The 72,089-nt window shown below is 41.7% G+C and overlaps 1 protein-coding gene and 1 pseudogene across 25 annotated transcripts; one reads left to right on the top strand and one right to left on the bottom strand.

The window, feature by feature from the left end:
- Window positions 1-14,701: 14,701 nt before the first annotated feature.
- Window positions 14,702-69,658, bottom strand: LOC114112673 (zinc finger protein 665-like). 25 transcript variants are annotated; one of them, XM_060398933.1, is made up of 13 exons: window positions 69,507-69,658; window positions 67,579-67,679; window positions 66,621-66,691; window positions 54,737-54,892; window positions 54,171-54,413; window positions 52,737-52,893; window positions 52,148-52,234; window positions 45,208-45,266; window positions 33,631-33,706; window positions 33,075-33,161; window positions 32,260-32,342; window positions 26,940-27,066; window positions 14,702-17,980 (listed from the first exon to the last, which is right to left on the bottom strand). In XM_060398933.1, the coding sequence occupies exons 11-13, from the start codon at window positions 32,272-32,274 to the stop codon at window positions 15,534-15,536; spliced, it is 2,589 nt and encodes an 862-aa protein (XP_060254916.1). In that variant the 5' UTR covers window positions 32,275-32,342; window positions 33,075-33,161; window positions 33,631-33,706; window positions 45,208-45,266; window positions 52,148-52,234; window positions 52,737-52,893; window positions 54,171-54,413; window positions 54,737-54,892; window positions 66,621-66,691; window positions 67,579-67,679; window positions 69,507-69,658; the 3' UTR covers window positions 14,702-15,533. The 25 variants fall into 25 exon arrangements, with proteins under 25 accessions (XP_060254916.1, XP_060254923.1, XP_060254917.1 ...); XM_060398940.1 differs by lacking the exon at window positions 54,737-54,892 and adding an exon at window positions 64,798-64,868 and having other exon boundaries at window positions 67,579-69,658; XM_060398934.1 differs by having other exon boundaries at window positions 67,579-69,658.
- On the top strand, window positions 27,901-28,298 carry LOC114117798 (ATP synthase F(0) complex subunit C2, mitochondrial-like; annotated as a pseudogene).
- Window positions 69,659-72,089: the final 2,431 nt, after the last annotated feature.

Here is a 72,089-nt window from a genome sequence, read left to right as displayed (position 1 = left end):
AGGCTGGACTTTTGGTCCCTCACATGGATATACTTGGCACTTTGATAAACCTCTTGTGCTTTGGTTTGAGAAACTCCTGCAATTTGGCAAGAAATTCTCTGTATAGGCCAAGATTTGGGCCATAAATGTTTGGAAATAATAGTATTATTGGATCCAATATCAAGAAGACCAGAAAACCTTTTGTCATTAATTTTGATATTAATATTTGGTCATGCATATTCAGATACTATTGACATCCATAAGGACTGTTTTTGATCTGTACTGCCAAATCCACCTCTCCAGATGCCATTAGAGGAGTTAATAGACATGTAAGGTAAAAGGAGTAGTTGGGCAATTTTGTCCATTTTTGAACTGCCATAGTATCTGAGATGACATCATAATTTGAATTTCTCCCTTATCATCTGAATCAATTATTCCAGGGTGAACAGTAATTCCTTTAGAAGTCAAACTAGATTGGCCAAGTAAAAGGCAGAAGATTTGTGGGGGTAGAAAGAGTATCCACCTCATTAGTTTAAGTGGGACCTTATATACTTCTCAACTAGCTGCTGAGAACAATAAAAAGAATACCTCAATGTTGTAAGAGGTCTATTAGGCCATTTCCCAAGACATACATGCTGAGATAACTTTGGTACAAGATTAGCCAGGGAGAACAGGTTCCAGACAATGTCTCTATGCAAGATGTACTGTTGCTGTGTAACCAGGGGTACAAGTCTTGAGAGCCTAAGAAAAGCATTTCCATGAGTAAGACATTCACTGTGTAATCATTAGTTCTGGACCTAAAGAGGTCAGTTCTCCACATTGGTTGCCAGAAAATTGTTCTGTAACTTCTTCCTGCGAAACTTAAATGCCTAAGCCACTTAGATACAAAGTTCATTATATAGTTACAGATAGAAAAGCAAGAACCAGATGACTACAATTATTACAGTCAATTAGTTTTCCACCAAGGAGGGCTTTGTATTTGAGCTTCTATAGCATCACATTGCCCTGTATGGGTTAATATTTCAAAAGTAATTTGGTTTTGGGGAATACCAGCTCAAGCATTAGAATTGGCACGACCTTGGGCCACACCCTGAAGCCACATGGTCCACTGAAGATATTCTCCTGGTTTAAGATGAGCCCTTATCAAAACTTGCCAATCATAAAGTTACAAAATTTCCAGTGGAAGATGCCATAGCGTTTAAAAGTTCCGTAGTAAAAGGCAAATGAGGACGTACATAGTTACAGCTGTTTTCATTTGTTGCATGTGAGAAAAATCAATGCCTTGCTATTGAGGTATTATTTGCCCTTGGGTGTTAGTATTTCCAAAAACAGGAAAAGCAGAGAAACCATCAGCCTCAGTGATTCGAGACTGCAAAGCCAGTAACTCAGAAAGCCTTCATCGTGAAGCATGATAGTTTTTTTTTTTTTTTCATAAATACGAGTGCGCGCCAAAGGCTTATCATTGTCATCAAGAAAAGTATTGTCAGCTTTAGTGTCAAAAAGAGCCTCAGAAGAATTACCGTCAAGGTCATCTTGTTCTTGAATTGAGGGGACTTTCGGTTTTGTGCCCATTGCAAGAGGAGGACGAGGAGCACTTGGGGCAGGGCTGGTGGGAAAACTCTGAAACACTTTATGTTGTTCTAATTGAGCCTTTTGTAAAGTTTCATCATCTAATTCATATTCATGTAACAAGTGTTTTACCTATTGTCGAATATTGGGGAGAAGTGGGGCTAGAATTGCCTTGAAGTGGCAGAATCACAGCTTTATTAATAAGAGCCCATAAGGGCCAGAAATATTCTGGAATAGTTTTTCCCCATCTTGAGGCTCGTTTAAGATTCTCTTTAATCTGGTTCCAAATTTCTAAATTGAAACTGCCTTCATCGGGGAACCAGGGATTATGTTCAACCACCATTTGGAGATAAGCTTCTATTCGCTGACACGAAACTGAAAGTCCTTGAACTTACACAAAGTAAGAAAATGCAACATATTGGATCCCTTAAAGTTGAACGTCCCCTGACACTTATCCAGAGCAGACTTTACTAGATTCCTGTCAGGGAATCTTTAACAGGATTCCTATGTGCTGTTTCTCATAAATCCTCTGTTCCTTATCAGTTTCTGTTGTCAGAAACGAGTGGAACAGCACTCCGCTCCCAGGGCTGAGGTCATACGATGAGAGAGGCTTGAATCTCCTTCAGTAAACATTCTCCTTATGACAAAACTGCTTAGTTTCGACCCTCTTTCTTAAGATATGGATTGTCTCCTGACCTTGTGCCCATTATTAATCCCTTGTTCCCTTGGTAACGGTTGCTGTACGTTTGGTTTTCTGATCTTTATCATTATCGAAAGAAATTTCTTGTACAACAGTCTATATATACTCACAGAAATATTAAAGCACCTTTGCACCATCAGAGCTTGGGTCTCCGTGCCTTTCTTTCTTTCTCTCTCTCTTTTACTCTCTTGCACTTTCTTATCATCGACTCCGGACAGCCAGGTTCTGATCCATTAAAGGACCCAAAGTGGCGTCCGAACAGGGACTCTGGCATACGTGGCATTTCAGACAGAGGGACTCAGGGCCTATTGAGGTTGAGACCTATTGAGGTTGGTAAGTACTAAGACACGGGTCAAACGGCTGGAAAGCCCCATCTTTTCTCTACTTTATTTTACCATTTGTTTAAAGCTCAGGGACATTTGGTTTCATGCCAATGAATAGAGGCTTGCTTTCAGACAGTGGTTAAATGAAATCCTTGGTCCCCTATTAAAGGTCGTTTTGATTTAGAAATTTGGCACTGGGTCAAAGAAATTGTTGAATGAGTCACCAGGCAGGGAAGAAATATTCCAGTTGATTTCTGACCGCTATGGGCTCCCATTAAAGCTGTAATTCTGCCATTTCAAGGTAAATTCTAGCCCTCCCAATACTCGACAACAGACAGAACACTTATTGCATGAATATCAAGTAGATGATAAAACTTTACAAAAGGCCCAAGTAGAACATAAAATTTTTCAAAATTTTCCTACTAGCCCTGCCTGGCTGCTTCAAATGCTCCTCCTCTGCCAGCAGGCACAAATCCAGAAGTCTCTCCTTTGTTAGAACCTAATGATTCTGACAACGACTCTCCTAAGATGTTTTTTAAAGGTTCTTCAGACTGCCCTCCTGCAAGCTCCTGCTCTGAGCTTGCCCACAGGGTCAGAATTTAATTTGTCACTGAAAGAAAATGTGTGGCCTTGGGAGTTTTGACACAACCCCGAGGGCCTCACCAGCAACCTGTTGCTTATCTAAGTAGAGGATTGGATGTAACTTCACGTGGGTGGCCCCACTCCCTAAGAATAATTGGGACAGCAGCTTTATTAGCACCTGAAGCTTTAAAAATAATCAATCGATGAAATCTTACTGTCCTGACTTCTCATGATGCGAGTGGAATCTTAAATTCTAAGGTTAATATTTGGATGACAGACAGTAGGCTTCTTAAATCAGTCATTGTTGTTAGAAGGACCAATAACTAAGCTTAAAGTCTGTGGACATTTAAATCCTGCTACTTTCCTTCCTGAGAAGGAAAATGAAACACCTGATCACGATTGTTTCCTATTTCTAACTTTAAACTATGCAGCTTGGAAGGATATAATGGATACCCCATTAGACAATCCTGACATGGAAATATTTACAGATGGCAGTTCCTTTGTTCGGGATGGAAAGCATGAAGCAGGTTACACCTTGGTGACTGCTGAACAGGTTTTAGAAGCAAAATCTCTCCCCCAGGAAACCAGTGCTCAGTTAGCGGAGTTGTGGCTCTGACCTGAGCTCTACAGTTAAGCAAAGGGCAGCGTGTAAATATCTACATGGATTCTAAGTATGCCTTTTTGACTTTACATGCTCATGCTGCAATATGCAAAAACAGTTTAAAACAGCAACAGGAGAACCTATGAAGCATTTCAGAGAGATTGAGACTTTTAACTGCTATATATTGTCCTAAAGAAGTAGCTACTATGCATTGCAAAGGGCACAGCAGGGATGGGAGTAAAGCAGCTGAAGGTAATCAGCTGGCTGATTGTCAAGCCAGAACAGAGGCACTTTAAGAAACCCCTTCACTACAGACACCCTTGATCTGGACAAGTCCTGTAGAACAGGAAAAACCGAAATATACTGAGCCAGAATTAGAAAGATATAAGAGGAACTATGATTACGGATAAAGGATGGTTACAGTCCGAGGATGGATGACTAATAATTCCTGAAAATGCTCAATGGAAAATTCTTAAGGGTTTACAGCAGAGTTTTCATTTGGGTGCAGAGAGTACTTACCAGATGGCATCTCGTTTGTTTGAAGGTAAAAATGTAATGAAAACCTTAAAGAACATTATTGAAAGGTGTGAGGTTTGTTAGAAAAATGACCCAAAGACTGAAAAGCTAGCAAAATCTGGATTACAACGAAGTGGAAATTATCCTGGAGAGGATGGAGAACTTGATTTTACGCATATGCCAAAAGCTAATGGGTATTCTTGCTTACAAGTTTGGGCGGATACTTTTACTGAATGGATCTTTGCATGGTTCAGCAACGACCTTTTATGCTCTTCTGAACAAAAAGTCCTTGGTACAGACTCATATTTGCAAAAAATCAGCACTTACTCACTCTCCTCCGCAGCAGAGGCTCTCTGAATTACAGGCTTTGCAATCACAAGTTTCTGATGCCGATGGTTTCTCCATCTTGTCAGTTTTAAGAAATCCTGACGCTCAAGGGCACATAATACCTCAATATGAGGGTATTAATCTTTTTTCACATGCAACACATGAAAAAGGCTGTAACTATGTATGGTCCACATTCGCCTGTTACTAAAGAGCTTCTAAATGTTGTGGCATCTTCTATTGGAAATGTTATTCCCTATGACTGGCGAACTTTAATAAAAGCTCTCCGTAAACCAGGAGAATATCTTCAATGGACAATGTGGTTTCATGATATAGCCAGAGATCATGCTAACAAGACTGCTCGAGCTGGCACTCCCCCAAACCAAATTATTTTTGAAATGTTAACTGGCCCCAGGCAATTTGATACCATAGAAGCTCAAACACAATGCCCTCCCTTATTGCATGAACAATGGAAAACAGTGGTCCTTGAAGCCTGGGATCGAATTACTCCTCAAAGAGAGCCTACAGGTAGCTACACTAAAACATTACAAGGACCCAATCAACGTTATGCTGGTTTTTTAGCTAGATTAGAAACTGCTATTTCCCGTACTGTAATCAGAGAAGCAGCCAAAAAAAAAGCTAGAGAAATTACTTGCTTATGAGAATGCAAATCTGGAATGTCAGAGAGCTACGGTTCCAATTCGTGAGACTGGGACTATTATTATTTGAAGGCTTGTTGTAATCTAGAATCAGAAACTCAAAAGATGCAAATGCTAGCTGAGACAATGGCTGCTACTTCTAGAAAGGGAAATGAAGGATACTTTACATGTGGAGAAAAAACCATTTAGAAAGGGACTGCCCTAAGAAGGCTAATAAAAAACTTCGAAGAATCTGCCCTCGCTGCCATAGAGGAATGCATTGGGCCAAAGACTGTAAATCTAAATTTGATACTGAAGGAAAACCTATTCCGGGAAACTCCAAACAGGGCCCCCCTCCTCCCCCCGCAGGTCCCCTACAACAAAAACCAGGGGCAACTTCTATCTTTTCCCTCAAACCTCAACATCTGGCAGTGTTGCGGTCGATATACCAGCCCTAAATGATTTTTCCCTTTACCCTCAAGTCCCTTCTACAGTACCTACCGGACTTTTTGGACCCCTGCCCCCACAAACCTTTGGTCTTTTACTTGGCCAATCTAGTTTGACTTCTAAAGGAATTACTGTTCACCCTGGAATAATTGATTCAGATTATAAAGGAGAGATTCAAATTATGATGCCATCTCAGATTCTATGGCAATTCAAAACGTGGGACAAAATTGCTCAATTACTTCTGTTGCCTTACATATCTATTAACTCCTCTAATAATGTACAGACAAGCAGATTTGGCAGATCAAAAACAATCCTTATGGACATCATTGGTATCTCAATATGCCCGATCAAATATAAATATCAAAATTAATGCTTCAAGATTTTCTGGTCTCCTCGACACTGGATCTGATATTACTATTATTTCCAAACACTTATGGCCCAAAACCTGGCCTATAGAAAAAATCTCTTGCCAAATTGCAGGAATATCTCAAACTAAAGTATAAGAAATTTATCAAAATATTCAAATCTACCCACATGAAGGACTGAAAGGCCAGCCCGCAACATTAAGACCTTATGTGTTAGATGCACCTCTTAATCTAATAGGAAGGGACTTACTTATGCAATGGCAGACTCAGATATACATTCCACATTTTTCCTAGGGGCCACTGCTCATTTAACAAACAGAGCAAGTATTAAACTAACTTGGAAGAATGATGAGCCTATTTGCACAGAACAATGGCCCCTTATGAAAGAAAAATTACAGGCTACTAAAGAACTTACAGACAGACAAGTAGAATTAAAACATATTGAGGAATCTTACTCTCCTTGGAACTCTATTTTTGTTATAAAAAAGAAATCTAACAAATGACATCTCTTAACAGACCTTAGAAAAGTTAATGCATCTATGAATCCCATGGGTGCACTACAACCAGGGATCCCATCCCCTACCACTGTTCCTCAAAATAGGCACATTATTATTACTGATTTACAAGATTGCTTTTTAAATATGCCTTTACACCCTTTAGATGGAGAGAGATTCACTTTCTCTCTCCCTTTTCCTAATCACATCGGGCCACATAAAAGATTTCATTAGACTGTGTTACCTCAAGGTATACTTAACAGTCCTATTTGTCAAAATTTTGTAGCCAAGGCTTTACATCCAATGTGACAGCAAGTCCCTCATGCATATATCATTAGTAATATACTGTAACTACAAAAAGGAGAAGTGATATTTTTGACACTGAATGGCCATGATATTCATTCTTTAGACTCCAGAAAAAACTGATTAAATCTTTTTTGAAATTGCAAAACCGGTTCTTACATGTGCAGTTAGGAAAAGGTTAACTTGTTAAAATACTTTTTTGGCGCTCCAATTCTGCCTCGGAAACAAAAACAGGCCTAAGAAAAAAACCTAAAGTTAACTCTTATCATGTCCTTGGGATACACAGCCCACTCTATCTGGGACTCCAGACATAAACAAATTGGTGGAACTCAGGGAAAAAAAAAAAAAAAATATATATATATATATATATATACACACACACACACACACACACATATATATATACATATATATATATCAGAAAGATATTTTAAATGTCGTGGAAAACTATGTCTGTCTATCTAAAATTATCTATGTCTCAATGTATATCTTTGTTTTTGGATAATATGAAATTAATGAGCTCTATTTAAATTCATGTCAACTGAAAAATATTCAATATTTAATGTTTATTTAAATATAAATATAATCATTTGCTAATCTAATTAAGACATGTCTTAAATCATCATTATATAATATTTTTATTGTGCCTAGATTTAAGGTAAACTAAGTTTGTCAACAAAAAAGTAACTCACTATATATATATATATAAATATATAAATGAGATGAAAACTTTTAGATAAACTCTAATAAAAATAATTATATTTTCAAAATGTCTACCTAAAGTAATCTCTTAGGATTGGGTTAACCTAAATTCATTAAATTGTACTAAACAAAATAAGAAAAGTTTATTAAATAGCTAGGTCATTTCCAAATAAAGTAAGATTTTAGAAAATTAATTACTGAACACTAACTTCCTCTTACAAAAAGTTTTCCTTACAGAAAAACTAGAGATTTAAAATATTAATAAATATATATTTTATTTGCCATAATGATAAATACAAACATATAAAAAAGGTTTCTGACAAATGAAAATTTTATGGCAAATGGATGGAACTCATTGCTCTGAACTTTCTTCCTCTTCCTTCTTACATGTCTCAATCAACACAAATTCTTTTATATGGGCCACAGCTCTCCGACATGAAACTACACGTTATAACCCACCTGTTAGCTTACTTTGCAATAATGACAACACCTAATTCTATAAAAACAGACAATGACCTTGCCTGTATTTCTAAGCATTTCAAACAACTTTTACATTCATCCTCTATTATACATAATGCAGACATTTCTTATAATCCACAAACACAAGACACACTGAAACTACAAATGAAAAATTAAATACGGGGGAATACACAGGAACACTTTTATCTTCCTTATCCAGAGCAGACTTTACTAGATTCCAATGCAATATATTCTTTAAGCCTATAACTATTGTTAATATAGCTTTGTTTTAAATTTTTTTAACTTACTGCAAGGAGATATCTTGACACGAGCAGAAAAAAACACTTTGAGGAATTGAAGGACTCTTCTTCCTCAGCCCATTTGGTAATAAGACAGGTTGAATGGACAATGGAAATATGGGAAATTAATCTTATAGAGGGGCAGGCTTGTATTTCCCCAGATGAACTCACATGGCTTCCTCTTTGGAAGATCCGACCCAAGGGGGCCCCTGGCCTTCAATGTAAAGAAATGAGACAACAAAAACCCCAGGAGGAAGAAATTCCAATACAGGCCATGGTGGCTCTAAAGATCTCCAGAAAGCACCGCCCTCAGCAGCATCAACCTTATGATCTCCCGTCTTGGGCAACAAATAAAAACCCTAACTAATCAAGCTGAAAATCTGGTTTCTCAATAGAGAATGCCTCGGAGTCCTGAAAATGTTTTTGTTGCCTGGTTTGCTTTGCTTGCTGGCACCTCCCCCCAACTCAAGCTGAACTAATCAATCACACTGGGCTTACATATCCAACCCCCCTTTACTTCAGGTTGTAGAATGGACAGAGAAAGGGCCAATCATATTAACCAATGACTCCATACATATGCCTTCTCCCTGGAGCCTTAAAGGGCCCTCACACCCTGAAGAAGAAGTGAAACTAACACCTCTCTAGGTTATGAAGTCCTTCACGTATGGGCCCAGCAAAATTATGCATAAACGTTAGCAGACAAACTTGGGCTTTTGCCCTGCCTCCAAAAGAGGACTTTCAGATGTTGCTTAGATTATTTACCGCCCTTTCTTTGTCTGTGAACCATGTTTATACTACTGAAACTTTAGGGAAAGAGTTAGGGAAAGAACAAAGAACACTATCCACAGCGTTTACTAATAAGAACTTTAAATATACTCCGGTTCATTGGGACAAGTGTCAGGCCAAATCAGGAAAATTAATGTTTGTAGCTAATCATACAATTGCCAAATGGGGACCCCATGGTATGTGGTTATCTAACTGCTCAGATGATATTAACAGCACTGCCTGTGATTATGCTTCTCAAGTAGCATAGAAGGTTAGTAACACTATAATGCAACATTACCATGACAAAGGACTTCTTGGGTGGCTTTAGGGTGGAATGGCACCCACCTCATCCTCGAATACTCCTCCATAACCAGATTGGGCCTGAACAATGGGACACGTAGAAACTTGCTGAGAGCACCAAAGAACTTAGGACTTGGACTGGACATTTCACAGGGACTAATTGTAGTCACAGAAACTATTTCTTTCATTATAATCAATCATATTTCATACAAGCTTGTGTTCCCCTTCCTTTTGTTCTAGCTATAGGAAGTTTACAATTCAATAAGACTTTACATTCTGTAATGTATAAATTGCAGATTATATACTTAACTCTCCTGTTTCCTTAAGAAATGAACCCTTTTTGATTCTTCGATCTCGACGTAGTCTGTGGTTACCAATAAAGCTCCAGCGGCCCTGGGAAGAAGGGCCCATGGCTGGACTTGCTTCCCGGTTACTTACTAAACTGCTCCAGTGATCTAAACGATTCATTGGGTGGCTGATTCTTGGCATTTGGGGATTAATAGCTATTTGCACCACTGCTGCTGTCACTGGCACTGCTTTACAAACCTCAATTCAAACACATCATTTTATCCAAAATTGGACTAAAGATGCTCATACTATGTGGGCCACTCAGGCTCAGATAGATGAGGATATTCAAGATGAAATACAGGAACTAAAATCAGTCATCACCTGGGTTGGAGATCAATTAATACATGAACAAAAACAGGTGATGCTAAAATGTGATTGGAATTCTACTCAATTTTGTGTTACACATGTTCAATTCAATAATAGTACCTAGAACGGGGAACAAATCAAATTTCATTTACAAAACATACATGACAATGCCTCTCTGAATGTACAATTATTACAAAAAGAAATCTTTGAAACCTTTTCTAAAAATCTGCTCTCTTCCACTAATTTGCAAACTTTAGCTGAACAACTAGCTGATCAATTATCTGGATTAGACCCACGCAGATGGTTTCAAAGCATTACTCTCAGCACTGGGTCTGGAACTGTAATTTTGGTGATTGTCTTGACAATTATATTTGTTGCCTTCATGCAAAATTGTTAGAACTAAAAAACTCAAATGGTCAGAACCCTTTTTACAAATATAAATAAGTGGGAATTGTCAGGGAATGTTTAACAGGAGGATTCCAACGTGCTGTTCCTCATAAATCCTGTTATCAGTTTCTGTTGTCAGAAACCAGTGGAACAGCACGCCGCTCTCAGGACTGAGGTCATAGGAGACAGGCTTGAAACGCCTTCAGTCAACTTTCTCCTTATGACAAAACTGCTTAATCTCGATCCTCTTTCTTGAGATATGGATTGTCTCCTGACCTTGTGACCATTATTAATCCCTTGTTCCCTTGGTAATGGTTGCTGTATGTTTGTTTTTATCAAAAGAAATTTCTTGTACAACAGCCTATATACTCTCACAGAAAGATCATTAAAGCACCTTTGCTCCATCAGAGCTTGGGTGCCCGTGTCTTTCTCTCTCTCTCTCTCTCTCACTTTTTATCGTTGACTCCGGACCACCAGGTTCCAGTCTGTTAAAGGACCCCAACAGATCCCAATACAATATACTCTTTAATCTTATAACTATTGTTCACTTCAGTTCAGTTCAGTCGCTCAGTCGTGTCCTACTCTTTGAGACCCCATGAATTGCAGCACGCCAGGCCTCCCTGTACATCACCAACTCCCAGAGTTCACATAGAGTCGCGTCCATTGAGTCTGTGATGCCATCCAGCCATCTCATCCTCTGTTGTCCCCTTTTCCTCCTGCCCCCAATACCTTCCAGCATCAAAGTCTTTTCCAATGAGTCAACTCTTCGCATGAGGTGGCCAAAGTACTGGAGTTTCAGCTTTAGCATCATTCCTTCCAAAGAAATCCGAGTTGATCTCCTTGCAGTCCAGGGGACTCTCAAGAGTCTTCTCCAACACCACAGTTCAAAAACATCAATTCTTCAGTGCTCAGCCTTCTTCACAGTCCAACTCTCACATCTATACGTGACTACTGGAAAAACCATAGCGTTGACTAGACGGACCTTAGTCGGCAAAGTAATGTCTCTGCTTTTGAATATGCTATATAGCTTGGTCATAACTTTTCTTCCAAGGAGTAAGCGTCTTTTAATTTCATGGCTGCAATCACCATCTGCAGTGATTTTAATACAGCTTTATTTGCTTAAAATTTTTAAACTTGCCTCAAGGGGATACTTTGACAAAGCAGAAAAACATTTTGAGGCATTGAAGGATATCTCCCTTCCTCTGCCCATTTGGTATCAAGACGGGTGGATTAAACAATGGACATCTGGAAAATTAATATTACAGGGAAAGGGGTATGCTTGGATTTCTCCCGATGGACCCAACGAGATCAGCTGGCTCCCTCTTCGGGAGATCCGCCCCAGGGGAGCCACTGGCATTCATGATAGAGAAGAAATGGCGAAATCCCCAGGAGGAGGAATTTCCAGTACAAGCCATGGCGACTTGAAAATTTCCAAGAAACACTGCACTTGAGGTCATCGACCTTATGATTTCCGCACTTGGGGACAGATAAAAACCCTTACTAATCAAGGTGAAAATCTGGTTTCTCAACAGCGAATGCCTCGGAATCCTGAAAATATTTTGTCACTATGCTTGCTCTTGCTTCCCCCGCTCAGGCTGACTTGATTAATCACGGTTATTGGGCTTATATACCTAACCCCCCTTTACTGAAGGTTGTAGAATGGAGAGACACAGGACCGGTTGTATCCATTAATGACTCAGTACATATGCCTCCCCCTTGGAGCTTGGAGGGGCCCTCTCATCCTGAGGATGAAGGAAGATTAATTAACATTCCTCTAGGCTATAAAATCCTTCCTTTATGCATGGGCCCAGCAGAATTATGTATTAATGTTAGTCGACAGACGTGGGCTTTCATCCTGCCTCCAAAAAAGAATTTCCACACATTGCTTAGACTGTTTACTGCCCTGTCCTTTTATGAGAACCATGTCAATACTACCAACACTCTAGGACAAGGACAAAAGTTGGAATGTAAGGGGTTTACTTATAAGGATTTTAAATATACTCCTGTTTGTTAAGATAGATGTCAAGCTAAATCATGGAAATTCATGTTTGTGGCCAATTACACCATTGTTGATTGGGGACCCTATGGTATGTGGTTATCATACTGCTCAGATGATATTAACAGTACCATGTGTGATTATGTTACTCAAGTAACAAGTGTTCAATGGAACACTTCCATGACAAAGGACTCCTTGGCTGGCTTGATGGTGGAATGGCACCTCCTCGCCCTCAAATTGTCCTCAATAAACAAATTGGCCCTGAACAATGGGACATCTGGAAACTTGCTACAAATACTGAAAACTTGGAACCTGGACTGGATATTTCATAGGGACCAGTCATAGTCGTAGTAACTATTCCTTCCATTATAATCACTCATATTTTATACAAGCTTGTGTTCCCCTTCCTTTTGTTATCGCCATAGGAAACTTACAATAAGACTTTACGTTCTGTGACTTGTATAGATTGCAAATTGTATACTTGTCTTAATTCCTCTATTTCTCTAAAAACACAAATCCCTTTCGATTCTTCGATCACGACGTAGTCTGTGGTTGCCAGCAGATCTCCAACGACCCTGCAAAGAGGATCCCATCGTAAGACTTACCTCCCAGTTACTCACTAAATTACTCTGACAAGCTAAGGAATTAGATGCTTGATTCTTGGCATTTTGGGGTTAACAGCCATTTGCACCACTGCCACTGTCACAGACACTGCTTTACAAACTTCAATTCAAATACGAAACTTTATTCCAAATTGGACTAAAGATGCTCGTACTATATGGGTCACTCAGGTTCAGAAAGATGAAAAAGTTCAAGATAAAAACAGCCATCCAATGGGTTGGAGATCAATTAATAGATTTACAAAAATAAGTATTATTAAATTGTGATTGGAATTCTACTTAATTTTGTATCACTCCTCTTCGGTTCAACCATAGTGCTTACAATTGGGAAAAAATCAAATTTCATTTGCAAGATATGCATAATAATGCTTCCTTAAATGTACAATTGTTGCAAAAGGAAATCCTTGAAACCTTCTCTAAGAGTCTACCCTCTTCCAACAATTTGGCAACCTTAGCTGAACAGCTAGCTGATCAATTATCTGGGCTAGACCCTCGAAGATGGTTTCAAGGCATTAAACATAGTATTGGATCTGGAACTATAATGCTGATAATTATCCTGGTGATTATAATCTTAACATACTGATGCCTTTCAACTAAAATTGTTCAAACTAAACAAACTCACTTGCTCAGGGCCTTTTTCACACAAGAACCTACAGTCATCCCCAATTATGAAAAAGTAAAAAAGAGGGAACTGTCAGGGCACATTCAAATTTAAAGGATCCAACATGATATTTTTTTCTTTTGTGTGCTGATTCTCAAGGACTCTATTCTTTATCAGTTCCTGGAAAACAGGAATGAGCAGAGCTGCACGCAGTTCTCAGGACTGAGGTCATGAGAAGGAGCATCTGCTTGGAATCCATTCAGTGACTCCCTTCAGTGACCTTTTATTTGAAGGTAATCTATTCAGTTATGCCCCTCTTCCTCAGGATGGAATGCTTTCTGGCCCTTTCAAGATTGTTATTTGCTTGGCTTTGTTTTTCCTCAATTTTTTTTTTACTGCCTAAAGCTGCCTTGAATGAAGATATAGAAACATGCGTTTCTGCAAATAAAACACACTTGTTTCACTCGAGACTTGGGTCCCCTGCTTCCTTCTTCTCATCGACTCCATTCCTTGGGTCCCGGTCTACAAAGACCATGACAGCTCTATCTTCAATTTCCACAAATAAGAGTAACTTTTCTTTAATCATATATACAACAGTTATTTCTATCCAATGGAGAATATGACCCTATTCCTATGCTTTGTTCCTAGCACACCATCAGTCCCTGGTAACTCTCCCTTCTCCTCCTACGAAAAGCCCAGGCCTTTTAACATCTTGCCTACTCTCTTCAAGGTCAGTTGGTAGAACATTATGTTTTATAACAGGCTGGACTATGTACGGAAGGGCTTCCTGATCCTACTGACCGTGATGAGTCATGTCCTAGTTTTATGTTACTTTCTCCCCTCCCTATTGCTAATTCACACACACACTATTGAATTTTGTAATTCAGGCTGTGTGTTTTTCCAGGGAACATGGATGTGAATGAATTGTATCTAATGAAGTCGATCCCTTCATCTCACTGATTCCTTCCCAGAGACCATCTTGAAACGCATGTAGCAAATGCATTTGATCAATGTATTACCACAGCCAAGCTCTTAGAGCTCACCAAACAACAGGCCAATAAACTGAGAGACTACTTGTTGGGAAAGGAATAGTGACTTTATTCAGAAAGCCAGGAAACCAAAAAGATGGCGGACTACTGTCCCAAAGAATCATATTTGCTGAGGTAGAATTCAGGTTTCTTTTACACGAAAAGATCTTCTATAGCTTCTCTTCAAATATGGACTTACTACAGTTGCTGAGTACCTGAACTAAAGTCATCAAAGAATACATATAGAGAAAAAGGTAAAGGATTTGCCACAACCACTGAGTCTGGGAAGTATGGCTCTCCTACGTTCCTATCTTGTGACTTTTGGGTAAGATCCTTGCCACACACGTTACATTGCTGTATGTTTTCTCCAGGATAAATACTCTGATACTACTGGTGAGATGTGAGGATAGGGTTATTATTATTATTATTTTTAACATTTGTGAAATTGGTGAGGAATCTTTCTAGAATGAATTCACGTTCTAAAGACCTGACTAATACATACATATATATCTGGCTTCTATCCAGTAAGAATTTTCTCATAAAGCCTAAGATGTTGCCACACTCATGATATTTGTATGGTTTCTCAGTAGGATGAATTCTCTGAGCAACTGTAGGGTGTGAATTTTGAAAACTTCTACCATATACCACATTCACATGAGTTGCTCTCATGTATGGATTTTCTGATGTTTAGTGAGTGCTGAAACCTGAGAAAAGGATTTTCCACACTCGAAACATTTGAAAGGTTTCTCTACATGTATTCTCCAGTGTTTTGTAAGGTGTGAATTTTGACTGAAGAACTTGCCACACTCATTACATCTGAAAGGTCTCTCTCCAGTATGAATTCTCCAGTGAAGTTGAAAATGTGGTTTTTGACCGAAGACTTATCCACACTCATCACATTTGTAAGATTTCTCACCAGTATGAACTATCTGATGACTTAAAAGGGTTGATTTTTCACGAAAGGCCTCACCACACTCATCACATTTGTAACGTTTCTCTCCAGCATGAACTGTCTGATGCCTTAAAAGGGTTGACTTTAGACGAAAGGCCTTGCCACACTCATCACATTTGTATGGTTTCTCTCCAGTATGAACCGTCTGAAGACGAGCAAGCTTTGAATTTCGCCTGAAGACTTTGTCACATATATTACATTTAAATAATTTCTTTCCTGTATGAATTTTCTTATGTCTCCTGAGGTATGAGCTGTCAGTAAAGGCCTTGCCACACTCATCACAAGGTTTCTCTCCAGTATGAACTGTCTGATGACTTAAAAGGGTTGAATTTTGGCTGAAGAGTTTGTCACATATATCACATTTAAATAATTTCTTTCCTGTATGAATTTTCTTATGTTTCCTGAGGTGTGAGCTCTGAGCAAAGGCCTTGCCACACTCAGCACATTTGTAAGGTTTCTCTCCAGTATGAACTGTCTGATGACTTAAAAGGGTTGACTTTACACGAAAGGCCTTGCCACACTCATCACATTTGTAAGGTTTCTCTCCAGTATGAACTGTCTGATGCCGTAAAAGGATTGACTTTAGACGAAAGGCCTTGCCACACTCAGCACATTTGTAAGGTTTCTCACCAGTATGAACTGTCTGATGACTTAAAAGGGTTGACTTTACACAAAAGGCCTTGCCACACTCATCACATTTGTAAGGTTTCTCTCCAGTATGAACTGTCTGATGACTTAAAAGGGTTGACTTTACACAAAAGGCCTTGCCACACTCATCACATTTGTAACGTTTCTCTCCAGTATGAACTGTCTGATGACTTAAAAGGCTTGACTTTACACGAAAGGCCGTGCCACACTGATCACATCTGTAAGGTTTCTCTCCAGTATGAACTGTCTGATGACTTAAAAGGGTTACCTTTAGGCGAAAGGCCTTGCCACACTCATCACATTTGTATGGTTTCTCACCAGTATGAACTGTCTGATGACTTAAAAGGTTTGACTTTACACGAAAGGCCATGCCACACTCATCACATTTGTAAGGTTTCTCTCCAGTATGAACTGTCTGATGACTTAAAAGGGTTGACTTTAGACGAAAGGCTATGCCACACTGATTACATTTGTGAGGTTTCTCACCAGTATGAACTGTCTGATGACTTAAAAGGGTTGACTTTACACGAAAGGCTGTGCCACACTCCTCACATTTGTAAGGTTTCTCTCCAGTATGAATTGTCTGATGCCTTAAAAGGGTTGACTTTACACGAAAGGCCTTGCCACACTCATCACATTTGTAACGTTTCTCTCCAGTATGAACCCTCTGATGACGAGCAAGGTTTGAATTTTGGCTGAAGACTTTGTCACATGTGTCACATTTAAATAATTTCTTTCCAGTATGAATGTTCTTATGACTCTTGAGGACTGAGCTGTGAGCAAAGGCCTTGTCACACTCATCACATTTGTAAGGTTTCTCTCCAGTATGAACTGTCTGATGACTTAAAAGGTTTGACTTTAGACGAAAGGCCGTGCCACACTCATCACATTTGTAAGGTTTCTCTCCAGTATGAACTGTCCGATGACCTAAAAGGGTTGACTTTACACAAAAGGACTTGCCACACTCATCACATTTGTAAGGTTTCTCACCAGTATGAACTGTCTGATGCCTTAAAAGGGTTGACTTTTCACGAAAGGCCTTGCCACACTCTTCACATTTGTAACGTTTCTCTCCAGTATGAACCCTCTGATGACGAGAAAGATTTGAATTTTGGCTGAAGACTTTATCACATATATCACATTTAAATAATTTCTTTCCTGTATGAATTTTCTTATGTCTCTTGAGGTGTGAGCTGTGAGTAAAGGCCTTGCCACACTCATCACATTTGTAAGGTTTTTCCCTGTGTGCTTTGAGTTCTTGTGTTATTCCTGAAGGATTCATAAAATCATTCTCATATATATTAGAAACACTGGTTTGGACACAAGGAGGAATTCTTTGAACTGGTGAAAATGAGAAACTGTTGTTGACAGAACTTTTAACTTGATTATATTCAGAAATTATCCTGCCAGTTTGAAACATCTGCAGTTTATCCTGAAAGTTAAATCCAAACCTCTTTCCAAAGGGCTTGATGCCTGCATCCTTTCTATCATGCGAATCTCTTCCATCAGGCACATTTCCATTAAGGCTTACAGGTGTGCCTTTGTAGTTTCTTTTGTCATCTCTCCCCTGACACTCAAAGTCACACATATTTTCCTGACTTTCCCAAAGATGAAAATGTTTGATTTCACAGCTTTCAGGGCTTCCCAGCATCAATGTTTGGAATGTTTCTCGTTTATCACTGTTCGCTTTGGGTTGTAAATGCTTCATCACATGTATAGGAGAGATATCTACAAGATAAAAAGAATCATAGGTATCCTGCTCACAATAATTCAAAATTAATGTTTCATGTTGAATATATATTACACCAAAAGTAATACATCAAGTTATGAAACACCACAATGATCACCTTAAGTCTTTAGAAACACTAAAGGAATAGAATTCTTAACTTAAGAAAGCATAACATAAATTCACTGTTAAGGTAGCCTAGTTTTAAAAACCATATGCCAAACACTGACATTGGACAATCTTACGCCAACTCTCAGAGTGTTTTTCTACCAGAACCCTTAGGAACGTATCAATCAACAGCTGTCTCAAATTGAAAACAAAATATTACACTATCATTGTATTCTGCAAACTTACTGTACATAAATTCCAAAACATATAATATATATTTTAACAGTAAGTAATCCAAAACCAAGCTTACACAACTAATAATTAACTTTTCATAATTGGTTGTTTACAATTAAAAAAAAAAAGAAAATGAAGAATATCATTAAAACAATTTTTTGAAACAACATAGTTTTTTAAATCTGCTATAGAACTATGTACCCAAAAAGAAAAGGCATTTTATAATGTTAACAAGTGGTATGTGTCAGCTGTATTGCAGAATACACGCTAAAAGACCATCATCTGTAAATGACACATAAATTAAGACGTAAAATATTCACCGGTTTTCTAACAGCCAATAAACAATGCAACCCCCACCTATGTTGTTGTTCAGTCGCTCAGTCGTGTTTGCCTCTTTGCCACACTGTGGACTGTAGTGAACCGGACTCCACTGTCCATAGGATTTCCCAGGCTAGAATAGTGGAGTGGGTTGCCATTTCCTTCTCCATGGGATCTTCCTGACTCAGGGATCAAACCTGCATCTTCTGCATTAAAGGGTGAATTCTTTACCACTGAGCCACCAAGCAAGGCTAATCTCTAGCCATGCACTATTCTTAATGACCTAGTTTAATGGCACCAAAATATAATAAATAAAAAGTGAGTGCTTTGTGTATTTATTGACTAAGGTCAGACACAATATTGCTGAAAAATGTTGCAAGTGAAATGCATACAAGATATAATGTAGTTGAGGTTTGACAGAAAACAAAATTTGGTAAAGCCATTATCCTTCAATTAAAAAATAAATAAAATTTTAAGAAAATATACTGTAGAGCTAGAACAAATAATTTCACAATTTGTATGGGAATACAAAAAAAAAAACCTCAAATAGCCAAAGCAATCTTGAGAAAGAAGAATGGAACTGGAGGAATCAACCTGCCTGACTTCAGGCTCTACTACAAAGCCACAGTCATCAAGACAGTATGGTACTGGCACAAAGACAGATATATAGATCAATGGAGCAAAATAGAAAGCCCAGAGATAAATCCATGCACCTATAGACACCTTATCTTTGACAAAGGAGGCAAGAATATACAATGGATTAAAGACAATCTCTTTAACAAGTAGTGCTGGGAAAACTGGTCACCACTTGTAAAAGAAAGAAACCAGATCACTTTCTAACACCATACACAAAAATAAATTCCAAATGGATTAAAGATCTAAACAGATGACCAGAAACTATAAAACTCCTAGAGGAGAACGTACGCAAAACACTCTCCGACATACATCACAGCAGGATCCTCTATGACCCACCTCCCAGAATATTGGAAATAAAAGCAAAACTAAACAAATGGGACCTAATTAAACTTAAAAACTTCTGCACAACAAAGGAAACTATAAGTAAGGTGAAAAGACAGCCTTCAGAATGGGAGAAAATAGTAGCAAATGAAGCAACTGACAAACAACCAATTTCAAAAATATACAAGCAACTCCTGCAGCTTAGTTCCAGAAAAATAAACGACCCAATCAAAAAATGGGCCAAAGAACTAAATAGACATTTCTCCAAAGAGGACATACAGATGGCTAACAAACACATGAAAAGACGCTCAACACCACTCATTCTCAGAGAAATGCAAATCAAAACCACAATGAGGTACAATTTCACGCCAGTCAGAATGGCTGTGATCCAAAAGTCTACAAGCAATAAATGCTAGAGAGGGTGTGGAGATAAGGGAATCCTGTTACACTGTTGGTGGGAATGCAAACTAGTACAGCCACTATGGAGAACAGTGTGGAGATTCCTTAAAAAAAATGGAAATAGAACTGCTTTATGACCCAGCAATCCCACTGCTGGTCATACACACCAAGCAAACCAGAATTGAAAGAGACACGTGTACCCCAGTGTTCATCGCAGCACTGTTTATGATAGCCAGGACATGGAAGCAACCTAGATGTCCATAAGCACATGAATAGATAAGAAGGCTGTGGTACATACACAATGGAGTATTACTCAGCCATTAAAAAGAAGTCATTTGAATCAGTTCTAATGAGGTGGATGAAACTGAAGCCTATTATACAGAGTGAAGTAAGCCAGAAAGAAAAACAACAATACAATATACTAAAGCAATATATGGAATTTAGAAAGATGGTAATGATAACCCTGTATGCGAGACAGCAAAAGAGACACAGATGTATAGAATAGGCTTTTGGACTCTGTGGGAGAGGGAAAGGGGGGGATGATTTGGGAGAATGGCATTGAAACATGTATAATATCATATATGAAACGAATCGCCAGTCCAGGTTTGATGCATGATACTGGATGCTTGGGGCTGGTGCACTGGGATGACCCAGGGGGATGGTATGGGGAGCGGGGAGGGAGCGGACTTCAGGATGGGGAACACATGTATACCTGTGGTGGACTCATGTTGACATATGGCAAAACCAATACAATATTGTAAAGTAATTAACCTCCAATGAAAATAATTAAATTTATATTTTAAAAAAGATATAATGTAGATAAAGTCGTATCATAAAGAACATGACAGAATATAGATATTACCTTTTTTTAAAACAAATAAATTTTGAGTATTTACTATAAAACATGTACTACTGACAGCACTAATTTGCTTTAAAAGGCTTGAGGTAAATTAACATGTTTTTCTCTAATCAGAGCAGAAGACACACCCAATTGGCCCACAAAGTGGTAAGAGACCCAGGATATGAATCTGAACCTACAGGGACAACTGAAAAAAATTATTTGTAAACATGACCACCCAACAAATGAATAGACTAGAAAATATTTCAAAAAATAATACAAGAAACTTAGAAGGAAAATATCAAGGAAGATACAAGACAAAAGAAGTCTGTTTAACTATTATTCAACCATCCCATCTCGAAATGGGTTGTGAGCCATCATGGATGCACAGAGTGATTTAGGTCATGTCCTGAGAAACGTGTTCAATAAATGATCAGAGATTATCTTTACAGTGAGAGTATGTAGAAGGTGGAGGGATGTGATAGGTAAGAACAATGTTTCCATCCATATCAAGGTACTATGTGAGGACTGGTCAGGACTAAGAAAGGGTCTGCGTAGAGCATAGGGTACACAGGTTTATGCCAGATACCAGCTTGTGACTGCATGTCTTTGTGAAAATAACTGAGAGCGCAAACTAATATACTGACCTTAAAAGAAAACAACTGGTTCAGCAAGTTTATGGGCATTATACTATGGGTATGGGACAGAAACAAGAGAGGTTTTAAAAGTGATTATGATATATAGAGAAAGCAGGATAATACCTGTTATACTATTTACAATGTAATGTATCCAACTCTGATTTTGTAACTTACAATGGAATGCTTATATTCAAGAAAAGCATACACAATATTCCAGGATATTGTGTAAGAATCTCATTAGCAGAAATCAGAAGGAAAATCCAGGAAAAGGCTATCTAAACCTGGGTTCCTCTGCCAAGTAGGATTAACCTCTCTATTGGACATTTACTTCGTTTCTTCTTCCACACATGGTCATCTCAAGATCGAGGAGTATCAAAGGAAAGGAGGGATTGACACTGACTCTGGAAGACCTTCCCAGTTACAAAAGCCTTTCCGAGGCATCCAACTCTTTTCTGTAGAAAAAGGCTTTATTCTCCTAGACCTTCCCTGAGTTCAAAAGAGCAGATTCAAACAGTTACTAATACATTAAAGGACATGAAAGGATCATACCATGATCAAGTGGGATTTATTGCAGGGATGCAAGATTTCTCAATATCCACAAGTTAATCACTATGATACATCACAGTAACAGTTGAAGACTAAAAACCATATGATCATCAATAGACGCAGAAAAGGTTCTGACAAAATTCAAGTGCCATTTGATGAAAACCCTTCAGAAAGTCAGCACAGATGGCCCCTACCTCAACATAATTAAGACTGTATATGGCAAGCACACAGCTAACATCATACTCAGCAGGGAAAAACTGAAAGCACTCCCCTTAACAACATGAATAAGACAAGAATGTTTACTATTGCCACTTTTATTCAACATATTTTTGGAAGTCCTAGCCACAACAATCAGAAAAGAAAAGGAAATAAAAGTATTCAAGGTAAAAAAATATAAAGGAGAAGTAAAACTGTCACTATGATGCTACACACAGAAAATCCCGAAGATGCCATCAGATGACTACTAGACCTCATCAATGAACAGAGTAAACTTGCTGGATACAAAATATATAGAAAACTGCTGCATTTCTATGCACTAATAATGATACATCAGAAAGTGAAATTAATGAAACAATCCCATTCACCATCTCAGAGAAAAGAATACAATTCTAAGGAATAAACTTACCTAAAAAGTCAAAAGAACTGTACTCATAAAACTATAAGATGCTGATGACTGATACCAAAGATGACATAAACAGATGGGACAAACATATACCATGTTCTTGGACTGAAAAAAGTGACACTGTCACAATGACCATACTATCCAAGGCAATCTACATAGTCAATGCAACCCTTCTCAAATTAACAATGACATATTTCATAAAACAAAGAAAAACTTACTTTGTACCAAAATACAAAAGACTCTGATATCTAAAATGATCTTGAGAAAGAAGAACAGAGCTGGAGGAATCATGTTCCCTGAGTTTCAGACTATACTACCAACTCACAGTCAACAAAGTGAAAGTGAAGTCGCTCAGTCATGTCCAACTTTTTGTGACCCCATCGACTGTAGACTAGAGGTTCCTCTGTCCATGGGATTCTCCAGGCAAGAATACTGAAGTGGGTTGCCATTTCCTTCTCGAGCAGATCTTCCTGACCCAGGGACTGAACCTGGGTCTCCTGCATTGTAGGCAGATGGCTTTACCATCTGAGTCACCACGGAAGTGGTATGATGATGGCACAAAACAGAAACACACATCAGTAGAACAGGACAGAAAACCCAGAAATAAGCCAACTTACTTAGAGTCAATTATTCTATAACAAAGGAGGAAAGAATATAGAATGCAGAAGTCTCTTTAATAAGTGATGCTGGGATAAATGGATAGTTACATGGAAAAGAATGAAATTCCAACATTCTCTAACACCACACACAAAAATAAACTCAAAATGTGTGAAACATCTAAATGCAAGACCAGATACTTTAAAATTCATAGTGGAAAACAAATGCAAAACACTGACATAAATGTCAGCAAAATTTTTTTGAATCTATCTCTTAGAGTCATGGTAATAAAAGCAAAATCAAACAAATGAGACCTAATTAAATTTAAAACCTTCTTGCAAAGCAAAGGAAACCAAACAAAAAGAACAAAAATTCAACTTTTGCACTAGGAGACTATGCAAATGATGCTATCTATAAGGGATTTATTTCCAAAATATACAAACAGTTCATACAGCTTCATATCAAAACAAACCAACAAACAAACAACCCAGTCAAGAACTGGGCAGAAGATCAAAACAGATACTTCTCCAAAGGAGACAAACAGATGGCCAACAGTCACCTGAAAAGATGTTTGATGTCTCTACTTAAGAGAGAAATGCAAATCAAAACCACAAAAATGTATCACCTCACACTGGTCAGAATGACCACCATCCAAAAGTCTACAAACAATAAATGCTTGAGAGGGTGTGGAGAAAAGAGAACCCTCCTACACTGTTGGAAGGAACATAAATTGGTACTGCCACTTGGGAGAATAGCATGGAGGTTCCATAAAGAACTAAAAATAGAGCTATCACATGAAGCAGCAATTCCAATCCTGGGCATATATCCAGAAAGGATGAAAACGAATTCAAAATGATACATGCACCCCAATGTTTTTAGGAGCACTATTTATACCAGCCAAAACACGGCAGCAACCTAAATGTTCACTGACAGACAAAGGGATAAAGAATATGTGGTACATATATACAGGGAATATTGTGAAGTGAAAGTAGCTCAGCCATGTCCAACTCTTTAAGACCCCATGACCTGCAGCTGCCAGCCTCCCCTGTCCATGAAATTCTCCAGGCAAGAACACTGGAGTGGGTTGCCACCTCCACAGCATAAGACACAATGAAGTTATGCCTTTTGTAGCAATATAGACAGACTTAGGGATTATTCTAAGTGAAATCAGACAGAGAAAGACAAATATCATAGGATATTATATGTTGAAATGAAATAAATGATACAAATGAACTTATTCACAAAATAAACTCACCAGAATAAAAAACAAACTTATGGTTACCAAAGGGAATAGTACAGGATGGTGATGGGAGCAGGAAAGGGAGAGATAAATTACCAGTCTGAATATTTACAAACTAATGTATATACAAAATAGATAAAACAACAAGAACCTACGATATAGCTCAGAGAACTACACTGAGTATCTTGTAAACTGCTGAAACACAAATCTAAATTAACTATATTTAAAAAATGGAGAAGGAAATGGTAACCCACTCCAGTATTCTTGCCTGGAGAATCCCAAGGACAGAGGAGCCTGGTGGGCTGCTGTCTATGGAGTCGCACAGAGTTGGACACAGCTGAAGCGACTTGGCATGCATGCCTTGGAGAAGGAAATGGCAACCCACGCCAGTGTTTTTGCCTGTAGAATCCCAGAAACAGAGGAGCCTGGTCGGCTGCCGTCTGTGAGGTGGCACAGAGTCGGACACAATTGACACGACTTAGCAGCAGCAGCAGCAGCATACCTAAAAAGAATGGTTAAAACAAAAACACCTCTTGCAGAGATGTTCAAAAGATGTTTCACAAGGGTGTAAAAGCTACTAAATGTGGGAAGCAGTCTATGAAACAAGACATGTTGACAAAACTGAATACCCACCAGCAAAAGAAGTTACTTGGAACATTATCTTACACTACAGACAAAAACGAACTCAAATGGTTCAAAGACCTAAACCTAAGTCCCAACTGTATAAAACTCCTAGAAGTAAATGTGCAGGAAATGTTTCTGGAAATTGGACCCACAAATGATTTACTAGATATAACACCAAAAGCACAGGCCACAAAATAAAACCAGATATTAATAAATTGAACTATATCAAAATTATAAACTACTCTGCATTAAAGTGCAGTGAGTTTGAAAAGACAATCAACAGTAAAAGAGAAAATATGCAGAAATCGTACATCTGATAGTAAGTTGAGTACAAAGACTATATAAAGAATTTTAAGAGCGACTGATCACCAGTTCCACCATAGGGACTATTTCCCAATCAATCATCCAATGCATTGCAAATACAAAACAGAAACACTAAGAGTAACACAGAAATTTGAACTCAATGATAAAATTAAAAAAAAAAAAACCTACAATGCACAGAATAGTGCAGCCAATAGCCTCATAGATATGAGAATGTGAACTTGGACAAAGTTGTCCTGGGATAAATTCCCATATCATTTACAGAGGCTAAAATATATGGTCCTTGATACACATCAACAACACTGTCATGGTGCCCTTGACAGAGTCTCCAAAGCCAGAAAATAACCTGAAAAGACGTATCAGGCTCTCATGATACTTTCTCTCTCATCATCCTAGAACATACTGATCACTCTACTGGATAGCTTCAAGTGGTGACTTTGTACAGAGCAAGAAAATAACATTAGGAATAGTGTCTCCATCACAGTTTTCTGTTACCTACTAAATCCACTACACAGAGACTCAGAGGCTGCCAATTAAACATAGGTGGATTATCACAGCAAGGAAACCAGATAAAATTTCAGACCCTCGGGAATATATTTCAAAGAAACTGAAGAGGTAAAATGATACAAAGTAAGGAGAATGGGAACATCAGGAACAGTTGGCATTCCCAGACTGGGCAGAGCAGCACAAGAGTAAAACTAATACAACATGAAGGTCAGACATTACAGCATCTTGAGATGGGACCATGCACTCAGCCTACAGATGGCAAGCTAAGAGCCTGCGAGATTCACATATGCTCCCCTCGTAGGATCTAGGATCAAAAAGACGATCTCTCTACCCACTCTTACATTTTCCTAAGTAACAACCACAGAGGATCCAATCCACCAACTTATCCTACTCCTAAATAGAAGAAAACAGTGCTTTTGAGATGCTCATTTTTCTTTATATGTTGTAGTTTTGGCTACTTTTACATCACTCCCCACTGTCCAGAGCTTTTTCTCAGGCTCCAACGTGGAGATAATATTGAGATCAGAAACAGAAATTCTGGGACTTCCCTGGTGATCCAGTGGTTAAGACTCTGCATTTCCAATGCAGGAGGTGTAGGTTTGATCCTTAGTCAGGGAACTAAGATCCCACATGCAGAATGGTGCAGCCAAAAAAATGTAAACAAGCAAACAAAAACAAATAGATATTGAGTGTTATCAGAAGAAAGAAATCTAAAGTGACCTGGATTTTTTCAAACACTGAGCAAAAGTCAAAAGGTAGAAAATAGGAAATCGGGTTTTTAGGTATTTTTTTAAACATCTGCCAGTGAGCTCTGTACATAATCAAGCTCTGGGACAACCTTAGATATGACATGAAACAGACACAGCATCTGAAGAGGGTCAGTTTAACCTTGCGAAGCTGTGTCATGCCCCAGTCACCAGAACTCTCAGATGAAAGACATCAGGGCCTCCCAAGGGGCACACAGGGAAAATGCAGATACCCAAGGGCAGCTCTGGAAGGAAGTCATCCTCACCCACAGACAGCAGGTTCCTGTAGGTCTCCAGCATCACGTCCCTGTACAAGGCCCTCTGAGCAGGATCCAGGAATTCCCACTCCTCCTGAGTGAAGTTGATGGCCACATCCTCAGAGGTCAGTCGTTCCTGAAATGAAACCACATGTCAGCAAAAGGGCCATGAAAAGTTCTCATTTTCATGCAAAAGAGAAAGGGTAGTAAAGGGTACGGATTGACTTGGTTGAAGTATGTGTTCTAACAGATCCATGTAGGGGTATCTGTATCTGGAGAAATTATGGATCTCTAATTTTAATTTCTTATGCTTTTTCCTAAGACCTTATGAGATCCTCCAATTAACATGGATTTTTCATCATTGTTCAAAATCCATGCAATATATAAAAATAAAGCTCAACAATGTTTTGGCTATACAGAAGTGTCAGATATTATGAAACCCAGTGAGTGCAACTCATTATCTCGATGAGGTACAGCATGAGTGGTGTCTTCAGAGATGACAAAGTCCACGGCACTTTTAATGGAAAGGTCAAAATTTTCAGCTATGATGTTGATAATAGCAGCAAGGACCAAATGTCTCAAGGCTTCCTGTTGTTCTAAATTACTGTAGTATTACTCTAAACATTAAATAAGTACTTTACAGGCAAGAATCTGTCGTCAATATAATAGCTCATTAAAGAACCATCTGTTCCCACCTTAGAGAAGAAAACCTGTGTCACAGACACTGAGAAACTTGACTCAGATCAAGAAGGTAAGAAATATTACATGAAGCACCTGAACTCAGAAGCTTGGGCTCAGCAACTGAAGCTTAAGCATCTAACAGTGAAGTAATACAGAGAACATTACAAGTCCTTTGACAGAGGGCTTTTAAAGAAAACTTGAAAGAAGTCCAAGGTGAGCCTCTTCCCTGCCACTCTGTCTTCTCTGCAGGGAAACCAGCTCTCGGGCCTCAGGGCTTCACCCCTTGAAAATGGACACCTGTGCCAAATTAGTCTCTACCCCCTCCCTGATTGGGAGAACCTCCCCACTGTTGAGTGATCACTGTCTGTAGTGGTGGTAAAGGACCAGAGACACTGACTGATGAGAGCCACAGCAGCTTGGCAGCCCCAGGTCCCCCGACCATCTCACTTATTCTTAGCCACAGCTTCCAAACCAGTGCCATTTCAAAGGACTTTGACACAGCAGCCAAGTTCCCTGGAGCTGGACTTGCCACAGCAGGGGTGGTTGGCTACGGGGCTGAAGTGGGACTTTGTTCAGGAGCTTCATCACTGTTATGCCAGGAACCCTTCTCTGAAACAGTAGCTCTTCTACGCCATGGGCTTGGCCCTCTCAAAGGCCATGGGGCTCTTTTGCCTGATGGTGGTCTAGCTCATCTTCTTCACGATGTGAAGGAGCTCTTTGCACCTCCCATAGTTCTTTCTCCTGTGTCTGCCCTGTATGTTCCCTTTCCTGTAGTAACTACCCAGGCAGCCTGGGGAAAGTGGTGGGCTCAGGGTTTGATGGAAGAAAAACAAATAAATATTGTATTAATATGGAAAAAAAAAAAAAGTCCAAGGTGAACAGTGTGGAATGGCATGAAAGGTCATTATAGGCGTGAATACAGAAACACAACTGTTAGTAATTTACTACTTAAAACACAAACAGGATGGTTTAGAAATTTCAAGGCCACAGATTATACTGATAACATAATTTCAACTGAAAGAAAAAGGTGATATGTAGTTTTTAAATCATGATGTCTTCTATCTAAACCACAGACTTGCACATGCATGCATGCTTATCTATAAAAAATTAACTGACATGAGAGGATTCATCTTTTGAAAGATTTTTTGGACAATTTTATATCATCCTTTTATTCACATGTGTTTCAGCATCTTTCAGATGATAAAAATGTATCCTTTGTACTCAGCTGAGTTTGTCAACAGGATTCTATACTAGGCTACCAAAAGAAAACTGGTAAAAAATTAAAAACAATTATGAATTGAACTCAATTCATAATAAAATTACCACATACAAAGATACAAATATAATTTTATCCATTTAGATTTACATAGCAAGGCATTAACAGAAGCCAAAGATTTTCTTTGCCTTTTTTTCCATTTCCAATAAAACAGTGATTGAAATTAGAAGAGTCATTAGATCATGACCAAAATAAAATATCACAATATCAAGTAAAAAACTTCTTGGAGAATTAAAAATCATGGCAAAAAAGAATATGGAAAAAAAATATTGTTATTAAGCAAGACTATCTCAAGAAACATCATGATAGGAAGGAAATATTCAATACATTCCTTCTGAAATTACAGTGGCATGAAAGGAGCTGTCCAGGGTGCCTGTTTTTCACCACCATACGATGCACAGGAGCAGGGGCCACTAGAAGAACTAACAGGAGGAAAAAACCAGGGCAAGAGACACAGAGTTTGTCAGAGAGTTGAAACAGGTAGTACTCACTAATCTAAGGACATGGAAAGGTGGAAAGTGAAGGGATGGAAAAAGACAGTTCATCCTAAAGAGAGCAGGGGAGACTGTTATATCAGACAAAATAAACTGAAGGAAAAAAAAGTGCAATGAGATAAATATTGTGTAACGATAAAACGGTCAATTTACCAAAAAGCTGTAACAAGTAAAAATATATACACATCTAACATTAGATATCTCAGAAAAATGAAGCAAATATTGAACAGGCATGTACAGATCACACTGCCCAAGAAAAGCAGAAAACACATGTATCTCAAGGACACAGAAAACATTCTCTATGAGAGACCATGTTAGGCCAAAATTAACCATTTTAAGAGAGTGATACCATGAAAGTGTCTTCCCTAACAACAACGAAATAAACACAAGAAAACAAGAAAATTCCTCAAATGTGAACATTAAACAACTCACTCTTACACCACAAATGGGTCTAAGAAAAAAATCACATGGAAATTTTTAAATACATGGATAATAACAAAAAGACAACATTACAAAATTTATCACACACAGAGAACACTGTACTAAAAGGAAAGTCTGAACTGTTACATGCTTATAGTAAAAAAAAAGAAAAGATCTTAAATCTGAAATACATTTTTAGACATCTAGGAAGCAGAAAACAGAAAACAAACTAAACTCAAGTTTAGCAGAAGGAAAAATGTAAATAAGAAAGATTAAACCAGAGATACAATAGAAAGTAGAAAAATATAAAAATCAACAAACCATTAGTTGATGTTTTGAAAAAACTGTATAGGAAAACCCCCACCTTGACTAAGGAAAAGAGAAAAAAAGATTCAAATAACTAAAAACAGATATGAAACAGGAGTGATTACAACTGAGGTCAAAAAGATAAGGAAGTACTATGACCAATAATGCCTATAAATGACAGAATACAGGACATACTGGCAAATTCTCAGAAACAAACTATTTTACTTATTAAGAAATAAAAAAATTGAGAAGTGTTGAAAGTGAAAGTGATAGCCACTGAGTCGTGTCTGACTCTTTGTGACCTCATGCACTGTAGCCCACAAGGCTCCTCTGTCCATGGAATTTCTCCAGACAAGAAGACTGGACTAGAGAACCATTCCTTTCTCCAGGGAATCTTCCAACCCAGGGATGGAACCTGGGTCTCCCGCACTGAAGGCAGATTCCTTATGATTTGAGTCACCAGGGAAGCCCATTATAACTAGATTTGAAAAGTAGTCAGAAACCTCTAAGAAAAATACAGGACCAAATTCTACCAAACATTTACAGAAGAATTACCACTAATCCTGCTAATTCTATGGAGCAAGCATGATTCTAATAGTTTGCCGATTTCCCAAAGACGCAAGAAAGGAAAACTAGAAACCAATACCCCTGACGAATACTGATGCAAAATTAAAATACTTGCAAACCAACTTCAACACATATTAAAAAGATCTGGAGAAACAGACACAGAGAACAGATGGAGGTGGGAGGGGAGGAAGGAGAGGGTGAGATGTATGGAGAGAGTAACATGGAAACTTACATTACCATATATAAAGTAGAGAGCCAATGTGAATTTGCTGACTGACTCAGGGACTCAAACAGGGGCTCTCTAACAACCTACACGGGTGGGATAGGGAGGAAGATGGGAGGGACGGGACATATGTATACCTATGGCTGATTCATGTTGGTGTTTGGCAGAAAATAACAACTTCTGTAAAGCAATTATCCTTCAATTAAAATAATTTCAATAAAAAAATAAAAAGATCTGACACCATGACCAAGTGGATTTCATTCATATAAGGCAAGGAGAAGTCAACACACAAAAATCAATTAACATGACACACCACATTGACAGATTAAAGGGGGAAAAAAAAACAGGATCAACTCGATACAGAAAAAAACCATTTGACAACAATTTGACAATCTTTCAAGATGGAACTCTCAACAAACTACAAACAATAAATTATACCAACATCAACATAATAAATGCCATTATGAAAAGAGCATAGCAATGGGGAAAGAATGAAAGCTTTTCCTCTGAGATCAAGAAGGCAAGGATGCACACTCTGCACTGCAGTTCAACAAAGCACTGAAACCCTTAGAGCAATTAGATGAGATCTTCTTTCCCACATGACAAAGTTTCATCAGTAGAAAACATTAAGATTTAAACATGCTATATCAAAACAGATTCTTTAATAACCACACAAAGGGTCAATCAACCAATTAACTCATTATCAATACTGCCATGACAATCTTTGTAGAAGCAGAATAAAACATCGTGAAAGTCACAGAATTATTCAAAGAGCGAACAGCAAAACTCTTGAAGAAGGAAGATGGAGGTCTTTCTATTTCAACACCTATTACAAGGTAATCAAGGTGACGTGGTACTGGTATAAAAACAGACAAATAAACCAACTGAACACAACACAGTACTCAGAAATAATTCTTTGTGTATATGTAACATATATTCACAAGGATGTCAAGATACACAAAAGGCAAACGACAGGCTCAATTGATCTGATCCCCAGATTTAACCAGCTATTGTGCATACAAACACTTGACTTTCACGTGCAGTTTCCTTACCCTGGTTGAGAGAGCAGACAGTGCATCCAGATAGGCCCTAAGCAATCCCTGCTGCCCAACAGCACTGAGACCCCTTCTCCAACCCGTGGGTGAGAAGCCCTGCCCAGGACGGTGCCCAGGGGAGCCTCCTCACAAAGGCCAGGTCACCGAGTCATGGGGAGACGGGATCTAAGTGGAGACGACAGGGCCTGGGGGAAGGCCCCAGGTGAGTGTGTGTGTACAGGAGTCACACAGGACACTCCAGAGTCAGACATGATTAGTGAGTCTAGAGAAGGGCATTTCAGGAAGGACAGACTAAATATGACCTTACCTGAGAGCGAGCCATGCCTCACTCGTTTTCTTTCCTCTTCCTTAACTTCAGGGCTTCCTCAGGCAACACGAGTCTTCAGAGATCTATCATGAAAGTTGAAAACATGCTGTTTAATGCTTAGGGTCAACACATCCCCTTCCTGAGCCCCAACCACACACACACAGGGAAGCCCTCACCATGAGGAACAGACAGGCCCCTGGGCCAATGTCTCAGGAGGGACTAAGGACAGTTAACTTCTGCAGAGAGACCAACATGGGACTTTCCCACACTCTCCCTCGGCTCACACTCCCCTCCTGCTGAGGCCTCATGTACACAGGAGCAGGAGGCACCTCCACTGACAAGGCAATCTCCTTCAGGTCACACAGCAAGCCCTAATCCATCCCCACTCAGAACGGAACATCCCCTCCTCAGCCCAGACCTCAGCCCTCAGGACTGGGAGGACTCAAGAGTCCTAACGCTCAGTGAGGGATCCAGACTGGAATCAACTGGGGCATCTTAAACAGTCTCGAGCTGTGGACCAACACAAACTACCTGAAGAGGAATCTCTGGTCAGAGGGTACAAAACATGTGTGTTGGGAGCTGCATTAGACATTACTGACAAAATAGAGGCACGGCCCTAACCCCCTCTCCTTGTCTCGCAGGCATGGACCTGGAATGAAGGAGTTAGGTCTTGTGATTCTGATTGTTTTTTCCTTTCCTCGGTTGCGTTACTGAAAAGAAGGTTAAGGTGCTTATTGTCCTTGAGTAGAGCATGAGAAGGCACAAAGCCTTCTGTAGTTGTGCCCAGAGAATAATCCATATAGTTAACCACTGACCTTTGTTCAAGGATCTTTACAAAGAGTGTTCCAGGATGAGCAAGTAGGCCGTAGCTTGAGGCCATGGGAAGGATTGTCATCCGAGACCTATTTGTGAGGGAAATGTTTATAGCAAAGGAAGTTTGCTGAATGTAGGGTTTTGGAATAATTAAGAATAGTTAGAAGCTAAAAATTTAAGCAATGTGGTAGTGCTAGCATGTTTTACAATAGCTTACACAGATTAGGAATTTCAGAGATATTAATAGCTAAAGCCTTCTTAGGAGATAGTGAACTTAGGATGCTAAGGGCAAACAGGATTTAGAAAGATAAGAAATAAACTGAGGAATGTGTTATACAGCCCAGACATAAGCATGAGTTACAGTGTAATCACAAGTTAAAGTAACCAGGATTCTGAGAGAATCACTGAAGCAGAAACTCTGTTTGAAGGGCAACAAAGTTTTATAGAGACAATAAATCTGGGTGAGGGGAAAACTGAAAATGCCAAACATCTGACCTAATGATTTTGTTAAAGTATAAGAGCGAACCTGAAGCCTGAACTAAACATGCAGTCCCGTACCTTGAGTCAGAGGCTGCGTCATTCTCCGCCGATACCGCTCATCTCTTCAGGCTGCTGGAGCTGGACTCCGGCACATCTGTATGCAAAATATGTCATCAATGAAACGTGAAGCCTGGACTGAGCACCATTCAGAGGCGAAAAGCACGCCCCCCCCCCCCACCAACTCTCTTTTTCTTGCCTAGCCTTACTAAGGTGTAACAAACAAAAATGGTATAAATGTACAGTGATCATGTGATAGACTCATACACTGAATAATTATTATAGTCGAGGAAGTTACACATCCACCTATGACTACACTGCATTATTTCTCTCTGGGCGAATTTCAAGGATATAGAAACACTACCGGCAGCATGCAGCACCTCAGATCCCCAGAACTTACTTATTTTACAATGGAAAATCTCTACTCTTCGACTACCAGTGTCCCATTTCCCCCTCCACCCAGCTCCTGGTAAAAGCCTTATTACTCGATGGCTCTATGAGTTTGACAATTCTAGTTTCCACATAGTGTCTGTCCTCGTTTGTCAGGCTTATTTAACTTGGCATAATGTTCTCTAGGTTCATTCATTCTGGCATAAATGCAGGATTCTTGATTTTTATATTTATATACAGAGAAAAAATAGTTCATGAATATACAGTATATAATAAATATTTCTATACCACACTTTTGTAACCTATTCTTTTGCCAAGAGACATCTGGGCTGTGTCTATGCCTTGGCTACTGCAAATCCAGTCACACTCATGGGACTGCGGACATATCCCTGAAAAACTGATTGCTTTTCCTTTGGGTATCTGTCAGAAATGGGTTTGACACACTGTACGCCTCTTCTGTGTTGATTTGTTAAGGAACGTCCATTTTATTTTCCAACACAGCAGAACCATTTACATTACCACCAAGAGTGCAGTTAAGATTCCGTGTTTTCTGTACTGTGCTGTATGTGTGCTTATTTTTGGAGGAACAGGAGTGGATAACACAGAACCCAGCCTGGCAGCAAGACAGTTGCAGCTGCATCTTCTAGAGGACAAGCCTCCAGGCTGCAGATCACTGTGGCATCGCTGCCCTCTGATTTTTCGGAGCCATCCTCCCCGACGTCACAGGACTTTATGACTCTTCTCAGGCTGGGCCCAGAGATCCCTACCGAGCAGGACCACCTTATAACAAGCATTCTGTGATCTTAACCTTAGTACTTCTATTTTCCCAGCGGGACACAAACAAACTTACAAACTTTCATGGTATCCAACAGAGTCTCCACAGAGCCCATAATGAGCCTCTAACCTTCTTATACAAACACAAAGCATTCCAAGCCCTGATAGCTCATGCATGAGGCAAAATACGAAAGAGGACACCCAAGGATCCACAGACACAAGACACTATATTTTCATTTAGAGTGAGTGATCCAGGTCAAACATCGAAATCTCCAAAGACTATGAAAAAGAGGGTTAATTCCAATGATGCACATGGCCCACTGAGAACTCAGGATCTTCCAAGGAAACACTCCAGATTCTCTTGGTATCTTCCCAAATGCACATGAACCTTTCTGCACCGGCAACCCCAAGTACACAATGATACCAAAGTTGATGCAAAAAAAATGACCTGAGATTTTCCATGTTACTCTACAGTGCCTGCCTGCTAAAAGAGCCAACAAAAGCCAGGGAATGGAGTGGATGCTGGGGGCATCTGCTAGAACCAGCCCCTTAAGCCCAAGGCTCCCATCCTCCTGCACCTGCAGCTGCCTGTGGGCTCAGCCCAGGCCACCGTTCTAACAGTGGAAAAGACTTCTCTTGGCTGAATTCCACGTCCTTCATTGCTGCTCACGTGTGGTCATGAGTTGTCAAATCAAACCTGTGCAGGCACATGTCAGTCTCAGCACTGCTGTCCTGGGGAACACGAGCTCAGGCAGTAGAACCTCAAACCATTCCATGTGGGCTCTCCAACAAACCCGCTTCCAGGTGCCAGGTGTCTCCGTTTAGGCTGGAGACATTCTTTTCCAACAGATCCACACACCCCTTGTCCCTGCAACTACACTTGGGATGGGCACACGCTCCATTCACTGGGCTCACCTTGATGCCCCCAAGTACTGCCACAACCCTCCTGCAGACCCCACCAGGCTCCCTCCGCTTTCCCCATTTGTCTACCTCTCCTCCCTGATGACTGGACTAAGCAAGACTAACGCGCACAGGGGTTTCCTGGCAAAGGGGATCACAAGAGGAGTGCCCACGAGCTACCACCCAAAGGACACTGCACAATGCAGTATGAAAATTAAGAGACTGGCCCTCCTGCGAAAGTCTGCCACCACCTGTGGACATTATGGAGTCCACGTACAAAGGCATTTGAGATGAGTAAGTCTCAATGCAAGGGTCTCCAGGTTTCACTGTCTCCTGTTTTCTCCACCCACACCTACTTGGAAGATATTCTAGCTCTTGCAGGGCGCAGGGGGCAGCGTCTCCTTCCTGCTCCATTAGGTTTTGGATTTCTGATCATCCTCAGCGCGCTGAACTCACAATGCTGACACTAAGCACATGAACTCCTAGATGGCAAAGCTGCTGTCCACAATGATGACTGGTCCTGGATGGACAGAGCTTAGATCTGGGGGCTGCAGAGGATGAAACCCAGCAGATGAAACATGGGGACATCTTAGCCCACTGCTTGAGGACACCAGTTCTGTAGGGCTTTTCAGGACTTCCTATATTTCTTGGCTCATCTTTTGAGTAATTAAGTAGTCACGTGGGGTAAAAATCAATTACAGCTGAAATGTCCAGAACATGGGAAACATCTTCATCAGCTGCCCTGTTCTCTTGATCTTCCCGGAGGATTATTCAGCCCAACCCATAGTTCTGTCATCTACAGACATTTCCAGTATCAGGTACTGCAGCCACACTGGGAAGAAGAGGAAAACTATGAGCCCTAAAAAGAGGGGAACCAGGAAGGACTCAAAATAACCCATGAAGAAGGGCATTAATTTCTGCTGATGGCAATTGATACAGAGGCAATAAGCCTGGATAACATGAGAGAGACTGTTAGGAGGGGATGGGGAGACCTCTCTGAGCCTAGACTTGAAGGGTGACAAAGGGCCTGATGCATGGTGGCCTGATAGTGAGAAAAGGAACTACAATGTCAGACAGAAATGGTTTTGGTATTTGGAAACAGAGAAAAAGCAAATGAGATCAGGACAGGCTGAACCATGAGCAAAGGGTCAACTCCCAGGATGAGGCTGGAGACACTGACAGGGCCCTGAGCTTGACAGAGGGCTGTGGAGAAACAGCGAGGAGTCAAGCTTTTGATCCAACAAATGAAAGCCAGTGGAGGTCTGAACTTCAGGACATAAAAAAAAAAAAAAAACAAAAAAAACCTCCCTTCAGATTTAGCCTTATTCATAGAAGTCATCTAATTCTGAGCCTGTGATCCTGCCTCCATCATACAGTTTTCCTTTTCCTTTTTCATTCAGGGAGGACTGGGATCTATTTACAATTCTAATTACCACGAGAAACTCCCTCCAAACCCGAACTGCCACACACAGACACACAGCCAATTTGGCTAATCATTTCAGGGGCCAGTGTTGCTCACGCTCAGAGATTCCACTCTAGTCTCTCATCTGCATGTTACAAGTTGGCTTCCTCAGGCCCAGAGAGAAGCCGTTTATGAGAAGGTCTGAGCTGAGCGAAGAGAACTGGGTATAACTGAATAATGAAATGGGAGGCTGAAGGGCAAGGGGGCCGAGTTTGTCCTTATTGCCCATCCCATTTAAGACCAGGAACATCTGTCATGTATCTGAGCAAAAGAAACTTTTCTTTCAAGATTGGGTCAAACTGATACCAAGCAGGTAATTCTTTATTATACGACTGCAGCAAAATATTTTAAAAATACAGAATTGCAAATATATATCCACTGGTACAAAAAACATTGTAAGGGGTCAGCTTGGAAATAGGATCTGAGCAATCTTTTTCATTATGAAGAGAGAGGCTCTGTTGAAAGGTTCCAGGTCAATCCAGCCCATCCTTCCCCATTTGCACAGAAAAGTCACAAAGGGACCTGAGGGAAATATCTTCATATCACCGCACAGCTCACTTTTTTTCACTGATCACAGAAAATGGAGAAAACAGACCATTAGACTAACCAGTTAAACTAGGTGGGTTTTTTTTTTTTTCTTTTTTTGAAAGGAAAGAATGAAGCATTTTGGTGGTTTTATCATGTTAAATGTTCTTTTATTTTCCCATTTCTCAAAGAAATGCCTTTAATTTCACAAGATCTAATGTCATACCTCCTTTATCCTCTGGTAAAGAGCTGAGACCAGAAATATCCATTTGTGTGTGCACACATAAACACATACACACAACTCATGTCTTTGGTAAAACCACACTTGAAAATATGTCTATTTTATTACACGATGTTGAGAGGGCAACAGGCAGGAAGGCCAGGGGTCTCCAAAGGGAGGAAATAGGCTGCAAGTGTTAGACATTTTTCTCTCTCTTAAGCAGCAGGAGGAAACAAACTAGCGATATTTTGTTCCTTCTCTATACAAATCTAAAAGGAGGTTTCTCTTAAAATATTGGGTTGTCATAATGACACCTGGGGTCAGATTCTCAAGACAATCAGGACTGAAGGTGCCTGGCGGTCCCCACACAAGCTCCTGTCTTAATTACACCTGAGGGACCCCGGGTATTAATAACTGTGGGGAGCCAATCCGCCGATTTCCTTTTAGATACTGGGCAACTTACTCCGTGCTTACTGAAGCCCCTGGCCCACTTCCTTCTCGATTCACTTCCATAATGGGACTGTCTGGACGGGCCAAAGGGTATTATTTCAGTTATTCTTTACGTTGTAACTGAGATTCTGTGTTACTTTCACACGAGTTTCTGATTGTGCCAGAGTCTCCCTCCCCCCTTTTGGGGAGGAATATACTGAACAAGGTCCATGCCTCTGTTTTCATAAATATGGAGCCCTCCCTCTCTCCCTTTAGTTGAACAAACTGTAAATCCTAGAGTATGGGCTGATGGAAAATCTGTGGGTCGAGCACAAAATGCTATTCCTGTAGTTGTCAAACTCAAAGACCCACTTATTTCCACCTAAGAAGCAGTATCCACTGAAACCTGAGGTTAAGGGTTAAAACACATCATCAAAACTTTAAAGGAGCAGGGACTACTGGTTCCCTGTAACAGTCCATGCAACAGTATTTTGAATATAAAGAAATCAAATGGTAAATGGAGACTAGTTCAAGATTTACAAATAATAAATGAGGCTGTAGCTCCTTTATACCTCATGGTGCTTAATCCTTATACTCTATTGTCTGAAATTCCTGAACGAGCCAAATATTTCTCAGTAATTGATTTGAAAGATGCTTTCTATTCTGTGCCTTTGGTGGAGGAAAGTCAACTTCTATTTGCCTTTGAAGACCTAAGCAGCCAGCTTCTCAGTTAACCTGGACAGTTTTGCCCCCGGGATTTCGTGAAAGTCCTCACTTATTTGGACAAAGTTTGTCACGGGATTTACAAAACTTTAATAGCTCCGAAGTGGTGGTGTTACAATATGTAGATGATATTTTGCTCTGTGCTGAGACAGAGGAAGCTTGTTCAGGAGCCTCAGATGATTTAACTTTCTGGCAGGCTTAAGTTATAAGGCATCAAGAGAAAAGGCTCAGCTTTGTCAACAATCTGTTAGATATCTGGGCCTAATCATATCAGAAGGGACTAGGCCCATAGGCCCTGAGAAAATTAAACCCATACCAAATCATCCCCTACCTATGACTTTAAGAGAATTGAGAAGATTTCTGGGAATCACAGGCTACTGTCATACTTGGATTCTGGGTTATGGGGAACTTGCCCGGCCTTTATATAAACTTATAGCTGAAACTCAGCAGGCCCAAACAGACAAACTGCTTTGGTCTCCAGGACTCAAAAGGCTTTTAAGGTTCTTCAGACTGCCCTCCTGCAAGCTTCCGCTTTGAGCTTGCCCACAGGGTCAGGATTTAATTTGTCACTGAAAGAAAAGGTGTGGCCTTGGGAATTTTGACACAAGCCCAAGGGCCTCACTGGCAACCTGTTGCTCATCTAAGCAGAAAATTAGATGTAATTTCACGTGGGTGGCCCCACTGCCTAAGAGTAATTGGGGCAGCGGCTTTATTACCACCTGAAGCTTTAAAAGTAATTAATCGAAGAAATCTTACTGTCCTGAATTCTCATGATGTGAATTGAATCTTAAATTCTAAGGTTAATATTTGGATGACAGACAGTAGGCTTCTTAAAATCAGTCATTGTTGTTAGAAGGACCAGTACCTAAGCTTAAAGTGTGTGGACATTTAAATCCTGCCACTTTCCTTCCTGAGAAGGAAAATGAAACACCTGATCACGATTGTTCCCAATTTCTAACTTTAAACTATGCAGCTTGGTAGGATCTAATGGATACCCTATTAGACAATCCTGACATGGAAATATTTACAGATGGCAGTTCTTTTGTTCGGGATGGAAAGCATAAAGCAGGTTACACCATGGTGACTGCTGAGCAGGTTTCAGAAACAAAATCTCTCCCCCAGGGAACCAGTGCTCAGTTAGCGGAGTTGTGGCTCTGATCCGAGCTCTAGAGTTAAGCAAAAGGCAGCGATTAAATATCTACATGGATTCTAAGTATGCTTATTTGACTTTACATGCTCATGCTGCAATATGGGAAGAAAGACAGTTTGAAACAGCAACAGGAGAACCTATGAAGCATTTCGGAGAGATTGAGAGACTTTTAACTGCTTTATATTGTGTAGCTGTTATGTACTGCAAAGGGCACAGCAGGGATGGGAGTAAAGCAGCTGAAGGTAATCAGCTGGCTGACTCTCAAGCCAGGAAAGCTGGCACTTTAGGAAACCCCTTCATTGCAGACGCCTTTGATCTAGACAGGTCCTGAGAAACAGGAAAAACCATAATATACCGAGCAAGAATTAGAAAGGTATGAGAAAAGAGGAACTAAGATTACAAATAAAAGATGGTTATAGTCCCAGGATGGACCATTAATACTTCCTGAAAATGCTCAATGGAAAATTCTTAAGGGTTTACACCAGAGTTTTCATTTGAGTGCAGAGAGTACTTACCAGATTGCTTCTCGTTTGTTTGAAGGTAAAAATGCAATGAAAACTTTAAAGAACATTATCAAAAGGTGTGAGGTTTGTCAGAAAAATAATCCAAAGACTGAAAAGCTAGCAATATCTGGATTACAACGAAGTGGAAAGTATCCTGGAGAGGGCTGGGAAATTGATTTTACTCATATGCCAAAAGCTAATTGATATTGTTGCTTACAGGTCTGAGTAGATGCTTTTACTCGATGGATTGAGGCTTTTTCCTTTTGTAGTAAGCAGGCTAAGGAGGTTATAAAGATTCTAATCCATGAAACTATCCCCAAGTTTGGGCTGCCACAGAGCCTTCAGAGTGACAATGGCTCCACATTTAAAGCTGCTGTAACTCAGGGGGTATCTAAAGCTCTAGAAATAGAGTATGACTTACACTGTTCCTGGAGACCCCAATCTTTAGGAAAGGTTGAAAAATCTAATGACATTATCAACAGACATCTGCGCAAATTAACTAAAGAGACACAGGACAACGGGATTAAAGTTCTACCCACAGCTTTAATGAGGGCTTGAACTGCCCCCAAAAGGGAAGGACTGTCCAGCTTTGAATGTATTTATGGAAGGCCTTTCTTATGCACAAACATAGTTACAGACCCTGAAGCCTTGGAATTCACTAGTTACATAACTCAGCTCTGAGTTTTTCAACAGGCATTAACAGAACTCCAAGAGAAGACTCCTGACCCAGCCTCTGAGTCAAGCAAGCCTCTGAGCCAGGAATCGAGGTCCTCATAAAAACATTGGGATCTGGGGCCCATCCCTCGAGCCCCTCTGGGAAGGCCCTTACCAGGTAATTCTTTCTTCTTCCACAGCTGTCAAAGTGCCAGGAATTGATTCATGGGTACATCACACTTGAGTTAAGAGGTGGCACCCTGACCAGAACTAAGTGACTTCATTTTATGTCTTTACTTTCTATGCTCTGACTTTGTACCTTTCAGATGGGCCTGATAATCTATGTGAGCCTACTTCTGCTGGCTCCAAAAATCCTGAGTGTGCCGTTTGATCCTCAAGACAATGACTTCCTGTCCTGGGCTCACCCCGCTGCATTCCACAATTGGTCTAACTGCTGGGTCTGTGGAGCACTCCCCTCTTCATCATGAAAGGCTTCCTGTGGTGGACATCTCCACTTCAAGAAAAAGACTTTCTCCAAGTCTGCGAATACCTTCGACAGCAATCATATGTGATGCCTCTTCTACATCTGATGACATCTACCAACCCTAAATTGGACTGGTGCAACAGTTTGTACTTTAACTATGGACATAATGTGACTTTTAATTTTGATTATACATTATCTCGGTTTAATGACTATTTCGCTACACATAAGGCAAATAGGTCTGGATCTAATGGTTTTTTACCTGACATTTAATCAAATATGGGATGAGGTTATATGGCTAACTCCTGAAAAAGGACGTCTAGTATCTACTGCCCTTCTATGCTGGGAACAAACAGAGCCATCCTCAAAAGTCAGCCAACAACTTAATTACAATGATTGGAAATGATTGGGATTTTTGCCTCAGGATGTATGCAACGTAATCATTCCCGTGTTTTCCAACCCCGATTCAGGTCCTCCCTTTGTCTGGCCAGGCACTAATTGGGACTGGATATCTCAGTCAGCTGGCTTGCTCCAAACGGGACCTATTGGATATATGGCTCTTACTTATGGGCATGGCTTCCCCTTGGTTGGATAGGGAGATGCACCCTGGGTCTAGCCTTTACTCACAGCTTTATATTTTCAAAGCTTCCAGAAAAGCCTGCTAATTTACCCCACCTTAAAACTCGGTGGGCAAGGTCTGTATTTCACTGGTATCATTATTTGGCTGCAGTCTTTGTTCCCTCTTTGGGAACTACAGATGATATGCTACAAGTGGATGCTTTGACTAATTTTACTCAACAGGCATTACAAGATTCTCAAAAAGCTATTTCAGCTCTTAATGCTGAACAAGCACAAATTAGAAAGGTGGTTTTACAAACCAGATTGCCTTTAGATATTCTGACAGCTGCGCAAGGAGGAACTTGTGCCATTATTCATACCCAATGCTGTACATATATACCTGACATGAGCCCTAATGTTATTCATTTTACTAAACACATGAACAAGATGATTGGGGCTATGGATATTCCTGAAGCCTCAACTGCCTCATTTTGGGAGATGTTAACTAGTGCCCCATGGTGGAAAACGATCTTTCTTACAATAATTCGGATTGTTTTGTTTTTGCTGTTTGCTCCCTGCATCTGTAACTGTGTAACTGGATTTGTTTCCAGTTGCATGAAAGCTTTTAAGTTACAAATGGCTGTGTTAGGGGAAGCACACTGATTGAAACCCCCCACCCTGGCCAGGCACCATAGTAACTATTTGCATGAGTTGTTTTATGACAGGAGATCCTGATAAGGAATACGGAACTAATGAGCCACCACCAACCTGAAGAGTTCCAAAAAGGTCGAAAGGAGACATGGAGTGTCTGTCCACTTCCCAGAATCCCTCTCGCTAGCATCCATCTTGGCTGAGAAATGCGTGCACCACCAGGAAAGGCTCTGAATTAGAATGATTGGCCAAAGACCACCCGGAAACTAATCTCATCACCATAAAATCCGAGACTGTGGGCTGCCCAGCAGAGCAGTTCTCCTGGGCTCTCCACCCAAGTGCCCTTCCCAATAAAATCTCTTGCTTTGTCAGCACATATGTCTCCTCGGGCAATGCATTTCCGAGTGTTAGACAAGAGCTCAGTTTCGGACCCTGTAAGTGGTCCACCTTCCTGCAATAGTTGCTCAAACTCCTGCTACTGCTGCAGCTTCTTCCAACTACTATTTGGGGGCCCTGGATCAGACATCTTCGGTATGAGGGTTAGGAGAACATGTTGCCTCACCAATTTAGGGATAATGCCCATTTTCAGCTCGGAAGCAGTTATGGAACGGGAACAATGCCCCTTGTCCCTAGGCAACATAATTCTTCTAAAAAGAAAAAAGAGGGGAATGAGAGGGTAACAGGCAGGAAGGCCAGGGGTCTCCAAATGGAGGAAATAGGCTGTAAGTGTCAGACATTTTTCTCTCTCTTAAGCGCCAGGAGGAAACAAACTAGCGATACTTTTGTCATTCTCTATACAAATTTAAAAGGAGGTTTCTTTTAACATACCTTGTTTCCATAATGACACCTGGTTTTACCTGAAGTTAACTATTCTCAAACCTTGAGTTAACCAAGGCATTTTTCTTATGGAAATCTTTGTCTTAAGCTATGTGAATGGACTATACATTTACCCCAGACTGTCTTCAAGTCTGTTCCGCCTAACGGCTCAGAACCTACTTCACAAACCAGTATGTTATACTCAGATACTGTCCCCTAATCTATGTAAACAAAACTATTTGCATGGTAATCTGCCCTTCTACAAGATTCAAATTAATCATTTTTGGCCTGGGATGAATCATCTGGTGCCAAGATTATCCCAAAATGCATCTTATGGATGAGGGGCCTGGTGCCATTCTGAGTTTTAAAACATTCTGTTCTTTCATTGACAGACTGAAGGCAATGGCACCCCACTCCAGTACTCTTGCCTGGAAAATCCCATGGACAGAGAAGCCTGGAAGGCTGCAGTCCATGGGGTCTCTGAGGGTCGGGCACGACTGAGCGACTTCACTTTCACTTTTCACTTTCATGCACTGGAGAAGGAAATGGCAACCCACTCAACTGTTCTTGCTTGGAGAATCCCAGGAATGGGGGAACCTGGTGGGCTGCTGTCTATGGGGTCGCGCAGAGTCGGACACGAATGAAGTGACTTAGCAGTAGCAGTGACTATAATGGCACCCCACTCCAGTACTCCTGCCTGGAAAATCCCATGGATGGTGGAGCCTGGTAGGCTGCGGTCCATGGGGTCGCTAAGAGCCAGACACGACTGAGCAACTTCACTTTCACTTTTCGCTTTCATGCACTGGAGAAGGAAATGGCAACCCATGCCAGTATTCTTGCCTGGAGAATCCCAGGGACAGAGGAGCCTGTTGGGCTGCCGTCTATGGGGTCACACAGAGTCGGACACAACTGAGACGACTTAGCAGCAGAAGCAGCCACCTCCCATTCTGAACCCCTTCCACCTCCCTTCTCACCAGATCTCTCTGGGTTGTTCCAGAGCACTGGCTTTGGGTGCCCTGCTTCATGCATTGAACTTGCACTGATCATTCTATTTTACATATGGTAATTTACATGGTTCAGTGCTATTCTCTCAAATCATCCCACTCTCACCTTCTCCCACTGAGTCCAAAAGTCTGTTCTTTACATCTGTGTCTCCCTTTGTTGCCCTGCATGTAGGATCACTGGTACCATCTTTCTAAATTCCATGTATATGTATTAATATACAGTATTTGTCTTTCTGTTTCTGACTTGTTTCACTCTGTATAATAGACTCTAGGTTCATCTATCTCATTAGAACTGATAAACGAGGTGACATTTTTGCTAAGTATGGCGCAAAATAGTCTAAGAACATTTACTACTTACCAAAGAAGATTTCAAATGTATGAGATGAAGGGAAGAAAGCACTCAGGCAAGCAATGAATCTGAAAAAAATTTGGAAAAAAAACTGAATGATTTTTAATCCAAAAACCTGGTGTCAAAGTTTAAAAAATTGTGGAGAATAATCATTTTAGAAAAGGATGATAAGAGTAGAATACTGGAAACTAAAAAAGCTTATTTCTGAAGTTAAAAATGAGTACAGAACTGAATGAATTAAGACCTATTCCAAGCTACAAAAAGCACCATACATAAAGAAAGGAGAAAATGTGAATCCGTTTAAAAAAAAAAAAAAAAGTGTTCCTTTAAAAATGCTACCCAATAATGATACAGTGGATAAGAATCTGCCTGACAATGCAGGGGACATGGGTTCTATCCCTGGTTCAGGAAGATCCCACAAGTGCAAGCAACTAAGCCTGTGCACTACTGAGCCTGTGCTTTAGAACCTGGGAGCCACAGCTCCTGAGCCCACAGAACAGCACAGCCAAAAAAATTCATCCAAAAAAAAAAGCTACTACAGTGCGACACTCTAGAGACAGGTCATTTCTTGCTCCAGGTCTCTTCTTTCCTGATCTCTATCTTATGATAGGACCAGGGAAGGGGGTTACTCACAACTCAGTGAATCAAGCCACTGCCCCAGGCTCAACAGGGTTTGCAAATGAAAGTCATCTTCTGCCACAACTAATAAAAAAAGACACAAGCCTTTTAGACAGGAGTTTTGAAATTCTCATTCTCCTCTGTATAACTAAAAAAATCATCTGTATCCGAAAACTGGCCACACCTGGATCGAGCTTACCCCTCTGTTCACCTAGCTCCCTATTTCATCTGGGTCTGGTGTCTCTTTTTCTCCCCCTCTGCTCTCCTGCTGCTCCTGTCCTATTTCCTCCCTCACACGTGTCCTGTCCCAGGCTGCTGCAATTCGTTCCCCCTCGAAATGCTCTCTCTCTCCAACCTTCCTGAGTCTTTCAAAAATCCATACCTATGTCTGCCTCTTTCTTCCCCCATTTCGGCTCCCTCTTTGCGCTCCAGATTACTTCTCTTCTCTCGCTGTGACTCTCCCTTCCTCCCCACTCTCTGGCAGGCCATGTGGCTATGCTTCCTTCCAGCCCTTTCTTCCTCTGCTCCTACCTTTCTCTGCCAGCACCATAAAACCGGCCACCTCAGACTGAGACTTGAACCCTTGTGGCGGGACTCCAACCGGGTGAAAACACCACTTGGGACTCTAACCCAAGAAGCCTGACTCAAACTCGGCCAAAACCCAGTTAGGGACTCTCCACCTCAGACGTCCTCATCGCCCTTCGCCTCCCCGCTCCCATCACTGAGACAGGGCAGTTCTCCCTATGCTGTTTTCCAGTCCCTGGAGATCTGGCTTTCTGATTTATTAATACTTCTCTATTTTACTCACTTGGCTATTTCCAAGGCTTAACCTCTTTGACTTGACTATCCCTTTGCAAATCCCTCAGCCAGTCTCAGTTTTCCTACTGGTTCTCCCTGATGCTTTTCTCCTCAGTTTCAGTTATTTCTCTCCGTCCTTCTGACTCTGCTTCTCCTGATCCTCCTGCCTCCTGAATTTACTGAGTGGCCGACAGAACGAGACGCCCCCGGACCGGAAGGGCACCTTTTCCGACCGAGTTGAACTGGGCATGGAACAGCACTGGCTGTCACATGGCTGGCCCAGGTCACCTACCCTATGAGGGGTGAGGGGACGGGCTGACAGGAAAGGGGGCTGCTGCGGGGCAGAAGGACTGGCCTCAGGAGACGCGAGGACGGAGGGGCTGGGAGGGAAGGGGCTCAGGAGCAGGGCCGGCTCTGCGGAATCCCGGGAATCGGGAGAGAGCGCGCGGCCTATCAGGGCTCTGCCTCCAGCGGTTGAGAAGGCGACGGGGCGGGCGCGACTCCAACTCGGGAGAGAGGGCTTTGCTTGGCGAGGCCAAAGGTCAAAAAGGGTTTTAAGCAGGAAAATGTCGCCAGAGGCGGGGTTTACGCACACCGAGGGCCGAAACAGCCTCAGCAACGCTTAAAACCCAAACGAAAAGATAACTGGGCCGAAACGGCAGTGGCAGCGTTTATTCGAGGCCGAGCACCGGGTGCCAGGGTGTTCAGGTCGCTGGCATTTACCACACCATGAGGACGAGTGAGCGGGCGCGGAGGTAGGGGTTGGAGGGGTGGCGAGCTCTGCAAACTTACTCTAGAAGAAAGCTTAGGCGCCACTCGGGGACCTCGGCTCCGCGCTCTCCAGCTTCCGGCTCCGTGGGAAAGGGCTCTTGGTTTTAGAGCCGCGGCTTCCGACCAGGGGCGGGGCGAGCACCCGCTGTGCGCACCGTTCGTGGGAGGGGCGGGGCGTGGAGGGGGCGGGGCCTGTTACCTTGACAGCATTCACTTTCCGTCTGTAACACTGCTCAGGTAAAAGCTTCAAGTTATGTCGGAAGCCAAGATACTTCCTCTTAAGTCTAAAAGGGTTTATTCTCAATAAAAACTGTTTTTCACAGCATGTTGTGCTCAGATCCTGCTAGTGAGGCTGAAGCAATTCAGGGATCTGGGAACTTGGGCAGTTTTAAGAAACAAGAATGGGACTAGTCTCTATATTACAAATACAAAACTCTGCCTAGGTAGAAACGGGCTATTCCCTACTCATACCCTACAAAACAGCAAACTTAGGGTCAGTACCTGGGTGTCTGAGATGGAGGACTTAAGGGATGTGATCATTTGGGTCACTAACCACAGCCTTTTAAGAGCAAGACACTTTAAATGATTATAAACTGCGTTATTGTTTCTTTTATCCAACGTGTTTTAATTATTTCCCCTTTCTAAACCCAACTCTTTAAACAGTGACATAAAGGGGTTTTATAAGCAACTCTTACAATGACAAATATCATTGTGTAAGTTTAAGCTACAGAGAAAAAATTAATTGATACGTATACTGTGAAACAATTATCACAATAAGTTTGCCTAGCATCCATAATTTCATACAGATAACCTAAAAATGATTCTTGACAGTAGATTCACCAATGATTTATCAGATACAACACCAAAAGCTCATGCCAACAAAATAAAAAAGGTAAATTGCACACATCCTGATTATCAAATATTGTGCAGTAAACCATCCTCAGCAGTGAAAAAACAATGTACACTATAAGACCAAAAAATTGCCAAGCATATATTCAATAATAGTTTAACATTAAGAATACATAAAGAACTCCACAAAGTACTGATCACCAATTCCACCACAGGGATGGGGGAGCTTTCTTAACCAACCATCCCACATACTGTAAATAAAATACAAAGAGTAACATAAAATAGAAACTTAATGACAAAAATAAAAGACAATCATTTATAATGCATACAAATATAAAAAAAGAAAGTAGCTATGCCTTGAAAAAAAAACAAATGATGGTTCATCACTGAAGTTATCATTCCACTACATAAGCTCTGTCATTAAGTTGCTACAAAATTAAGTCTGGAGGCAGAATGATCAATAGCACCGAGGTGACAAGCATGTAGCATCAGCAACAGTTTAGTCAACAGGCTCACAAATACGAGGGTGTGAACCTGGACAGTACCCTTGTCAGGAGAAGTTCCTACACCTCTTGGTGAGGTTCAAAGGGCATGGTGATAGTACACGTGAACAACACTATCACAGTGCCCTTCACGCACGCTTCTCTGACATCACTCAAAGCCAGAAAAAGATGTACAGGTCAAGGTCTTCAGATACTTTCTAATATCACAGAACACGATGACCACTATACTAAGTAGCTTCAAGTGGTAATTCTGTATGCAGCAGGAAAATATTACAACCAATAAGGGAAAGGATTCTCCTTTAAAAATTTTCTCTTACCCAGTAAACCCACACCACAGAGAGTCCAGGAGGAGCTGCCCTGTAAACACAGGCGGATTACCACAGCAAAGAAACTGGACATGACTTCAGACCCTAGAGCCACATACTTCAAAATCAAATTTAAAAGGAAAAATTATACAAACTAAGGAGAACGCAAAGTCAGGAAGAGTCTACACTCCCAGACTAGATAGACCAGTACAAGAGTGGAAAACTATGAGATGTGGGGGTCTCATAGCCTAAGACCTTGAGATGGGACTATTTGGTCCATCCAGAGATGCCAAGTTAAAAGTCTGAAAGATTCACACATATTCCCTTTGTTCGACTGCTGTCCTTACAGTTTTCCTAAGTAACAGGCACAGAAGATCCAATCCACCAGCTTATTGCACACACCCTGACATGTATGGCAGCAAAAGGAGAACAGCAGAAATGACTGAGTGATCTCAAGAGGCAGACAGGGACTAAGACAGTTCATTACAGGTTCTGAGGTGCCAGATAAAATTAAAGAGCAGCCAGTACTTTCCTATTTTCTGATTCTATCTTCCAAATATGACAACTGTGATGTAACCAGCACTGGATCAGGGGTTAGACGCTTGGGGCATCAGCTCTGATCTATATGGACTAAGAATTGAGTAGCCAATATATCCAAGCCCACAAAGAGAGAAGAGGGGGCAAGGCAGCCCACCTCATGCTCCTCACACTCAAGAACAACCGGCTCACAGCAGGGAGATGGCGAGTGTTGTGGATACAAAACTTGCCTTTGTGTCTGATGGAGCTGCAGCACCACTGGCGGGTGAAAGAACACATGATACATGTTGAAGGACAGGCTGAGGACACGGGGAAAGGTTAAGCTTCCTCTGGGACTTTAATAAACAAACTTCTCTTTGGGCAAAGAGCTGAGAGACTCAATTCCTAGGTAGGTTGAGAAGTCTAGGGTACCCCAGGAGGAGAAAGGGGTCTGGGGCTCTCGAGGAGGATAGAAAGTGGTCTGGAATTATCAAGGAGGAGAAAAGGACAAACTGTTTTCTTTAATCCCAGAGCTGATGATTACACAACAAAACAACTCCGCTTAAACTCTGTACTGAGCAGAGACATTACTTTGTCAACAAAGGTCCGTCTAGTCAAGGCTATGGTTTTTCCAGTGGTCATGTATGGATGTGAGAGTTGGACTGTGAAGAAGGCTGAGAGCCAAAGAATTGATGCTTTTGAATTGTGGTGTTGGAGAAGACTCTTGAGAGTCCCTTGGACTGCAAGGAGATCCAACCAGTCCATCCTGAGGGAGATCAGTCCTGGGTGTTCTTTGGAAGGAACAATGCTAAAGCTGAAACTGCAATACTTGTGAAGAGTTGACTCATGGGAAAAGACTCTGATGCTGGGAGGGATTGGGGGCAGGAGGAGAAGCGGACGACAGAGGATGAGATGGCTCTGGATGGCATCACTGACTCGATGGATGTAAGTCTGAGTGAACTCTGGGAGTTGCTGATGGACAGAGAGGCCTGGCATGCTGCGATTAATGGGGTCACAAAAAGTTGGACACGACTGAGGGACTGAACTGAAGTGAACTGAACATTGTTCTCAATGGTGAAAGACTGAAAACTTCTTCTGAGATTGGGAAGAAGGCAAGGATGTGCACACTGCATCACTGTTCAACAAAGGACTGAAACCCCTAACCAGAGCAATTACACAAGAAAAAGAAATCAAAACTTTCCAAAGTGAAAAATTAGAAAGTTACCTTCTTCCCTAGAGGATAAAGTCTTTTGTGTATAAACTGTTGATTCCATACAGACACAAAAAAACCTCCTGCCCCATCAAATAGCAATTTTAGCAAACTTGCAAGATACAACAGTCAACGTCCAAATCAGCTGCACTTCTATACACAATGAACAATGTGAAAAGAAAATCACATAAAAATTTTACTATTATATTAAAAATGGATGAAATACTTAGGAACAATTCACCAAGGAGGTGAAACATATACACTGAAAACGACTTAGCCATTTCTAAAAGAAATCCACAATAAACAAATAAATCTAGTAGTCATGGACTGGAAATTCCAGTACTCTATATTTCCAAGTTACTCAAAGTGTTCCACAGATTTAATCAATTCATTATGAAACGTACAATAGAAATGTTGGTAGAAATAGAAAAAACTTGCCAGAAGTCATAAAGAATCTCAAGGGGATTACAAACTGCAAAAATACTCTTCAATAAGTACAAAGATGAAAGATGAAGGCCACCCTTTTTAAAATTTCAAGCCATATCACAATATCATCCAGATGGTGTAGTACTGGCATAAACACGGATTTATACACCAAGGGAACAGAAGGGAATGTTCAGAAATAACCATTTGCATATACGTAAAATCTAAGAAAACCCAGTGGAAAAAAGACAGCTGCCATAACAAATGGTGAATCTATGGGTTAACCAATGAAGAGGAAACCTCACCTGCATCAAAAGTAAAAACACCTCTGTTTCAAACCACAAAATGAACACAGTGAAAAGACAAAATCTGAACAATGAAGGCAATGACAGTGAATTTCCAGCTCTCAGAGATTCAGATTCATGTCACAGTTTCAAACAGATGATGGAATAGCACACTCTCTATCACTGATACCTGATTCTGAACTTTCCATCCCATTTCCAATCAAGATTTTGAAGTCAGTGACTCACTCACTTAGCTTCAATTACCTTAGAACAAATTTCCCTTTTTAGGTCTACTTCCAGATTTTACCAGGTACTGTGCATGGTAACACCTGACTTCCACCCACAGCTTCTTAATCCTGATTGACAAAGAGCAGACTGCACAGCCAGAAGGACCCGAGGCAATCCCTGCTGCCCAACAGCACTGAGACCCTTTCTCAAACCTGTGGGTGTGAAGCCCTGCCCAGGATGGTGCCCTCAACACAAGGTCCAGGCCACTGGGTCATGGGGAGCTGGGATCTAAGTGGAGATGACAGGCCCTGAGGGAAGTTCCCTGGTGAGTGTGTGTATGTACCAGTGTCAGGAAGGATACTTCAGAGTCAGAGATGATTAGTAGGTCCAAAGAAGGGATTTCAGGAAGGACAGACTGAGAATCAACTGAGAACATGATTTTACCTGAGAAAGAGCCATTCCTCTTTTCTTGCCTTTTTTCCTCCTCTTCCCAGCTTCTTCCTCAGACAATCTAAGTTTTTAGAAGTTGATCTGGCAAGTGGAAAACAGGCTGCTTAAGGCTTAATATCAACATCCCCCCTTTGTTTGCCACAACCATAAAAAACAGGAAGACCTCACTATGTGGAACAGTCCTTCGGTGTCCACTGCCTCAGGTGGGATGCTGTTTCTGCCCTCTATTTCTTCCCTCACACCTGTCCCGTCCCCCTTGGCAACTTGTTTCTCCTCTTGCTGCTCTTCTCCCCACCCCCACCCTTCTAATTGTCCTAAACATCTATACATATGTCTCTTTCTTTCTCCAACTCTGCTCCCTCTCTGCCTTCTAGTCACATCCCTTCTCTCCCTGTTACACTCCCACTCTGGGGCACTGCAGGTGTCTAGGCTTACTTCCTTCTCTTCTCTTCTAGTCAACACCTCTCCCTGTTTCTCTCCTAGGATCACCCCGTCAGCCCTCCTACCGCAGACGTGGGGCCCCTGTCTCCTTGTCTCCAACTCCTGGAGATCCCACGCCTTTGTCCATTATTCTTTCACTCACCCGCTACTTTAAAGGCTAACTCTATTTCATTTCACATTCCTTTGGCAACTGCCTCAGCCATCCTGGGAGACCCCGTGGGTTCTCTCATTGTTTTCCACTTCTGAGTTTGCCTTTCACTCTCAGTCATTGCTTCTTCTGATCTCCGTCGCCCACGTATCTACAGAAATGATGAGTAAATGAAACGCCCGCCTAACAAAAGAGCACCTTTTCCAACAAGAGGGACTCGTGACGGAAAAACACTGGGTGTCACACGTCCAGCCCAGGGGTGAGGAAAAGGGACTGACCAGGAAGCGAGGCCTGCGGGGCAGAACGATCAGCCTAAGGAGACATGGGCAGCGAGGCTGGGAGCCAAGGAGGTCTCGGGCCGGGCGGGCTCTCCAGAATCCCAGGACCGGGGAGAGGACGCGGCTTCTTCGGTAACAGGGCTGCTGATGCGACCTCCAGGGGCCGACAGGGTGAGGCGGTGGAGGTGGACGTGCCCGAATCCCCCTCGCGCCCGGGGACTTTACAAGGCACAGGCGTAGGTACTAACGGTTAAGTTTTAAGCAGGAAAATATCCCTAAAGGCGGTGTCTCTGGGGCCTAAGGCCGAAAAGCAAACGGCAAGGACAAGCCTCAGAGCGATTTCGAACACTCGACCGGCAACCACGGCCTCTCGGTTTATTTGGGGCGGACGGAGGGGTGTTGGGATATTACTGCTGCAGAACCACCGGGACCCTAAAGATGGGCGTGGCAAGGGCGGGTTGGACGGCTAAGCGCGCAGCACACGTTTACAGTCGGAGAAAAAAAAGTGAAGGGCCATCCAGCGCCCTTCTCTCGCGGCCTTCCGCTTCCGCAGGAAACTGCGCACGCGCGGATTCCGAGGCGGAGCTTCCGGGTCGGGGGCTGGGCGGATCGCTGCAAGCGAGGGGCGGGGCGAGGAGCGTCCAGGTCTGCAGTGCCAGAGCTAGGCGGGGCAAGGGGCCTGGAGGTGTTTAACAGTCCTGTGATGCCCCATAAATTACAGTCTGGTTTTTCTTTTTTCCTAATTTATTGCCTTTAACATCTAAATAGATAGCATATTCTTCTATAATTACAATATAGAAATGTCGATGAACAAAATAAACTTTTTGTCATATGTTGAGAAAAGAGCAGTGGTAGTAGTGAAAGTCGCTCAGTCGTTTCCGACTCTGGGACCCCATGGTCTATACAGTCCATGGAATTCTCTAGGCCAGAACGCTGGAGTGGGTAGTCTTTCCCTTCTGCGTGGGATCTTTGCAAGCCAGGGATCTTTGCAACCCAGGTCTCCCGCATTGCAGGCTGATTCTTTACAAGCTGAGCCACAAGGGAAGCCCCTGTTAGTAAGATTCATCCAGTGTTTTAGCAACAACATCTAAGCAGCCAGGGTATGGTCAGTGTTTGGGGACAGATCTAAAAATCTGCAATCCGTGCCTACCTTTGATTTCTTCTTTCAGTGCCTGTTGGCTGCCAGACAGTTCTCTTCTTAAATTCTTCCGATTTAATTTGAATTTTATACATTCCCCCACAGCCTCCTGGAAATTTTGAGGACATGGGTCCAGTTGAGCTATTTCAAATCCTGAAAGATCATGCTGTGAAAGTGCTGCACTCAATATGCCAGCAAATTTGGAAAACTCAGCAGTGGCCACAGGACTGGAAAAGTTCAGTTTTCATTCCAATCCTAAAGGAAGGCAATGCAAAAGAATGCTCAAACTACCGCACAATTGGACTCATCTCACATGCTCGTAAACTAATGCTCAAAATTATCCAAGCCAGGCTTCAGCAATATGTGAACCGTGAACTTCCTCATGTTCAAGATGGTTTTAGAAAAGGCAGAGGAACCAGAGATCAAATTGCCAACATCCGTTGGATCATGGACAAAGCAAGAGAGTTCCAGAAAAACATCTATTTCTGCTTTATTGACTATGCCAAAGCCTTTGACTGTGTGGATCAAAATAAACTGTGGAAAATTCTCAGAGAGATGGGAATACCAGACCACCTTACCTGCCTCTTGAGAAATCTGTATGCACATCAGGAAGTAACAGAACTGGACATGGAACAACAGACTGGTTTCAAATAGGAAAAGGAGGACGTCAAGGCTGTATATTGTCACCCTGCTTATTTAACTTCTATGCAGAGTACATCATGAGAAACGCTGGACTGGAAAAAAACACAAGCTGGAATCAAGATTGCTGGGAGAAATATCAATAACCTCAGATATGCAGATGACACCACCCTTATGGCAGAAAGTGAAGAGGAACTAAAATGCCTCTTGATGAAAGTGAAAGAGGAGAGGGAAAAAGTTGGCTTAAAGCTCAACATTCAGAAAAAGAAGATCATGGCATCTGGGCCCATCACTTCATGGCAAATAGATGGGGAAACAGTGGAAACAGTGTCAGACTTTATTTTTTGGGGCTCCAAAATAATTGCAGATGGTGACTGCAGCCACGAAATTAAAAGACACTTACTCCTTGGAAGAAAAATAATGACCAACCTAGATAGCATATTCAAAAGCAGAGACGTTACTTTGCCGACTAAGGTCTGTCTAGTCAAGGCTATGGTTTTTCCTGTGGTCATGTATGGATGTGAGGGTTGGACTGTGAAGAAGGCTGAGCACCGAAGAATTGATGCTTTTGAACTGTGGTGTTGGAGAAGATTCTTGAGAGTCCCTTGGACTGCAAGGAGATGCAACCAGTCCATTCTGAAGGAGATCAGCCCTGGGATTTCTTTTGGAAGGAATGATGCTAAAGCTGAAACTCCAGTACTTTGGCCAACTCACGCGAAGAGTTGACTCATTGGAAAAGGCTCTGAACTGGGAGGGATTGGGAGCAGGAGGAGTAGGGGACACCAGAGGATGAGATGGCTGGATGGCATCACTGACTGGATGGACGTGAGTCTGAGTGAACTCCAGGAGATGGTGATGTACAGGGAGGCCTGGCGTGCTGCAATTCATGGGGTCGCAAAGAGTCGGACATGACTGAGCGACTGAACTGAACTGAACTGAACTGGGTCACTTTGAGCTCCCCCCTCAGGATGTGAGGGAAACATGCACTGGGTACAGTAGAGAGGAGGAAGCTGGTGGATTCCGTGGACCAGAGGCACTGCTGCGGCGGGGCTCCACCGGGCCATGCAGGCAGGGGCGGCCGGCCTTCCCAGGTCACTGTGTCATCCCATTACACTTTCAAGGCAAAAGCTTCTAACTTTGGAGACCAGTATGTTGGAAACTAGGATATGTCCTCCTAACAAGTAGAAAAGTTTCAATAAAGATTTTATTTTCCTTTTTAAAATTTTTTGAAATTATGAAAGTATGACAACACATTTACATGAGGCTTTGAAAGTAGTTACAGACAGTTCCACTATATATTACAATTTCTTCAGTGGACAAATTAAGAATTTTAGTTGGAATTTCAATATTAAGCTCTCAAAAATTAATAAAATGGACAGGAAAGTAGGATATACTAGACCTGAAAAGAATTGTGAACCAATTCAACATAATTAAGACTTATACAATTTTCACACAAGAGCAAGATACAAATTTTATTCAAGTCCCCATAGACTATTAACCAGGAGATACTGGAACGTGGTGTAAAACAAGGTGCAGAAGTTTCATGGCCTAAATAAAGAGTATTGACATCATACAGGGCCTGCTCTCTTATTACTGTGAAACTATGTGAGAAATCAACACCAAAAGTATTTGAAAGTAACCCACATATTTTCAAGTGCAATAAATAAATAAATGGTTTTATCAGCAGGTTCTTGCCTGTCCTGCTCCTAGCGATTCAGAGGTTGAGAATCTGAGTCTCCAAAGAGTTCCTGTAGGGCAGTGGTTGGATGCAGAACATTTCCTGCCATTAGAATAATTTAGCCATCTTAAGAAAACAAGAAAATTTTCTGGATTTCTCTCTGTACTGCAAACTAAATTAAGAAATACAAAACTATGCCTGGGGAAAACGTGCCATTTTACAGTGACATCCTGTATCACTTTTCCTCTTTGTTCTTCATTCAGCTGGAAGGCCAACCTCCACATGGCTCAGTTCCAGAGACACAAGGTCAAAACCTACAGTCTGAGAGTGGAGGACTAAGGTATGTGATGGGAACTTCCGTCAGTACCTTTTTTTTATTTTGAAATTGAAAAAGTTTACTAACCATTGCTTTAAAAAGAGCAATTTTCGTTGATCAGTTGCTAAGTCGAATCTGACTCTTTGTAACTCCATGAACTCCAGCACACCAGGCTTCCCTGTCCTTCACTATCTCCCAGAGTTTTCCCAAACTCGTGTTCATTGAGTGGGTAGTGCCATCCAACCATCTCATCCTCTGTCACCCTCTTCTCCTGCCCACAATCTTTCCCAGCATCAGGATCTTTTCCATTGCATCTGCTCTTTGCATCATGTGGCCAAAAAGAGCAATACATCTTTAAAAATTGATGAAAACCGCATTGTTCCTTTAGTACACATTCTAAACTTCTACTCCTCTCCACACAACAGGCTGATAATTGAGAGACGAGTTGCTGGGGCAGGAATAATGGCTTTATTCAGAAAGTCAGCAAACCGAAAATATGGTGGACTGTACCTCCAAAGCCATCTTATCTGAGTTAGAACTCAGTCCCCTTTTATACTAAAAGAGGATGGAGTCAAGTCAAGTCAAATTCCTTTGAACCTAAGGAATCAAACAGTTAGGTGACAGAGCATTAAAGTCCATCAGTAAGAGTTCCCTGAGAAACCTCAAATAACATCAAGGAATTTGAAGAGCAATGGAAGGCCTTAAAAGGTCATTGTATAGGGTCACTCCTCAACCCCTCCCCCCACACACACACACAATATCAGTAATCTTATTACTATTTAAATCATTCCTGTGCTAGGGTAGAAAAAATTTACGGCTACACATATATTTAAGATATAATTTCAACTGTTCAAAAGTACAAAGCTTATTTATGAGATGATGTTTTGTAATAAAACCATGGAGTTGCATATCCATGCACACATGCATGCACATGTAAATACACGATTGACTGAAATGAAGAGTTGCCTCTTGACACATTTTTAAATCATTTTCCCATGATCACTTTTTAGTCATATGTATTTCAGCATCTCTGGGGCCATGAAAATGAATCAACTGTACTTAAGTGTGTCAATATTACCTTTTTTAAAAAGCTTGTTTATTTATTTAGGTAGTGCTGGTCTTTGTTACTTTGTGTGGCTTTTTCTAGTTGCACTGAGGGGGAGATACTCTGTAGTTGTGGTGAGTAGGCTTCTCACTGCAATGGCATCTTTTGTTACAGAGAACAGGTTGTAGGTGAACTGCAGGCACAAGGCTTCTGTAGTTGCAACACATGGGGTCTGTAGTTTTAGCTCACAGGCTCTTGAACATAGGCTCAGTAGTTGTGGTGGATGGGCTTAGTTACTCCCAGGCATGAGGAATCCTCTCGGACCAGGGAGATCCAACCCATATCCCCTGCATTGGCAGACACATTCTTATCCACTGTACCAACAGGGACATCTCAACTCTAATACTATATTAGTTTTAAAAAAAGAAAAAGTAGTAGTCTTATAAAAAACATATATAGAATACTTTGAGTCCAATCTCTATAAAATACCGGTCTTCACAAATAATATGAGGGCATCTCTCCTGGCGCAATGGTAAAGAATCCACCCACAAATGCGGAAGACATGGGTTCTGCTCCAGGATAAGGCCACATGCCTCGGGGCAACTAAGACCAAGTGACACAACTACTGAGCCTGTGCTGTAGCGCCCAAGAGCCCAAACTACTAGGCCCAAGTGCTGAAACTACTGAAGCCCAAGCATCATACAGCCCATGCTCTGCAACAAGACACCACAATGGGAATCGCATGCACCACGACTAGAGAACAGCCCCCACTGCTGGCAACTAGAGAAAAGACCAAGCAGCAACAAAGACCCAGAACACCTAAATAAATAATTTTCTAAAAAAATGACTATCCGCAGTTAATTTTAGGTATGTAGTTATTAACAAAAACCAAAGTTTATTTGTTAATTCCACAATAAAACAATGAACCAAGGTTAGTAAAGTTGGGGGTTTCCCTGGCAGTCCCGTGGTTAAGACCTCGCACTTCCATCTCCGGAGTTTCAGGTTCAATCCATACTCAGGGAACTAAGATTCTGCAAGCTGCACCATGTAACAAAGAAGACCAAAAAATCAGTAAACCTGGACTTCATAGTGAAAAATAGATGATGGAATGAAAAGCCCCCTAGCCCTGAGGTCTCTTTCTGAACTTTCCATTCCATTCTCAAACACCAAGATTTTCAAGGAGGTCCTCATTTAGCTTTAAATGTACTAGAAATAGTCAGGACTGATTTGTCCTTATTGGCCTCTTTTCCAGATTTTACCACATATTGTGAGTGTTAATACCTCATGTCCACGTGCAGCTTCTTGATTCTGGTTGACAGAGAGCAGACAGCACATCGAGATGGGCCCTAAGCAAACTTGCAGCCCAACAGCACTGAGACCGTGTCTCCAACCCGTGGTTGAGAAGCCCTGCCCAGGACGGTGCCCAGGGGAGCCTCCTCACAAGGGCCAGGTCACCAGGTCATGGGGAGATGGGATCTAGGTGGAGGTGACAGGCCCTCAGAGAAGACCCCCGGTGAGTGTGCATGTACAGGAGACAGACAGGATACTCCAGAGTCAGACAGGATTAGCGAGTCCAGAGAAAGCCATTTCAGGAAGGACAGACTGAGAATCACTCAGAATATGACACCTGAGAAAGAGCCATTCCTGACTCTTTTTCTCCCCTCTTCCAGGTTTTTTCTCAGGCATCCTGCAGAGGTTGATACAAAAGTTGAAAACATGGCTGTTTAATACCTACAATCAACAGTCCCCCTTCCTGAGCCCCAACTATACATGCAGGGAAGCCCTCCATGGGGAACAGACAGTCCTCTGTGCCCACTGTCTCAGGAGGGACTCAGGACAGTCAGTTCCAGCACAGAGACCAATACAGGAGCTTTCCCACACTTTTCCTAGGATCACATTCCCCTCCTGGTGAGGCCTCACGTACCCAGCAGCCGGGGGCACCTCTGCTGACCCCACCATCCCCTTCAGGTCACACAGCAGGCCCGGGTCCATCCCCACTCAGAACAGAGTGGCCTCCTCATCCCTGGGGCTATTCTCAGTCTCAGAAGTGGAGCCTAAGAGCCTTGGTTCTCAATGTAGGATCCAGATCAGATTTGCTGCACTGTGAACATACCTGGGACTAGGACCCACTCAAGTATCTGAGGACGTCTGATAGGGCAGGGGGTACCATACATGGTTTTGCAAAATGCTTCATGGATCTCATGGGAAATATGGGTTGAACACCATTAAAGGTGGCAAACTCAGCCCACCTCCTACTTTCTTCTTTTCCAGCCTTACTGAAATAGAACTAATCAAATGGATATGTGTATACTTATCATGCATGATATGACCATTTGACAGATGTATACACTGTGAAATATTTATCACAATCCAGTCATCAACACATCCATCAACTCCCAGGTCCCATGTTTTGTATGGTGAGAACACTTAAGATTTACTCTACTGGCAAATTTAAAGTATGTAGTAACACAGAAGAATTTACTGCAGTTAGAATGCTGCACATAGCTCCCCAGAACTTACTCATTTTCCAACTCAAAGTTCACACATTAACATCTTCCCATCTATAGATTCCTTTGGGTAGAATACTCATTTTCACTATACTGATTCTTCCAATCCACGAACATGGTATATTGCTCCATCTATTTGTGTCATCTTCCTTTCACTAGTGTTTTATAGTTTTGCATACATAAGTCTTTGTTTCTTTGGGTGAATTTATTCATAAGTACTTTATTCTTTTCATTGCAATGGTGAATGGGATTGTTTCCTTAGTTTCTCTTTTTTCATTCTTAGTATATAGGAATGCAAGAGATTTATGAGTATTAATTTTATATCCTCAAACTTTACTATATTCATTGATTAGCTCTAGTAATTTTCTGGTGCTATCTTTAGGGTTTTCTATGTAGAGGATCGTGTCATCTGCAAACAATAAGAATTTTATTTCTTTTCCAATCTGCATTCCTTTTATTTCTTTTTCTTCTCTCACTGCTAGGACTTCCAAAACTATGTTGAATAGTTGTGGTGAGAGTGGGCACCCTTGTCTTCTTCCTGATTTCAGAGGAAATAGCATACACAACTTTTGTGTGGTTTCTTTGAAAGACATATATTTTTAAGTCTAATACACTCTGATGTCTTGAGAAAGCCCTTGCCTACACAGTTCATGACTTCTCTTCAATATGGACTCTTATTGCATAATACTTCAACTCAAGCTGAAACTTTTTCCACTCCCATTGCACCTGTAGGGCATTGCTCTAGTATCGTCCTCAAACTTTGCTGTTTCAGAAAACTCCTTCCTACAAACACATTTGTGTGGCTTGTCTCCAGGATATATATTCCTACATACCTAGAGAGTGAGTAGCAATTGTAAAAACTGCCATAGTCATTGCATTTCTAAGTATTTGGTAAATCCTGAGTTTAAGGCAGCACCTAGAAGCCTTGCCACATTACATACATTTGTAAGGATCTCCCTAGTATGGATCATCTGATGATTGGTGAGATATGAGCCCCGAGTGAAGGTTTTACACATTCATTATCACTTGTAAGCTTTTCCTTCAGAATGACTTCTTTACGGAATATTAAATTGAGACTGTTGTCTATAAGCTCTCTATAAGACTGTTGTCAAGACACACTCATTACATCAACATAGCTTCTGTGTATTGGAGTATGAATTTTCTCATGAAGCCTAAATGGAATCACCTGACAAAAGCCTCACCACAGTGAATACATTTGTAAGGTCTCTTGCGTATGGATCACCTGATGTCTTTTTAGGGCTGAATGCTACCTGGTGCATTTGCCCCACTTATTACATTTCCTTTCTCTGGATTATGAATTCCCTGATGATGTGACTAATGAGACTTATATTGAAGCACTGGTCACATATATTACATTTACATCCTTTCTCTCATGTACAGGTGACCTTATGGTCCCCTTAAGATTTACTGCACTCTAAATGTATGGCTTCTTTCCAGGATGATCTTTTTTTCATGATTTGTAAGGTTTGAATGCCTTCTAAAACATCTGCCACAATCACTACATGGGCAAGATCTCAGAATTCATTACATGACGGTTAGTTTGTTCTGAACTCAGAATCCAAAGCTTTGCCACACCCACTGTATTTGTGCAGTTTTCCTACAGTTTGACTTTTCTGAAGGTCAAAAGGATGATATACTTAACTGCATTTATTACATCTGTAAGGTTTCACTCCAGTATGGATTCACTGATTATCTGCAAAACGATTTCTGTGACTGAAGGCTTTGACATATAAATTACATTTATATCGCTATCCCTAATGGTCAGTTATAGATGAATGTGCAATGAAAGCTCTGGCACACTAATTATATTTGTATGATTTCTCTCTAGTATGAGTTCTCTGATGAACTATAAGGCCAGAAATCTGACTAAAGGCTTTGTCACACATGTTACATTTGTAAGGTTACTCTCCAGTATGAATTCTCTGGTGACTTCCAAGGTTGGCATTTTGAGTAAAGCACTGGCCACAAATATCACATTTATATGGTTTCTCTCCAGTATTAATTCTCTGATGAACTACAACTTTGCACTTTGACTAAAGGTTTGCCACATATATCACATTTATACGGTTTCTCTCCAGTAGATAGATAGAGTTCCAGATGAACTATGGATGTAGGTTCATGACACTGTATAAGAGACAGGAATCAAGACTATCCCCAGGAAAAAGAAATGCAAAAAAGCAAAATGGTTGTCTGAGGAGGCTTTACAAATAGCTGTGAAAAGAAGAGAAGCAAAAAGCAAAGGAGAAAAAGAAAGATATACCCATTTGAATGCAGAGTTCCAAAGAATAGCAAGCAGAGATTAAAAAAAAAAGGCTTCCTCAGTGATCAATGCAAAGAAATAGAGGAAAAGAATAAAATGGGAAGGACTAGAGATCTCTTCAAGAAAATTAGAGATACCAAGGGAACATTTCGTGCAAAGATGGGCTCAATAAAAGACAGAAATGATAGGGACCTAACAGAAGCAAAAGATATTAAGAAGAGGTGGCAAGAATACACAGAAGTGTACAAAAAGATCTTCACAACCCAGATAATCATGATGGTGTGATCACTCACCTAGAGCCAGACATCCTGGAATGTGAAGTCAAGTGGGACTTAGGAAGCATCACTGTGAACAAAGCTAGTGGAGGTGATGGAATTCCAGTTGAGCTCTTTCAAATCCCGAAAGATGACGCTGTGAGAGTGCTGCACTCAATATGCCAGCAAATTTGGAAAAGTCAGCGGTGGCCACAGGACTGGAAAAGATCACTTTTCATTCCAATCCCAAAGAATGCTTAAACTACCGCACAATTGCACCCATCTCACACACTAGTAAGATAATGCTTAAAATTCCCCAAACCAGGCTTCAGAAATAAATGAACTGTGAACTTCCAGATGTCCAAGCTGGATTTTAAAAAGGCGCAGGAACCAGAGATCAAATTGGCAACATCCTCTGGATCATGGAAAAAGCAAGAGTTCCAGAAAAACATCTCTTTCTGCTTTATTGACTATGCCAAAGCCTTTGACTGTGTGGATCACAATAAACTGTGGAAAATTATTCAAGAGATGGAATACCAGACCACCTGATCTGCCTCTTGAGAAACCTGTATGCAGGTCAGGAAGCAACAGTTAGAACTGGACATGGAACAACAGACAGGTTCCAAATAGGAAAAGGAGGACGTCAAGGCTGTATATGGTCACTGTGCTTATTTAACTTATATGCAGAGTACATCATGAGAAACGCTGGGCTGGAAGAAGCACAAGCTGGAGTCAAGATTGCTGGGAGAAATATCAATAACCTCAGATATGCAGATGACACCATCCTTATTGTAGAAAGTGAAGAAGAAGAGCGTCTTGATGAAAATGAAAGAGGAGAGTGAAAAAGTTGGCTTAAAGCTCAACATTCAGAAAACTAAGATCATGGCATCCAGTTCTATCAGTTCATGGCAAATAGATGGGGAACCAGTGGAATCAGTGGCTGACTTTACTTTTCTGGGCTCCAAATCACTGCAGATGGTGATTGCAGCCATTAAAGTAAAAGACACTTACTCCTTGGAAGGAAAGTTATGACCAACCTAGACAGCATATTCAAAAGCAAACACATTACTTTGCCAACAAAGGTTTGTCTAGTCAACGCTATGGTCTCTCCAGTGGTCATGTATGGATGTGAGAGTTGGACTATAAAGAAAGCTGAGCACCAAAGAATTGATGCTTTTGAACTGTGGTGTTGGAGAAGACTCTTGAGAGTCCCTTGGACTGCAAGGAGATCCAACCCGTCCATCCTATAGAGATCAGTCCTGGGTGTTCGTTGGAGGGACTGATGTTGAAGCTGAAACTCCAATACTTTGGCCATCTGATGTGAAAAACTGACTCATTTGAAAAGACCCTGATGCTGGGAGGGATTGAGGGCAGGAGGAGAAGGGGACAACAGAGGATGAGATGGCTGGATGGTATCACTGACTCAATAGACATGAGTCAGAGTGAACTCGAGGAGTTGGTGATTAACAGGGAGGCCTGGCATGCTGCGGTTCATGGGGTTGGAAAGAGTCAGACATGAGTAAGCAACTGAACTGAACTGAACTGAATTCAGTATGAATTCTCTGATGAACTGTAAGGTGTCCATTTTGCCTAAAGGCTTTGCCACATACATCACATTTATACGGTTTCTCTCCAGCACGAACTCCCAGATGAATTCCAAGTTGTGTATTTTGAGTAAAGAACTGGCCGCACACATCACATTTATATGGTTTCTCTCCAGTATGAATTCTCCAATGAACCGTAATATAAAACCTGTAACAGAAGGCTTTGCCACATAAATTACATTTATACGATTTCTTTCCTGTATGAACTGCTTGATGGTTGGTTAGAGCTCAACATGCATTGAAATCTTGGTCACTCTCATTACATTTGTAAGTTTTCTCTCTAGTATGAATTCTCTGAAGAATTCCAAGGCTCACCTTTTGAGTAAAGCACTGGCCACAAACATCATATTTATATGGTTTTTCTGCAGTATGAATTCTCCGATGAACTGTAAAAATAAGATCTGTAACTAAAGGCTTTGCCACATACATTTAAAGAGCTTCTCTCCTATATGTCTTAACTGCTTGATGGTCAGTTAAGACTAAACGTGCACTAAAGGTTTCCCACCCTCATTACATTTCTATGGTTTCTGTCCGTTATATATTGATGAATTATAAGGCCCCAACTCCAACTAAAGACTTTGCCACACTTATTACATCTCTTTCCAGTATGAATTCTCTGATGAATTCCAAGGTGTGAATATTGATTAAAGCATTAAAGATGGAAAGAACAGTACTTCACAAATTCATTCCCTCTCTACCTCCTTCTGAATGCATAAGGAATAGTACAATATGCAAATATCTATTACTTTTAAAGAACTACTAAACCAAGACCATAGGGGTAGAAAATAGGAAATTGGATATTTCAAAAGTTTGAAATCAACTTTATAAATACTTAAGCTCTGGAAATACTCCTTCTGTACCATGTAGTGGGCAGATCACCTGAAGAGAGGACAAGTTTAAATTCCTAATGCCAATCATGAGGTTTTTCATGTCTGAGTCAACAGGGCTTTGAGCTCAGTCACTAAAAACGGGCTACCAAGAGGCATACAGAGAAAATGCAGAGACACACCCCCAGGGCAGATCCCAAACTTCAGAGGCAAGTTATTCTTACCCACAGAGAGCACGTTTCTGAGGGTCTCTATCATCACATCCCTGTACAAGGCCCTCTGAACAGGGTTCAGGCATTCTCATGCCTCAGGAGTGAATTTGATGGCCACAACCTTGAAGGTCAACTGTCCCTGATATGAAAATACATTTCACCAATAGGCCCCGAGCAGAGTTTTTATTTTCACACAAAAGGAGAAGAAGAAAAAGAGGTAAGGATCATTTCAGTAGAAATAATATTCTGATAAATCAATGGAAAGCTATTTGGAGCCAATTCTTGGTCTCTAATTGCCTACATTAAATATTGTTTCTGAAATAAATAATGAATCAAAATTAGTAAAGTTGGGACTTTCCTGGTGGTCCAGTGCTTAAGACCCTGCATTTCTACTGCAGGGGTTTTACGTTCAATTGCCCTGCAAGACACAACTTGCAACCAAGAAAGAAAGACAAAAAATATTAGTAAACTTGATTTCATGGTTTAAATAGACAATGGAAAGACTAGAAACAATGAAAAGAATTAAAAAAAAAAAAAGAAACTGAAAAAGAAGAAAAAAGATAAAACAGACAATGATATGAAACACCATCTAGTCCTGAGATCTCTTTCTGAACTTTCCATTCCATTCCCAAACACTTAAGTTTTCAAGGAGGTGCTCATTTAGTTTTAAATGTACTATAAAAAGTAAGAACTGATTTCCACTCATTGGCCTCTTTTACAGATTTTACCATGTACTGTACATGTTAATACCTGAGGTCCACACATAGCTTCTTTACCCTATTGACTGAGAGCAGACAGCGCATCCAGATCAGCCCTAAACAGTCCCTGCTGCCCAACAGCACTGAGACCCCGTCTCCAACCCGTGGGTGAAAAGCCCTGCCCAGGATGGTGCCCAGGGGAGCCTCCTCACAAGGGCCAGGTCACCAGGTCATGAGGAGACAGGATCTAAGTGGAGACGACAGGCCCTGAGGGAAGGCCCTAGGTGAGTGTGCATGTACAGTAGTCAGACAGGACACTCCAGAGTCAGACATGATTAGTGAGTCCTGAGAAGGGCATTTCAGGAAGGCAGTGTAAGAATCCACTGAGAATATGACCCTACCTGAGAAAGAGCCATGCCTGACTCCTGCTTTTTCCTCTTCTGGGCTTCTTCATCCATGAGTCTTCACAGTTCTATCATGAAAGTTGAAAACACACTCTTTAATGCTTAGAGTCAACACATCCCTTTCCTGAGCCCCAACCACACACACACAGGGAAGCCCTCACTGTGTGGAACAGACAGTCCTCTGTGTCCACTGTCTCAGGAGGGACTCAGGACAGTCAATTCCTGCATAGAGTCCAACACAGGACTTTCCCACAATTTCCTTGGATCACACTCCCCTCCTGGTGAGGCCTCATGTACACAGTGGCAGGGGGCACCTCTGCTGACCCAAGATGCCCTTCAGGTCACACAGCAGGCCCTGGTCCAGCTCCACTCAGAGCAGAGCGCCCTCCCCTCCCCCAGGGCCTGAACTCAGTCTCAGAAGTGGAGGCTAAGAGCCCTGGTGCTCAATGCAGGATCCAGACCTGAATCATCTGCAGCTCTTTGCACATTCCTGGGGCGAGGCCCCACACAAGATCCTGAGGAACATGTCTGATGGGTGAGAACTGACTAACCAAAGGAGTGTGTGTATACATACCATACACCCTGTGACCATGTGACACGTGTACACTGTGAAATATTTATCACAAACCACTAATGAACACATCCATCACCTCCAAATTCCCATGTTCTGTGTGTGGTAAAAACACTGAAGACGCACTCTCCTGACAAATTCCCAGCATGCAGTAACAGAACAGAATTAACTACAGTCAGCATGCTGCGCATACATCCCCAGGACGCATTCATTTTACAACTCAAAATCTGTACCTTTTGACCAACATCTCCCCATCTTCCCCACCTCCCAGCCCCAGATGACCACCATCCTACGCTCTGGTACTAGTGAGTTTCATTTTTTTTTTTACATTCCATATAATGGAAGGACATACCAGTCTTTCCCTGTCTGTCTTAATTCACTTACCATGATATTCTCTACATTCATCCAAGTTGTCCCAAGTGAGACACATCTCCACAACTGTTTACAGGAAAGTTGCTATTGAACGAACAAATCTTTATCCCAAGCTATAAAAATAATTAAATGTAAAGAAAGCAGAAAGCCAAAAGTAAAACCATCACAAAGAACATGTTTAAAGTTCCTTGAAAAGGCATCATGTAGTAAGAGTCAGTCCAGTTCTTGTCCCATTTCTTCTCTCTTCATCTCTGCTCTCACCAGGAATAGGGAAGGGGGTAACCCACAGCTGAGAGAATCAAGTCACTGCCACAGCCCCCACCTCAACAGGCTCTACACATGGATGATCTTTGAATACAAATTATTACAAAATACACATGCCTCACAGACAGAAGTTTTGCAGTTCTCATTCTTATCTGTATAATTTAAAGAAGCAAGATTTGCATTAGATTTTAAAGCCAAAAATCAATGCATAATGACTTAATAATTCTTACTCAACTGACTCAGCACTCTTGTGGATCTAGTCCCCACCATCACCTGCACACTAGCTGTTTCCACTCCATTTGGTTGATCTGTTTCCCTACTTCTTTCTCTGTCTCTTTTTCTCTCCTCTCTACTTCTTCCCTGCCTCCCATCCCGCCTCTCTCTGCCATCTGTTCGCCTTCAAGTTGCTTTCTCTCATCCTCCCTGATGATCCTCAATCTCCCTGTATTTCTGCCTTTCTTCTTCCACCTCTGCCCTCCCTCCCTCCCTCCCAACTCTCTGGCACTCCCAAGTGGTTATGCTTCCTTTCAGCTCGCTTTTTTTCTCAGCTCCTCCAATCTCTAGAAGTCCCCTTTCTCTCCCAGCAGGATATTGTGGCTCTGGTCCCAACTCTTGTGTCCCCTTTGCGGGTTGTGTAAACTGCCTCTCCACTGTCGCCCTCTTTGTCGCCCTGATTTACAGACGCTCTCCCTTGAAGGCTATAGAAGAGGGCGGCAGAGGATGAGATGGTTGGATACCATCCCTGGACTCAAGGGACATGGATTTGAGAAAACTCTGGGAGATACAAGACTCACAGAGTCGGAAAGAACAACCACACCTCCCTATGTTGCTCACCCTTAACGCTCCGGAGATCCTGCTTTTCTCTGAATTTCTCTCCTTTCCCCACCCGCTCCCTTCAAGGCTAATTCTCTTTCATGAAGCTGTCTTTCAAGTTCCTCACAATCCTCTTCACTGCCATCGCTTGTCCCACATGCTATTCTCAATTTTCCAGTTCTCTAGGAGTCGCTGTCTCTGCTTCTTCTGATCCCGCCTTCCGCCCACTATTAACAGGGTACGAGACTGAATAAGAAAGGCCCTCCCGCAAGAGCCAAATTCCAGCGGGTGGTATTTGGGGCCAAAGAACCATGGGCGTCACATGGCTGGTTCAGGTCACCTCCCCCTACCAGGGATCAGGGGAAAGGTCACTCTGAAGCGCAGAAGGACCGGCCTGAGGAGACCTGAGAACAGAGGGGCTGGGGGAAGAGGGGTCTCAGAGCGGGGAGAGCTCTCCAGAATCCCAGGACCGGGGAGAAAACGCGGCCTCTCCGGGAGCGGGGGCGGCCGGCGAAGCCTCCAGGGCCCGAGGAGAGGCTGAAGAACTTGGAGCGAATAAACCACCTCGCCTAATAGAACTGTATGTAGTGCAAAAAGGATAGAGGGGTCCGTGAGGTCAGTAAACAGCGTTAAGCCAGAAAAAATGCGAAACGCAGGGTTTCAGTGTTCCAAAAGCAGGAACCGGCTTCAGTGCGGACTTTAAACCAAAAGGCAGGCGCCCCTTCGCCGCTTACGGAGATGTTCGAATTTGCTGAGCGTGGTGGGGCGGGAGCGGGGATTTAGGGTCAGTACCACCCTCAGAGCCGGGGTACAAAGAAAGGAGACTGCGAGAGGCAGGTTTGACTCCAAGGACAGAAACTCACGCTGCTCTGGGACCTCCACTCGCCGCTCTCCGCTTCCGCGTGGGTCACGGTGCCGCACGCGCAGAAAGATAGCTGCAAGGCCTGCAGGTAGGGCCTGGCCGTCCGGGAGTAGGGGGTACAGAGAAGCCTGACCAGCCGGACCTTTGGAATGTGAGGCGGAACCCCATGAGCAGAGGGGCGGGCCGTCTCGGATTGGCAGGAGGGGCGGGGCGGAGCGTTCCGGCGCGCCTGGGCGCGGCGACTCAGCCGGCGGGGCCGGGAGATTCGACAGGGCACGGCGCGGCACGTTGAGAAGAGGCGACTCGGCGCAGGGGGCAAAGCGTCCTGCCGCAGCGGGCAGTTCAGTTCAGTACAGTCTCTCAGTTGTGTCCGACTCTTTGCGACCCCATGAACCGCAGCACGCCAGGCAACCCTGTCTATCACCAACTGCCGGAGTCCGCCCAAACCCATGTCCATTGAGTCGGTCATGCCATACAACCATCTCATCCTGGGACGTCCCCTTCTCCTCCTGCCCTCAATCGCTCCCAGCATGAGTCTTTTCGAATGAGTCAGCTCTTCACATGAGGTGGCCAAAGTACTGGAGTTTCAGCTTCAACATCATCAGTCCCTCCAATGAACACCCAGGACTGATCTCTTTAGCATGGACTGGTTGGATCTCCTTGCAGGCCAAACGACTCTCAAGAGTCTTCCCCACCACAGTTCAAAAACATTAATTCTTTGGTGCTCAGCTATCTTTATAGTCCAACTCTCACATCCATACATGACCACAGGAAAAACCATAGGGTTGACTGGACGGACCTTTGTTGGGAAAGTAATGTCTCTGCTTTTGAATATGCTATCTAGGTTGGTCATAACTTTTCTTCCAAGAAGCAAGTGTCTTTTACTTTAATGGCTGCAATCACCATCTGCAGTGATTTTGGAGACCCCCAAAATAAAGTCAGCCACTGTTTCCACTGGTTCCCCATCTATTTGCCATGAAGTGATAGGATAGGGTGCCATGATCTTAGTTTTCTGAATGCTGAGCATTAAGGCAACTTTTTCCCTCTCCTCTTTCACTTTCATCAAGAGGCTTTTAGTTCCTCTTCACTTTCTGCCATAAGGGCGGTGTCATCTGCATATCTGAGGATATTGATATTTATCCCAGCAATCTTGATTCCAGCTTGTGCTTCTTCCAGCCCAGCGTTTCTCATGATGTACTCTGCATATAAATTAAATAAGCAGGGTGACAATATACAGCCTTGATGTCCTCCTTTTCCTATTTGGAACCACTTTGTTGTTCCATGACCAGTTCTAACTGTTGCTTCCTGACCTGCATATAGGTTTCTCAAGAGGCAGGTCAGGTGGTCTGGTATTCCCATCTCTTCAATAATTTTCCACAGTTTATTGTGATCCACACAGTCAAAGGCTTTGGCATAGTCAATAAAGCAGAAATAGATGTTTTTCTGGAACTCTCTTGCTTTTTCCATGATCCAGAGGATGTTGGCAATTTGATCTCTGGTTCCTCTGCCTTCTCTAAAACCAGCCTGAACATCTGGAAGTTCACTGTTCAGGTACTGCTGAAGCCTGGCTTGGAGAATTTTGAGCATTACTTTACTAGCGTGTGAGATGAGTGCAATTGTGCAGTAGTTTGAGCATTCTTTGGCATTGCCTTTCTTTGGGATTGGAATGAAAACTGACCTTTTCCAGTCCTGTGGCCACTGCTGAGTTTTCCAAATTTGCTGGCATATTGAGTGCAACACTTTCACAGCATCATCTTTCAGGAGTTGAAAGAGTTCAACTGGAATTCCATCACCTCCACTAGCTTTGTTCATAGTGAAGCTTTCTAAGGCCACATTGACCTCACATTCCAGGATGTCTGGGCCTAGGTGAGTGATCACACTATTGTGATTATCTGGATCGTGAAGATCTTTTTTGTATAGTTCTTCTGTGTATTCTTGTCACTTCTTCTTAACATCTTCTGCTTCTGTTAGGTCCATACCATTTCTGTCCTTTATCGAGCCCATCTTTGCATGAAATGTTCCCTTGGTATCTCTAATTTTCTTGAAGAGATCTCTAGTCTTTCCCATTCTGTTGTTTTCCTCCATTTCTTTGCATTGCTCGCTGAAGAAGGTTATCTTATCTTTCCTTGCTATTCTTTGGAACTCTCCATTCAGATGCTTATATCTTTCCTTTTATCCTTTGCTTTTTGCTTCTCTTCTTTTCACGGCTCTTTGTAAATATTCCCCAGACAGCCATTTTGCTTCTTTGCATTTCTTTTCCATGGGGATAGTCTCGATCCCTGTCTCCTGTACAATGTCATGAACCTCCATCAATAGTTCATTAGGCACTCAGATCTAGTCCCTTAAATGTATTTTTCATGTCAAGTGTATAGTCGTAAGGGATTTGATTTAGGTCATACCTGAATGGTCTAGAGGTTTTCCCTACTTTCTTCAATTTAAGTCGAAATTTGGCAATAATGAGTTCATGTTCTGAGCCACAGTCAGCTCCCAGTCTTGTTTTTACTGACTGTATAGAGCTTGTCCATCTTTGGCTGCAAAGAATATAATCAATCTGATTTCGGTGTTGGCCATCTGGTGATGTCCA

The sequence above is a fragment of the Ovis aries genome, chromosome 14 (genome assembly GCF_016772045.2).
Source record: "Ovis aries strain OAR_USU_Benz2616 breed Rambouillet chromosome 14, ARS-UI_Ramb_v3.0, whole genome shotgun sequence".
NCBI classification, from domain to species: domain Eukaryota; kingdom Metazoa; phylum Chordata; class Mammalia; order Artiodactyla; family Bovidae; genus Ovis; species Ovis aries.
The sequence above is the reverse complement of the archived record's forward strand: the minus strand, read 5'-3'. Positions and strand labels throughout refer to the sequence as shown.

Bases quoted from the DNA above. Each gene is read 5' to 3' on its own strand.
- LOC114112673 (XM_060398953.1), bottom strand. The intron at 17,981-26,939 runs GTGAGGATGACT...TTTATCTTGTAG, and splicing joins CAGGAACCTGCTGTCTGTGG to ATATCTCTCCTATACATGTG.